At 32.9% G+C, this 66,371-nt stretch overlaps 3 protein-coding genes across 4 annotated transcripts; 2 read left to right on the top strand and 1 right to left on the bottom strand.

Annotated features, from left to right (window-relative positions):
• The first annotated feature begins 5,634 nt into the window (after positions 1-5,634).
• LOC134695240 (uncharacterized) lies at positions 5,635-13,155 on the top strand. 2 transcript variants are annotated; one of them, XM_063556458.1, is made up of 4 exons: positions 5,635-5,816; positions 9,775-9,989; positions 11,673-11,816; positions 12,880-13,155. In XM_063556458.1, exons 2-4 carry the CDS (start codon positions 9,782-9,784, stop codon positions 13,083-13,085), a joined length of 558 nt encoding a protein of 185 aa, XP_063412528.1. In that variant the 5' UTR covers positions 5,635-5,816; positions 9,775-9,781; the 3' UTR covers positions 13,086-13,155. The 2 variants fall into 2 exon arrangements, with proteins under 2 accessions (XP_063412528.1, XP_063412527.1); XM_063556457.1 differs by having other exon boundaries at positions 5,635-5,820.
• Positions 13,156-15,671: 2,516 nt separating this feature from the next.
• Positions 15,672-19,488, bottom strand: LOC134694371 (GATA zinc finger domain-containing protein 14-like). Its single transcript, XM_063555374.1, has 3 exons — positions 19,056-19,488; positions 18,048-18,123; positions 15,672-16,413 (listed from the first exon to the last, which is right to left on the bottom strand). Exons 1-3 carry the CDS (start codon positions 19,486-19,488, stop codon positions 15,672-15,674), a joined length of 1,251 nt encoding a protein of 416 aa, XP_063411444.1.
• Positions 19,489-56,142: 36,654 nt separating this feature from the next.
• LOC134695344 (fibrinolytic enzyme, isozyme C-like) lies at positions 56,143-61,839 on the top strand. Its single transcript, XM_063556567.1, has 7 exons — positions 56,143-56,253; positions 56,795-56,859; positions 57,450-57,604; positions 58,822-58,900; positions 59,388-59,562; positions 60,723-60,877; positions 61,626-61,839. The coding sequence occupies exons 1-7, from the start codon at positions 56,211-56,213 to the stop codon at positions 61,797-61,799; spliced, it is 846 nt and encodes a 281-aa protein (XP_063412637.1). The 5' UTR covers positions 56,143-56,210; the 3' UTR covers positions 61,800-61,839.
• The last annotated feature ends 4,532 nt before the right edge of the window (positions 61,840-66,371 follow it).

Raw genomic sequence — 66,371 nt, 5'->3', positions numbered from 1 at the left:
ATATGTGAAGAATTACGGAAGCCGATAAGGGCCATTCCAAAAAAAAATTATGTCGTAATAACGACATCGCTATATCATTATAACAACCTTAGCCTTGTTACTTAGAGCATTGAAACAGTATGGGAAACAACATTTTCATCTTTATTTTAAGAACCACTTATCAGAATTGAATCAAACTTGACATACGTGTGCACTATAAGGTCCTATTCAAGTGATGTTACTTATAGTTACAAATTGGTTAAAACTCATGACCGCCAAGGGACCTTAAAAATGTTCAAAATATTCTTCTCAAAAACACTAAAATGACTGAGTTTAAACTTAGTATAAATATACATTGTGTACCTAGTATCCGATGTCTTTAAAAAGAGCTGTTGCGTTTGACATGATCCGAAGTTAAATATGGCCGCTAGTGAGGACAAAGTTTTATCAAAACCCTATTGTAAACATATTCATTTTCTTTTTGAGAATGACAAACTCTGAATTCAATCAAGCTTGATTGATATTAAAGTTATTTACTCTATATGTCTGCAAATGATAAAACTTTATTTCATAATGAAGTCGAATAGGACCCATATAATTAAATTAACGATACCAATTTTCTTGCACCAGATGCGCATTTCGACAATACATGTCTCTTCAGTGATGCTCGTGGCCAAAATATTTGAAATCCAAAGCTTATATAAAAGATGAAGAGCTATAATCCAAAAGGTCCAAAAAGTATAGCCAATTCCGTGAAAGGAATCAGAGCTATGCATGAGGGAGATACATTCCTTAATTTATAATAATTTCTAATATTTTGTAACAGCAAATTTTAATAACACAATAAATCCGTATTTTCATGCCAGTACCGAAGTACTGGCTACTGGGCTGGTGATACCCTCGGGGACTAATAGTCCACCAGCAGAGGCATCGACCCAGTGGTAGTAATTAAATTAACGGTACCAATTTTCTTGCACCAGATGCGTATTTCGACAATACTTGTCTCTTCAGTGATGCTCGTGGCCAAAATATTTGAAATCCAAAGCTTATATAAAAGATGAAGAGCTATAATCCAAAAGGTCCAAAAAGTATAGCCAATTCCGTGAAAGGAATCAGAGCTATGCATGAGGGAGATACATTCCTTAATTTATAATAATTTCTAATATTTTGTAACAGCAAATTTTAATAACACAATAAATCCGTATTTTCATGCCAGTAACAAAGTACTGGCTACTGGGCTGGTGATACCCTCGGGGACTAATAGTCCACCAGCAGAGGCATCGACCCAGTGGTAGTAATAAAATTAACGGTACCAATTTTCTTGCACCAGATGCGTATTTCGACAATACATGTCTCTTCAGTGATGCTCGTGGCCAAAATATTTGAAATCCAAAGCTTATATAAAAGATGAAGAGCTATAATCCAAAAGGTCCAAAAAGTATAGCCAATTCCGTGAAAGGAATCAGAGCTATGCATGAGGGAGATACATTCCTTAATTTATAATAATTTCTAATATTTTGTAACAGCAAATTTTAATAACACAATAAATCCGTATTTTCATGCCAGTACCGAAATACTGGCTACTGGGCTGGTGATACCCTCGGGGACTAATAGTCCACCAGCAGAGGCATCGACCCAGTGGTAGTAATTAAATTAACGGTACCAATTTTCTTGCACCAGATGCGCATTTCGACAATACATGTCTCTTCAGTGATGCTCGTGGCCAAAATATTTGAAATCCAAAGCTTATATAAAAGATGAAGAGCTATAATCCAAAAGGTCCAAAAAGTATAGCCAATTCCGTGAAAGGAATCAGAGCTATGCATGAGGGAGATACATTCCTTAATTTATAATAATTTCTAATATTTTGTAACAGCAAATTTTAATAACACAATAAATCCGTATTTTCATGCCAGTACCGAAGTACTGGCTACTGGGCTGGTGATACCCTCGGGGACTAATAGTCCACCAGCAGAGGCATCGACCCAGTGGTAGTAATTAAATTAACGGTACCAATTTTCTTGCACCAGATGCGTATTTCGACAATACATGTCTCTTCAGTGATGCTCGTGGCCAATATATTTGAAATCCAAAGCTTATATAAAAGATGAAGAGCTATAATCCAAAAGGTCCAAAAAGTATAGCCAATTCCGTGAAAGGAATCAGAGCTATGCATGAGGGAGATACATTCCTTAATTTCTAATAATTTCTAATATTTTGTAACAGCAAATTTTAATAACACAAGAAATCCGTATTTTCATGCCAGTACCGAAGTACTGGCTACTGGGCTGGTGATACCCTCGGGGACTAATAGTCCACCAGCAGAGGCATCGACCCAGTGGTAGTAATTAAATTAACGGTACCAATTTTCTTGCACCAGATGCGTATTTCGACAATACATGTCTCTTCAGTGATGCTCGTGGCCAAAATATTTGAAATCCAAAGCTTATATAAAAGATGAAGAGCTATAATCCAAAAGGTCCAAAAAGTATAGCCAATTCCGTGAAAGGAATCAGAGCTATGCATGAGGGAGATACATTCCTTAATTTATAATAATTTCTAATATTTTGTAACAGCACATTTTAATAACACAATAAATCCGTATTTTCATGCCAGTACCGAAATACTGGCTACTGGGCTGGTGATACCCTCGGGGACTAATAGTCCACCAGCAGAGGCATCGACCCAGTGGTAGTAATTAAATTAACGGTACCAATTTTCTTGCACCAGATGCGTATTTCGACAATACATGTCTCTTCAGTGATGCTCGTGGCCAAAATATTTGAAATCCAAAGCTTATATAAAAGATGAAGAGCTATAATCCAAAAGGTCCAAAAAGTATAGCCAATTCCGTGAAAGGAATCAGAGCTATGCATGAGGGAGATACATTCCTTAATTTATAATAATTTCTAATATTTTGTAACAGCAAATTTTAATAACACAATAAATCCGTATTTTCATGCCAGTACCGAAGTACTGGCTACTGGGCTGGTGATACCCTCGGGGACTAATAGTCCACCAGCAGAGGCATCGACCCAGTGGTAGTAATTAAATTAACGGTACCAATTTTCTTGCACCAGATATAAATGGTGATCAATTTAGGCTCCTTGGAGCCTCTATTATATTTGGCATTTACGTGGCAAGAAGATGTGTTTAGTACTCGAAGGGTAATGTGTGCTTTTGCAATTGCTTGTCGTCCGTCATAGTTAGTAGTTACCGTTTAGTTTTATTTCTATTTATACTACTATTGCCATTACTAAATACCATTCTCCATATTGTTTGTTGCCGGTCATAATCGACGGACGCCAAGTGATGACAATACATGCAAAAATGTTTTAGAGGACACAACTCAGATATTGGACCAACTGATCATTCTGAAATTTTCGGCATAGGTCCAATTTGTCATGATGAACCCTCGACAGATCTGGGATAAATGTAACGGTTTTCGGGATATTATCACAAAAAAAAAATGTGTGCCCATTATTTCCTATTTTTCAAGTTAATAACAGCGGCTGTACTTTTAAGGAGTCAAAAATCGACGCACGAGTTTTGTAAAGGAAACATTCAATACGAAATAATCAAAATAATTTTAAACGAATGCACAGTAGTTTCGAAGGAGATTTAAAAATACACTTACGGCAGACGACGACGGACAACAAGCGATAGCAATCGCTCGCATACCACTTCATATACTATACAAATATAGCCTTTGTATGAGGTCAATACAAGGATATATTGACCTGAAAGAAGTATATTGACTGAGGACGAAGTCCGAGGTCGATATACTTCTTTGGGTCGATATATCCTGTATTGACCTCATACAAAGGCTATATTTGCTATATTATTTTAAATTTCCGACCATGTTTGTATCAAAATCGTCATTTAGGTTTGTTGGAACTTTATGGTCAATTTTTACATTGTCTCCTTGACAATAACAACATATTAGTTGTTATTTCCGTTTTACTTTTTTTTGGACATCTTATGTATTTGAAGGTTTTTTTTCGTCAAATAATCGATCACAGATATCATTTGTTTCAAAACGTAAAACAATATCCTGAAATTCATTACATGACGTCAAAAAGTATATCGGTTTTTAGATATTCTAAAAATAACCGTGCAATATGCTTTTTGACGGTCAATATGCTTTTTGCTATCCGCCGTTTTCTCTCTACCTTCGAAAATATAGTTTAACATGGGACTATCCCTAAACGAATCAAATTTGTCAAAATATATACGAATTAATAATATTATTAATTCGTATATTTTAACAAATTTGATTCGTTTAGGGATAGTCCCATGTTAAACTATATTTTCGAAGGTAGAGAGAAAACGGCGGATAGCAAAAAGCATATTGACCGTCAAAAAGCATATTGCACGGTTATTTTTAGAATATCTAAAAACCCGATATACTTTGTGACGTCATGTAATGAATTACAGGATATTGTGAAAAAAATCTTCAAATACATAAGGATGTCCCAAAAAAAAGTAAATGAAATAACAACTAATATGTTGTTATTGTCAAGGAGACAATGTAATATCTATAAAATTCCAACAAACCTAAATGACGATTTTGATACAAATATGGTCGGAAATTAATAATATAACAAATATAGCCTTTGTATGAGGTCAAAACAGGATATATCGACCCAAAGAAGTATATCGACCTCGGACTTCGTCCTCAGTCAATATACTTCTTTCAGGTCAATATATCCTTGTATCGACCTCATATAAAGGCTATATTAGTATAATATTAGACACAGTCAACTTCCTTAGGTGATAGGCGAACGTCAGGGGATTCATTAGGCTCGAGTATTAGGAGTCCAACGTTTAACATAGGCTCCAATGGACAAATCTTTGAAAATCTTCTCCATAAGAACTAGCAGGCCATATTGGACCAATCTTAGTGAATGGATGATCATAATGAGGAGTAAATACAAAAAAAAAAGATGTGGTATGATTGCCAACGAGACAAATCTTCACAAGAAACCAAATGACACAGAAATTAACAATCAAAGGTCACCGTACGGCCTTCAACAAGTATCACAGTCCATACCGCATAATCAACTATAAAAGGCCCCGACAAATGTAATACAATTCAAACGAGAAAAACTAACGGCCTATTTAATGTACATATATAAACGAAAAACAAATATGCAACAGATCAAGAAACGACAACCACTCAATTAAAGACTTTGGACAGACACATACATAAAGAATGTGGCGAGGTTAAATATGTTACAGAATAGTTTGAATACCCATTTTCTTTTCTAGCCTAAAGGGTGAACATGTAGACCGTTGCAATCGATGGTAGAGAACTTAAAACTTTATAACAGAAAATAAACACGAAAAGAAATATATTTTCTATAAATGTATTTAAACAATGTTTGAAAACTTTAAATACATTTTGTTTACATTGTTTAAAAATTTAAAAGGCAATTTTATGAATTTAAATACAATATTTGATGAAAAATTTTGAATACCGATTTTTTTTTTGCTGACCTATATATATGAAGAATGTAGACCGTTGCAATTGATAGTTGAGAATGTAGAACGTTGCTTTTTATTTCAATAACAATGGATGTTTAGAAAAGAAGTGAAGCATGATATTTAACATTTGGCTCGCTATTCGTTTATTTGTTATTTCTCTCACTCAGGTTGTCTCGGACTTTGACGTTTTTAATTTTCTCCAATAACAATATTTTTTTATGCTATGACAACTGAATGCTTTTTTTTTGTATAAAAACGGAAAGCTTTTCAGTATTGCTCTCATCGTACTCATTCAAAGTAATAAAATAAGAACCAAACATTTTCCTGCATTATTCGGATTAACTTCTTGTGTACGTAAGTACTTCAGCATGTAGTAGATTAAGTAAACTTATGAATAAAACGTATTTTTGTAATTCACTGTACATGCATCCTTATAATTCAAATTAATTCCGTTCGACTTTATGTTTTTTTAGCGATGATTGGAGTTTTGCAGAAACGTCCTATTCGTAAAATCATTTTGGGATTATTCGTTGGGATTATCAATTGATTTTTGGGAGATGGGATTGTAAAGATTTTTTTTTTACGGATGTCATATTCATTTTCAACTGTTGCAAGGCTGCTTTACAGTCATATTCGCCAGCCAAGGGTTACGATCCGGCCAGTCCCCTCAGACCCTTAGAATAACTGGATCGTAAGCCTTGGCTAGCGAAGATGGTTGACAGTATGATATGGTTACATATAATTGTTAACTTCTAATGTCATTTGGTTACTGGTGGTGACTTGTATACTTTGCAATCTTATTTTTATATTATCTATATTCATTTTTGTGCACAATTATTCCCTGTGTTTTGTAAGGCAAATATTCATTTTTAAGCTGTGTTGCAAACAACAATTTTGGAAGTACTTTTAATGCCAAGAAAATTATATACCTCTTCCTCTAATGGTCGGCCCCTTAACTCCTCTAAGTTTTAAGCATGATTTAATGTCGCCTGTACCTTTTCAGATTTTTTATATATCGACTTTGCGTCATGGTTTCGTGCTAGTATACATCTGCGAGCTATATATATATATGCATTTGTCAGTTACTTTTTTGTATGCATGAAGCGGCTTTTAACAATGAACAAATCCCATAACCGTATAGTAAGCTATAAAAGTTCCTATTAGACAAAATAGATTCAAACGTCAAAAACAATGTCCTGGTTTATTTGTATAAAACCATTAGTTAAAATAAATAAAATCAATTAGTTAATACAGAATCAACAACAGCCATTGAATTACCATTGTATTGTTTGGACAGGCACATACAATGTAAAGCATGGGCATGTTAGGCAACCCACTCACAAACAATTTCCCAAACAACAGGCACATAAAATGTAAAGCATGGGCATGTTAGGCAACCCACTCACAAACAATTCCCCAAACAACAGGCACATAAAATGTAAAGCATGGGCATGTTAGGCAACCCACTCACAAACAATTCCCCAAACAACAAAAACAATCTGAGTTATCACCCTTAGTCCATTGAGTTCTTTAATTTCCAATATTGTGTGGTAAACGATTTTGTTAAATAATCAATACTATGTAGAACGTCGTAGGTGAATTTGTATGTCATGGAATTTGTAGAACGTCGTAGGTGAATTTGTAGAACGTCACTGAACCACATATTGAACAACGAAGCTATATATATACATTTATCGAGGAACTATTATAAATACTAGAACACACCCGTGATATCGCGGGTCCGTGACTGAATTAGAGTATATAACTATGCGCAAGCCTTATTTTAGTATTAGTATTGTCATCTGATAAAGTCATGCCGATTATTCTCTGCTTTCAAATCTTTCTGTTTGAACCCGTCGAACTGGAACTTATCAATCAATTGGTAATATTAATTATTTGGAAAACAAAAGGTCCTGGAATGGAGTATTTTTTAATCAACAGCATTGTCCTATATTAGTTATAAATAAAGTTGAATTCTTTGATTCGCTGTTTTACGTCATGCCCGCGAACAAATTGAAAACTGTACCTATACGCCTTATTTTTGGTCCAGATTTTTAGTATTCGTATTGTTATCTTAGAAAGTCTTACTGATTAAAATACTACAATAGGTAACAATTTGACAATTTAGTAGTGTCAACCCTGTGATTATGACCCGTGTATATAGCATATTAATCCTGAATACACCGTTTGTTGGTGCGCCTGTCAGATGCGGAACGTACAGATAAGGTAATAGGTAACAGGTGAATATACTATTGGTATCGGTATCGGACTCGACCCGGAACTTCTTAATTATTGGCAATATTAATTACTTGGAAAACAAAGGGCCTGGAGTGGTGTAATTTTTAATCTACACCTTTGTACTATATTAGTTATATATAAAGTTGAATTCTTTGATTCGTCGTTTTTACGTGATGACGGCTGACAAATTGGACCTCGTAATTTTAGTATTATAGATAGATAGTTGGTTCATACCAGGTTCAACTACGTACTTCTAAATATTCAAAAAAAAGATATATAACAGTTTTTTCTTTTTTCTTATTTTAAAAACGAAATATTTCACGTACAACTTTTCGTTTGGAAGATATTGTCCTCAAATAGCACTCGCTTTTAGAATTTCTCTCCATAGACATCGAAGTCAATGACTATTACACAGAAACAAAAGTTTTTTCGACGACAAATGTCAAAAAACTGAAATAGTATTTTAAATGATAATTAAAAGCGGTTGCTTTCTTCTGGTTTATGACAAACGAAAATCAACGCACGAGGAGAAAAAATAATCCAGGTTTACTTTTATGTAATTAATTTTAGTTTATCGTACATTTTGTAACTATCTAAGGAGGCTCGCCGGGGTACAAAAATTTCAGCAAAAAATTAAACATTTGTTTTTTCATAACAAATTTTATTTCTTACACTATAAGTTATTACTTTATGATATGATACAAAAATTAACCAAAAAAAAAAATCGATTCGGTTTGGCCCCAGATGACTTTTAAAATGTTTATATCATTGAAAAAGCTCCAAATTATCTCCCTTTGATGCAAAAATGCTATTTTTTGGCATTAACATTGAAATATTTTTTTTTACTCATCGGTGACCTACTAGTATATGTTTTATTATTGTTTTCAAATAAGCTATACATTAACTAAATTTAAGCGATTTCTGTAATTAAATTCTTTTTTTTATTTCGATATTACCTCTTTTCTCCTATTAGTTCAACAGGAAAAAAGTACCTTTACAAAAATGTATGCTTCTTTTGAAGGCAGATTGTGAGCGTAAATGATCGGTGATCCCTCTTTTTCATTTTATTTTTCTTTTAGGTATAAGATATATAAAGTTCATTTATAGAAAAAATAGCGAAATCTTATGTTAAATAAAAAAAAAAATTTAGACCCGCGAGCCCCCTTAATAAGTAATAACATTAAGAATGTTAATAATGAATGTGTCAGAGCAAAGAGAAAACCCCCGACCAATGAGCTTAACACAGTCCAAGTAAAACATTAGGTCTTCAACACAGCGAGAAAACTCTTCAACCGGAGTTGGGCTTCAGCTGGACCCTAAACAATGATATATACTAGTTCAACGAAAATTGACGTCACACTAAACTCCGAAACATATAGGTGAACAATAATTTAAAAAAAAAAAACACCACACACACACACACACTACTTGCAACGGCTTCATTAGAAGAAAGACGAAAAACAGATGCATTCCATACTTATGGCCTATAGCTAGAAAAAAATCAGACTCATTATTTTGGTTCAAACTCTAATTAGTAAAACAAATAATTTAGAATACATTCACCGGCATATTCACCTACATTTGTATTACTATTTAACAATTATCGAATGCGACAGTGCAACGAAGTTAGTCTATTCGAAAATAAGAAATGAATAAAGAATAACAATAGTTCGATAATTGCTAAATCATTTAAGCGTGTATTATTCCAACTTGAGCGTTCTAAACAGATAAAATCTACCAAAAAGACATATTAGACCGTAGGTTTTCCGGATTGAAAGTTTTACACTAGTCATTTTTATCCCTAGTGTATAGGTTGCTGTTCGGTGGGCGCCTAGTCACTGTGCTGAAGGCCATACTTTTACGTACACTTGTTTACTTTTTACACATTGTGATTTGGATGGGTTTGTCTCATATGCACTCATACCACATCTTCACATTTCTATATAGCGGTATAATTTCCTATGACGTCCTTTAACATAGTTTTTTTTTCTAACAATTTTACACTCTACTGGTATTGTTTTAAATTGTAATAAACTTTTCACTATCTAATGTTTATGTCCATTTTTCCAGATAGACAATGGCTACACAGACATCGAAACCATTGCTGATCAGCTTTATACTGGTTCTGGTAGCTTACCTGTTTGATATTATCGGGTTCTCCACAACATACCATACCGTTATTGATGGTACCAGTTTTGATGTCCATGGCGGACTATGGAAACAATGTGTAACAGTCAATGATGTTACAACGTGTTCAGACATTTCTGACTCCGTTGCAGATGAAGGTACTGTGTTAAAGTATTGTTTGTGTGTTTATAAATCTGTTTAAAAAGAGGAACAAAAGATACCATGCAGAGGGACATTCAAACTCATAAATCGAAAATAAACTGATAACACCATGGCTAAAATAGATATAAGAGACATTTAGTCAAACAATAGAACATAAAACACAACATAGAAAACTACAGACTTAGCAAATATGAAGCCCACCAAGAACTGGGAAGATCTCAGGTGCTCCGGAAAGGTATGCAGATTCTGCTCCACATTTGGCACCCGTCGCGCGTGTTGCTCGTGTTAGTACAAACCCGAGCAAAAGTCTAAATCGCGGTATACCGGTATGTCACATTTTTGAAAAGGGGACGGGATGTAGTCTCGACATTTTTTAAATTCCTATAAATGTCTAGTAAACACAATCCTATCGTAAAACCATAAGTTTGTTTTTATTTCATTTGTAAAATGGTCTGAAATTAAGGGGACAAAGTTCTTTTGATTTGGATCGTTATTTTCTACTCTGTTACCCTCATCAGCACCCTCTTATGAGAGTTGTTTTTGTCAGATTTTTGCTTGTATTCTCTGGAATTGAATGTAGTACCGGTGTTTGATATGATTAATTAATTGATGGACGTTTGCTTAACGTCCAGTGGGAAATATTCCACGCATGTTCAAGACGAGAACAAATTCACAATAACGCTAATAGTTATAGGTCCTGTAATACGTCGGGGATCAAGGTCGGGGAAATGAGAACTGCCACTGGAAACTGGGGTATTAGATAAGATAACAATTAAGCCTTCCAACCGCACACATGAGGACCCCCCGAAAGATTTGTCTCAAGGCCCGTTTTCGAAAACGTGCAGAAATCGTCTCAGTCTCTCTATTTAACGTCCCCATTCTGATCGTTACGTGGATGCGTATTTATACATCTAGCACAGCCAAAAGAACGAGTCTATCTGTCAAGGATGATTACTGTCGCGAAGTAGTACTACTATCGAAGCAGACATCATCGGGATGACACGACAATATTGGACATGTCACTTCAATGGATCGGAATGATATAAATGAAAGGCAAATGTTTTGTCACGAAAGATCCTTGATACAATTGTTTTCTGATATTGTTTTACAGTCTAATTCATATCCAAATGTATATAAATAAAATGCGATATGAGGGGTTCGTCAAAGAGAACAGCACCCAATGGCCTAAAAAAAAAAAGAACAGCACCCCAATGGCCTAAAAAAAAACAGCACCCCAATGGCCTAAAAAAAGATCAGCACCCCAATGGCCTATAAAAAGAACAGCACCCAAATAGCCTTAAAAAAGAACAGCACCCCAATGGACTTAAAATAAATAAAACAACCCAAAGCGCGAAATGATCTCCCAAACGCAGATACCAAAACATGGCAAAAATATAGGAGCATACATCTCTTATTTCTAGCAGTAGTTGACTTTGGAACGCTACAGGACTCTACATATATATTGACAATCAGCACAATTATATAAAGATGATACAAGCATATTTACGATATAATTAGTTTCTTTAAAGTTAAACTTAAAGGTAAAATATTTAGAGAGTTGTGAAAATTGAAAAAAAAGGGTTGACTATAATAAGGGTTTGTAATTTTAGGTCTGACACCTATACACCATTGCTAGTCCAAAAACAGACTTTAATGATTTTAATTTGTGTTGTTATCAGATTGGTTCAGATCTTGCCGAGCTCTAAGCATCATTGCATTGATATGTTTCCTAGCTGGTGCCATTTGTACTGGGTTAAAACTGTTTGCTCTGAAGGAGAATAAAGCATTACTCATCGCTGCAATTTGTACAATACTAACGGCAGGTAGGTAAAAATTATATCAAAAGCCATGTTATATGTGTTAGTGTCAGTTAAACACAAGATTAAACAAAAATACAACAAAGGTAAATCTTAAAAAATGAAAACAACTGTCATATTCCTTACGTGGTACAGGTATTTCCCATCAGAGCGATGTGCTTAACCTGATTTTATGGCTATCTAAACCTCCCACTTATATGGAAGTTGATGTAAATATCATTTAAATAAACATCATCATGTTCACGCGTAAAGAAGGAAACTCCATTTTTTCAGTCACGTTGTTGAAATAGATTTTAATGAAAGTGTACATGATATTTGCAGAAAGTATATTTTTCCTCCGTTAAATGCCGACTCTTATTTGAAACAATTTTCTTTTAAATGCTGACCATTGCGCACACGGTTTAAGGTGGCATGCAGAAGAAAGCATAGTGTACTGTCTTTATTAGTGGTGACCTTCTTGGGCATTGTTCTTGGGACTTAATTATCAAATTAATTAAACTAGTAACTATTACCGCTTAAAAAATAAACAGCTAAAGATACAAAACTTACTTATCTAAATGGCTACTCGGACACCTCACTGTCAATAACAATAAAATAGTACTATATGGTCGACACCGCTGGATGGGACGTGCTAGTCCTTGGGGCATTTTAAGTGCAATAATATTGCATAGGAACTGACAAGATTGATACTATGATACATCTGTTACATTCGCATTTATAAGAAAGTTAGTTTCTAACTCCTTCACGCAAAATTGACCATAAGATGCAACAGAATAGAAACCATGTATACATGTAACATTTTGGTCAATATAACCTCTAGCTCCGACCCTGAGACAACTGTGTTATAGTAGTCCTAGACTGAGCTTAGATGATATTTGTTGCTTAGGAAGATAATCAAAATAAATTGCAGTGAACTTTTAAATTTATAATTTCTATCAACTTGCATTTTGTATATTGTAAATATTTTCTGAGGATTATGTTAAAGTTGTAATAACTTGTATCAAATCCAAAATAGTTGAAATTAAACTAGTAAATCCCAATGCCCAAAAATCACGTTTTTATTTTGTAGCAATTTGTATTCTTACGTCAGATATACTTTTAACACAGAACATCGATGATTTTTCGGTCAATGGAGTTGATGCTGTCTACGGATGGGGTTTCGCTTTAACACTTGTAGGAATGGGTATCGCTGTGATCGTCGTAGTCATAATGATTGTTGATCTAGTTAAAGGAGGCGGTAATGCGAAAGTGAACAGTAATGATGAAGAAAAGTAAACTACATGGTTTTTTTTCGAAAACAGAGAACCAACAGAAGACTATTATTTATCATATTCATTTTTTCCATTCATTGTCAAACGTTTTGTACCCATGTTTTTTAATAAAAATATGAATACAAGGCCAACATTAAAAATATCTTTGTCTCCCGACTGAGGTTGTTAGGGTATTGATAGGTAGGTAGGCAAATCATTTTATTTTATTCCTTGATATGGTTTTCTATATTGAATTTGTAGAAAATTCAACAGGTAAGGCTCAAGTCAAGAAAAGTGGGGTATTCCCTGTATTCTAATTCAGTGTACACCCCAGAATTCTGGTGTTAAAAAACAGTATACATGCAGGGACCTCCTTTTTTTCCTATTCATTTAATGTAATGAAATCTACAAAAGCGCACATTCTACTTGTGATAACAATGCTTAATGATAGCAAGTGTTTTTTAGTTAAAAACTCAAGCTTATTTCAAGTCTAATTTGATGCATAACTCACAACAAAACAATTTATTTGTTCACCAATTCATACCTTGATCATCAATTATGAGATAGATGACAAAAAAGATACATGTATGTTAATAATCACTTGGGAATTAAAATTCAATGAATAAATATTTTCATAAAAAAAAGCACAAGTCGAAAAATAACTCAATCATGTTCAGTTACACCTGGATCATGCAGCTTGGTCAATTGATTCCTAAACAAAGATTTGTATGTTTTTCGAGTTCTAGAAGAAACAAGGCTTCACTTTATATTCATGTTTTGTATTTCCTAAAATACTTTTAATAAGTATTAACGAATTCTACTGTTGCAGTTATAACATGCCCTTTTGTAATGTTCATGCCATAAATTAAAAAAGCTAACCCCATTTAAACTGGGTTTGTTTACACCAGAAAACAGGGACGTTCCCTGAAAGCAGGGAATTCGTACATGTATCCCACATTTCCTGACTTGTCCCCAACCTGTTCAAAGACAAAGTAGATAGATTTTAAAGCACGAGTCGAACCATTTTTACTGAAAGTCTTTAAGATTTTATCCTTAAAACAGGAACAGAGGTTGGACACAAAGAAAATCAAGATGCAATCAGCGGGTTGAAAGACGCTTCAGTTTTTTTTTTATTTTCAAAAAAGAACACCCTTGCACACAAACAAATCGTGTGACAAAGCATTTTGTTTGTTTTCCTTGATTCCAAATCATGAAGACGCTTCAATGCAAAAATAACTTGATTTAAAACGCTCGTTGACTACAGGTTACAATGTACCAAATAAAATTACATGGGCGCAGCCATTTTACATAGAGATAAAAATAGATGGCTCTCTGCGATTGGTTGTTAATATATCATTTATATATTTTTCTTCTGGAAAGCATTATGAATGAAGTTTCATGCAAGCACAAATTTGTCCTTAAATGTATATGATGAAGGGCCGGAAATATTTTTTTTATGTTGATCAAAATTAGGGAAAATTTTCTCCGAAATCGTAAGGTATCGTGAAAACCCCAAAATTCACCAAGAATAGCCATGGGACCATATATATTTGAGTGCGGTAAAATCACAAAAAGATATCGAGCTTCAATAAGACAACAGCAGTTTTTCCATAATTAGTTTATTAAAAACGCCTTTTAAGAAGATAATTGCTAAACATAGCATTGCCGGCAATGGGGCCACCATTTAGTACTTTATATTCTATACAGCAGCGAAAAGGTATCATCAAAACCCAACGCTCGTTGACTACAGTGCGCGTAACGCAGCACTACAGCATATGAAAGATATCACCAATAACCAACATAGCAAAAAAAAATAAAAAAATAGTGTACAAGAATGGCCAATAAAATTATTCGGGTCGCGGTGATTTTACCGGGTCGGCCGGGTGAGGGGAAACATTGTTTTTTTTATTTTTGGCCCAAGGGAAACTTGTATATGTGTCGACGATACGGCAACACAAAACACAACTCGATCACGATTCAACATACCCTGGATACAATAGCCAATTGTTACATATTATTAGTATGTCGAACATCAACGTGGGTCTGGATACGGTTTCCTCATTCCGGTACTCATTTTAAATAATGATTTTTCTTTATTGTTTTACGTTATAATCTCTATTCTCTACATGTTAGAGTTTTAAAAGCCCTTTTGATATATCCCAACTTATTATATTACACGAAAGCCGCATATTAAGTAAAAACATTTCATTTAAAAAAAAAAAATCAGCTTCTATTTTTAAACGGTCAAAAGCTTGAACTATTAAAGGATATGATTATATCTTGTCATTGGTAATCAAATACATATGATATGACACACGGTTTTCATTTTTATAATCTGACAATATATTTATCCTGTTTTTGTTTTACATTCTAATGTTTAATCATATAAACATAAAAGCAAATCACAATTTTCTACGAAAGTTATAAACCACAACGCATATTGTATCTTTTTTTTTGTGTCTAGAAGATATCAAGAGAAAGCAGCAACCAGCGGCAAACAAACAAACAACATAATTAACAAACAAACAAACAAACAAACAAACACACACACACACACAGAAATAGCGTACGATGTTGTTGAGGAGCATTAGTTTAGATTGAAATGAGTGTTTTAAGTATGATCATACACAGAGTCATCTCCCTTGTCAGTTCTTCTATAATCTGTTGTATTGTATGTTGCATCAGTCTCGTCACGAAAACCAAGAGCACTGTCATATACGTTGCTTGAATCTTTTCCATTTCGAGGCCTGACATGATTAAGTCTATCATATTCACTCTCTAACATGTCGTCGGAATATCTGCCATTCGTGTCATAATTCTGCCCAACCTCCTGATCACTCGATTGGTTATTATTTACCCCGACTGCATACTCATTATATCGGTTGTTGGTAAAATTATTTGCACTATGAGACCCCGCATGATTAACCCTATCGTATTCACTCTCTAACATGTCGTCGGAATATCTGCCATTCGTGTCATAATTCTGCCCAACCTCCTGATCACTCGATTGGTTATTATTTACCCCGACTGCATACTCATTATATCGGTTGTTGGTAAAATTATTTGCACTACGAGACCTCGCATGATTAACCCTATCGTATTTGCTTTCTACCGGATTGTTGAAATTTCTTCTATTCGTACAATTTTTCTCAACCACCTGATTATCAGACAGGGTATTCTTTGCCACGACCGTATACTCATTATTTCTGATGTTGTTTGAATTGTTGTGGGCAACGTCTACAAGTCCAAACATTGTATCACCATCGTTCGGCGTATGCACATCGTACATGGCATTTTGAAAGTCACACTGACTATCATTAACCAATTTCTTCTTCCTAAATGGTCCTCTGTGCCTAAAATGACTAGTACAGTTATTTTCATCTTTGTGTACATATATCTTTTATAAGCAAGTCTAAACTTAAAACAACGTTCAAACCTATGACTGCTTTGGATAAAATTCGCAATTTTTATAGGTGTGCATGTCAAACATATTATTTGGTAGAGGGGTCTAAATACAGCACAAACAATATTTTCCAAAAGACCCAAACAAGTGAAAAGTAATACAAATTTCTTGGTAGAGGAGTCTAAATACAGAACAAACACCATTTCCCAAAACACCAAAAAAGTGAAAAGTATATTTTAACAAAACGCATTTCAATAACACGTCGAACGACTGATGTTCTAAAGCCCTGTTGACTGCAATTAACTATTTGTCAAATAAATTGATCACGAGATGTAACATTGATATTAGTTATTAATTTATTACCAAACAGAAAACAATAAACGTGGGGAGAAGATGGTATACCACAAACATGAGGTGCAAACATTTGTACACCATATTTGGATTTCGAAAATTAATGCCTCTTCAGTGATGGTAGGGATCGACACGGTATCGAATGTCAACGAGTCGAAATAGGATGAACAGATCATATAAACCCGAAGGAAGAGATAATACAAACACAAGCGAAAAGATAATACAAGCCCAAACGAAACAAATAGCAACCAGTCTAAATTAAAGACAACGTTCAAATCTATGATTGTGTTTGCTTTTTACTAGAATGTAAATGTATTCGTTGTATGTTTTTTTGTATTTGTTAATATGTCTTTTGATTGAGTAAAGCTATTTCAATTTATATTTTATAGAGTGTCTTTCTATGTTGTAATATTTTGCTATATCGCTAGGTTTGCGTAAAAGTTGGCGCCTGTTTAAACGTTAAAAAAAATAGTCAGGAACCTGTTGTTCGGTTGTTGTCGTTTGTTGATGTGGTTCATTTGTGTTTCCGTTTCTTGTTTCTTTTATGTGGATAAGACCAATGGTTTACCTGTTTTAACAGTTTTACACTAGTATTTTTTTGGGCTCTTTACAGCTTGACAAGGCTAAGTGTTCAAGGCCATTCTTTGACCTTTTACAAATTGTGACGTGGATAGAGAGTTGTCTCATTGGCACTCACACCACATCTTATATCCATAAATGATTTTCATAAACGAAATGTGTATGCACTTTTAATGCATACTTAATTTTTGTATATGTTGCTTTCCTACTCCTATTATATAAGTAGAAGAGTATTAATATATGACGACCTATAACCATTGCTAAAGGAGGGCGTCCGTTTGGCGGTACATCTCAGTTAAGTCCGGTTAGAATTGAGACATTGTCTCGTGTAGAGAACATATTTCTTTTTGTATCCATCTGATGAGTTAAGCCTTTTACAACCGATTTTTATAGTTAATTCTTATGTTGAACTGTTACACCACTTTCCATTTATAGTGAAGGGGTTGGCGTCTTTAAAATAGTTAAAACCCGCTACATTTATGCATTTGTACAGTTGCATAGTTATACTGAACGGTCTGTGCATAATTCAGCATCCTATTGACCGAATTCGAGTCTACAGTATCCTCGATCATGTTTTGAAAACCACTAGTAATGTATTTTGATTTAATGTGTTCTGGTTATTTTTCGAAATTTGATGACAAGTAAAACACCAACCTGAACCGAAAACAGATAAGCAAGACACCAACAACAATGATAACAACAGTTCCGACTGCTGACCCAACAATCAAACCTGAAAGGATAAATATATATATATATTTATAGATCTTAATAAATACTATAATGAAGATCTATAAATATATCTATTTATATATAATTTAATTTTGGATGTAACGCGTCTTCTGATTGGTTGACGTTATTTTGTTATGAGCCCATAGACATAATTGAGTCATGTGACCGTGACGTCATCAACGTTTTTTCATGGTTTTCTACGGTTTAAGAATTCAATTATAAGAAATGACTGTACTATTTTTTCTCTCTATTCAAAATAACATAAAAAATCTGGTGCACACTGTTAAATAACCCGCTACGCGCGTTATTCAGTGTGCACCAAATTTTTTATGTTATTTCTTCATAGACAGAATTTTTTTTACAGTCATTCCTTAAATATATCAATTTGCGAAAGAGGTAAACATTTTTAATTTGTATGAATTCCAAAAACTAGAAAACAGTCAGGCATAACGTCAATGATTTTCTGAAGTTTTTTGTTGTCTCTTTGACATATTCTCCATTTCAATTTGTCAATTTTAGACTATTACCTACACATTGATATGTTACCATTGTACCTTCCAAAACGGTTAATCTATATCGTTATGTAGATTATACTTTGGACATTCGTATGTCATTTGTCCATTAATGACGACTTCATGTTGTCCTCTGATCTCTAACTGTGTTTTTGTGATTTTTGTCGTTGTATATGTTTCATTGACTCCTTTTACATGTATTTACACCAATGACTTCAGTCCGTTATTTATTATTGTTTATTTTCTATCTTTAATACATTTCATATGAAAATAAGCAGTGAAAAATCTATGAAATGATAACAGTAAATACTACAATATCAATAATAGCTAATATAATTTTCATCATCATTATCCTCTTATTTTCTATTTATTAATCTAATTTTACAATGCTATTGATAAAATATATTAGTAGCAACCATACCTATTCTAGAATATCCATCTGATAGCGTCTCCAAAAATCCAGGTGTGCTTTTTGCAATATTCCTTTCATTTCGGTCTGTCACGTAGCTATTGTTAACTGGAGAACTATATTTCTTGGAAGATGTTATTTGGAGTGTTTTTGTGATGACGTTCTCCTCTGTAGATTGTGCATGGGTTGTAAAAACTTTCTGTAAGTTTTCAACATTTACTACATTTGGACGAGTGGGTACATCACTTGTCTGTTGTATAAACGTCGAGTTTGTTATCTTAGTGGATGTAGAGCGATAAATGGTGCTTTTACTGTGCTGAGATTCTTTTAATGAGGCGTTGATAAAGTAAGAAACGGTTGAAGTCGTCGGTGATGCAATGCTTGTAGAAGTTTGGAATATGGATTCGTCTGAAATATTGCCTTCTATTTCATAAAAGAAGAGCATTGACAATGAGAAAAAGAATGTATATGAATATGCACCGTATTATGCAAAATGCTAAGTTTCAGATGATTAGTCAAATGTATTCATTAATGTAATGTGCCCCTCTAAAAATACATCCCACATTTATGTATTTATTTTTTTACGTTTCTGTAATGGTTTCGGTTATATAAAATGGTATGTCTTATCGTTTGTAGTCCAAATCTTTATAAAATATCCTTTCAATACCATCATTGTGCCGAAAATTTGTATGGACTGGTGTTCACTGATGAGTCTTTTGTAGACAAAATACTAGAAGATGCATTTTCCTTGTTTTTCGGTTTGAATGTTGTGTCGACTATTATATTATTTGTTTATAAATACATTTTTGTGATGAATGTTCTTGCGTGCGTTTGTGCTGTATTTCTGTCACGTAGTTTTGTCATTTTTGCAATATTTTGTTAGCATTGCCGGACTCGACTAAATTTTGTTAAAAAAACGTTATGTGAAAAAGGGTATTTATACATCAACGTAAAATAAACCTCTGTTAATCAAAGTTGAATTAAGAGTTAGTTGGTTCTAGGCTCACTGCTGGTGACTATTGTATTTATTATGTCTGTTTTGGTCACGCATCGTTGTAAATATATAACGGAATTTGATAAGACTGTCGTACAAGTGAGAGGTTTAGCGATATAAAACCAGGTTTAATTCTCCATTTCATACATTTGAAAATGTCTGTACCAAATCAGGAATATGAAAGTTGTTGTCCATTTGTTTGATGTGTTTTGTCATTTGATTTTGCTATGTGGTTAGTTTAAACATATTTATTTATAGTGGATTGGGAAACAAGTTTTGCAACTTATATTAATCCCTTTCCACTTTGCGGGTGCGAGTGCTGCCTTGTAGCGGCATTAGCCTACTCTTTTTTCGAAATCTACAAGGGTGTCTTTAACGTGCAAGAGATATGGCTCTCTCTTAACACGGGTCAGCCATTTATCGTCCACTTCCGACGGACTATCATCGTTTCCTTAAGACCATACTCGCAAATGGTGTCAAAGGAGAGCCGAAAATTGAGTTCCTGAAATTTTCATCCCGAACGGGAATCGAACCAGGAACCTTTGTGTTAGTAGTCCGATACACTAACCACTACACCACGGCTCTGCCATGTGGTTTGGGACTTTCCGATTGAAGTTTCCTCGGAGTTCATTATTTTTGTGATTTTACTTTTTGATACCTGTTTTATATCGTATTTTGTCTTTGTCTTGAAACATTTGTGGTCTATAGCGAACGTGATAAAATTAATTTAACAAACACGTGTCCTGTGGACTGAAATATTTATCAATATTTATTATTAGGAAAATAAACCAAATGGTTAACTTACTTTTAACACAGAGGATTCCGAGAGTCGTTGATTTACAGTTCTGTATACTTATATTAAAGCTGTTAAATGGGGCACAAGAAAGCGCTTTGCAAATAAAGGGAATAAGTGGTTTCTCAGATGGATCTAAAAAAAAAAACAGCCCCAAAAATTTATTAAAATTAGACACTTTGAGTCAGGTTGCTCAATGTAAACGCGTAAAAACCGACATGTCTATTTGTTTTTACTATAGCATGCATTAGTTCAATTAATTCTAAAAATAAGATGAGTCTTATGTAGACGAAACGCGCGTCTGGCGTACTGAATAATAATCCTGGTACCTTTGATAAATATTATAGTAGATAACTGTTTGAACTTTTATTCTTTGAAAATATGGGAACGTTTCAGTCTGAACTATGACTAAATCATCCTCAAGTGTTTTAAAAATTGTCGTCTTAAATCTATCGATCTCTTATCAAGCATACCTTCCACTGTTTATATAGTTCGAAACCGAAAATTTATAATCAAGAAATTCTGTCCAAGTCTATCGTGCTTCGAATTATTGATAAATTTGTTAACTTGTTTCTGTTTGTATTTTTCGTTGCAATTTAGTTGTCTCGCTCCGTTATCTAATCTGGTTTTGATCTAAATGTCCATTGATCGTTTTTGGTATCTTTGATATGCTATTTGTGTCCTCGTATTTCGTTGCTAAAAAAACTAAATTAAAAAAGAAATGCATGAATAAATTCATGTCATTTTTACAACATTTGAACTGAATAGATATACCATTCATTTTATATACTAGTAGTTGATCCAGAGTGTATAAGAATATCTATAGTAAAGTAAATATTTTACCAGTGTTTACAGATGAGTTCAGAGCAAATCGGAAGTAATCCGAAAATACAATTGAATTGTTATTTTCTGCATTTCTTTCACAACCATATGGTAGATTTTCTCGTGGAATTTTGCTTCTAAGGTCATGATAGTCTTTCTGTGAATTTTTTTCTAAAACAAGAAGCGACAAGATATAACAAATATTTACGGAAATTTAGAGAGTAATACATTAAAAACAAACTAAATTCGATCTCAGAAAAGCAGTAGGTCCGGTAAGGACCGATTTTGGCCTCAAATTTCAGGTTAATCTGACAAAAGATTTTGACCACTTTTTAAACACTTAAGTGTCTATTTTATTTCACTCAGTTATTTTTTGTGAAAGATTTTAACTGAATTAGTAATTACAAACGACCCGATTCAAGCTCAAATTTGAAAAATCTACCAAATATGCCGTAAATGTCACTTTTCAGATGGTTTTTGTCAAAAATGAAAGTGGCCGCATCCGTGTTCATCCTCAACCTTTACATAGGTAAAGTATTATCATCAAATACAACTTACATTTCAATAAAAAGGATGAACACGAATTCGGCCACTTTCGTTTTACACGGAAACCATCTAAAATTTAACTAAAAAGCTAGAACTGTGAAGATTTCAGTAATTTAGCATGACTTAATGGTGCTAGTTCCCGATATATGTGCATTGTATTATCAAAATCAGCCCATATTCATGTAGCAGAAGCATTCTACTGTCCAATAAATAACTAATAGTTTACATTTTAACAACTTTGTAAAACTGCTATATTTTGGGGCCAAAAAGAGGTCTTACTGAACCTACTCCTTTTAAGGATAAGATAAAATCGTAATGACAGTATACCAACTTCTGGATTAAAAAATTGAGCATTAACCCTTCATTGCAAAGTTTTTTTTCCTGCGTTTTTTTTTAGTTGTAATCTCTGTCCTGCCTTTTTATTTTTCACTCAATCTAGTCCTGCTTTTGTTTTTTAGTTTATCCTGACTTTTTTTACATAACTTGTCATCCTGACTTTTTTTTTTGCAAGTGTCTCATCCTGCCTTTTTTTTACTCAAAACTCCTGTCCTGCCTATTTTTTTCAAATTTCATCCTAGCCCCCCCCCCCCCCCCCCATAAAAATCAAATGGTAGCTCCCTTATCTTCGCTTTCGTATACAATCTTTAAACAAAAAGTCTATATTTGCTTGTGAAATCAGAATTATAGAAGAAAAACATTTTATTCTCCGCTTTTCTGATAACACTTTTCTTTAAAAGATTTGGTTTAAAAAATTTAAAAAATAATGTTTCTTTCGATTCAAAAAAAGCTTTATGAAATACATATGTTTTGTTTCTCCAATATTACGATATAGTCCAAAAAGGGAAAACATGTTAAGGAGCAACGAGTTCTAAATGTTCATTAACATTCTAAAATATCACATTACGAATGCCTAACATTACTGGTTGAAACAATATACTCACCGCATAAACTATTCCTTAAGATGTTATATTTAACTTGTGAATCAGTACATGTAAACTGGTGACATGTTTCATGAACGGAGTTAAAATCGTTCTGGATTACTGAAATATAGAGCCAAAAAGATATAAATAAAAACATGGATTATTTGTAAATGAGCACAGCAACAGCCAAAAAAAGGGGACAAAAACCAACAAAATTTAACAGACAGACTAAAAGCCAACTAACAGTATTAGTTCATGATAGAAAAGGTTTATACTATAATGAAAACTATAAATACGACCGTGTCCTCACAATTGGTGTTCCGATTTGAAAAACTAAATTTCAACTCGAACAGCCATTGGAGTGGTTCCTCACTAGGTAAGTAATATTAAAACATCAAATAGTAATCAAAGGTACCAGGCTTATAATTTGACTCCAGACGCGCCTTTATTCTACATAAGACTCATCAGTGACACTCAGATCAAAATAGTGAGAAAGCCAAACAAGTAAAAAGTTGAAGAGCATTGCGGACCAAAATTTCCAAAAAAAGTTGGCATTACACATTGCACCTTTAAAGCAGTAATTACGATATGCCTGATGAAAATAATTTAACATGTATTTGGACGAGTTAGTGGATAGGATAACTGTTTATCTCCTAAATAGCAACGGTTAATACAAAATTAAGATGAACTATTTACTTTTCTACATTGGCTAGAGGTATAGGGGGAGGATTGAGATCTCACAAACATGTTAAACCCCGCCGCATTTTTGCGCCTGTCCCAAGTCAGGAGCCTCTGGCCTTTGTTAGTCTTGAATTATTTTAATTTTAGTTTCTTGTGTACAATTTCGAAATAAGTATGGCGTTCATTTTCACTGAACTAGTATATATTTGTTTAGGGGCCAGCTGAAGGACGCCTCCGGGTGCGATAATTTCTCGCTACATTGAAGACCTTCTGCTGTTTTCTTTGGCCAGGTTGTTGTCTCTTTGACATATTCCCCATTTCCATTCTCAATTTTATTACATAAAATTAAGTTTAAGGACTTGCAGATAACTTGTATCCCTGTAAACTGAAATTGACAAAAAAGTAAAAGAATAAAAAGAAAGATAACAGAAAGGAGGCATTAGTGAAATTTGCCATATTATCAATGCAATTGAGGCAAACGAGTTAATACACACAAGAATAAAACAATCTATCGTTAAACTTCGCCGATATATATTAACAAATAGTGCTAAATATTTAGTTTTCTCATTTGAATTGTTTTACAATGTCATTTCGGTCTCTTGTAGACAGTTGTCTCATTGGCAATCATACTGCGTCTTCTTTTTTTTATGTATAATTCGTAAAGTATTATTCAAACACGGTTGAAAAGAAAAGCAAAAATGATATTATAGGCTTACCTGTATAAACCCACCAGAACAGTGATATGTTAGAACATTGGTATGCTTTAACCATCTGAAAATCTCTTGAATGATTCAAATGTAGATGATGGTCGCAAATGCAGTTTGATTTAAAGACAGCCTGTTAGGAACAACATTTCTATGATACATTATAATCATATATTTAACCATACAAATCTTCTTCAGCAAGACAACATAAACAGAAAAAAGCTTCCTTTTCCAATATCCATATATTTTAATATCTTCATTTCTGTTTGTTTGAGTACATTTAATAAAAAAGTAAAATAACAAAATTACCGAACTTTAAGCATCATTCAAAACAAAAAGTCCTTAATAAAATTCAAAAACTCAAACACATCCAACGAAAGGAAAATAACTGTCATATTTCTGACCTAGTACATGTATTTGCTAATATAGAGACTATTGGTTCAACATGGTTTTACCACAGGGTCAATGCCACAGCAGGTGGAGTTTTAATTCCCGGAGGGTATCACCAGCCCAGTTGTCTGCATTTCTGTGCTGACATAAATTATCAATTATTCACAAAACATTTTGAATGTTTGAATTATAAGGCTTTTCTACCTAGAGATAGTTTACCGTAGCTGTATTTGAAAAAAAAACTTTTAGGAATTTTGGTTATCAATGCTCTTCATCGTCGTACTTTATTTGTGCCTTTTAATTTTTTGGGATTCGAGCGTTACTGGTGAGTCTTATGCCAAAATATGTAAACATTTAAAAATAAAATGGGTACAGCATTCAACATTATAATAGAGTCTAAGTCACTTTTCAAAACATTATTATTTCCTCAAAGAAAAACACTCACTTTGTATGCAAATAATCCGACTTCTTTCATACCCCTTGAACATAGTACGAAGCATTCATATAGAGTTTTGTATTCTTTTTCCATTGTTGAGTTTGATATCTTGTAACAACCTTTTCGAAACAAGATACATGTTATATTTATAAACTAGTGTCACACTTTAAAGGTTGTCGATGGAAATAAGTAAACAATTATAAATTAATTGTTCACGCTGCTCAGTTCAAAAATGGATAGTGTTCTGTGAAGTGAGTTATGCACATGTTAGTTTTTGTGTTGTCTTTCGGTTTTGGTCATGGCGTTTTCTGCTTTTATCTTCTAATGATTTATTTTGATGTATGTCGTCGTGGTCAAAATCATTCAAATTTGAGTCAATATTTTTACATATTTTCAACAATGATTATGACACAAATATTTTTGTTTTAAAAATAAAGCTGAAGAAGATATTATAAGCAATACTACCAAACCCTTGATGTCTTCTTATTCTTTTTTTTTGTTCTGGGTACATTCAATATGATACATAAAAGGTATCTGAAGACAAAGAAAAAAAGTATCTTTTATGGTATGATGAATTACCTTTAACCGAAATTCTACCAGACAGTTTTAAAAAATTTCCAATCCAAAATTGTTTCTCTCCATGCACTAAAGGTATCAAATTACATGCCCTATTTCTTTCCACATCTGCAATGACTGCTAGTTTTGAGTTCTGTTCGGAGCATTTTGTTAAAGCTTCATTCCAGGTTGTCGAATTCTGTATAATCTTAATTGCAGCATAACCTAAAATTACAAAAACTTAAACGTTTTATTCGTTAACTTGTGCTAATGACCTGTCAAATATCTCTGGTAAAAATAAATTGTTCTCGTGTCAGACTGAACAAAGTCTGGTATGAATGAATATGCCTATACTGACATGTCTTATAAAAGTGCGATATTTTCATCGGCTATACGATAATATATTATAACTGGATATCATTATTTACATGCAAAGGTATAAACGAACTATTTTCCCGCCGTAGCTTCTGATATTCGTGATTCCGGCAAGACTGTTAGTACACAGAACATTCACATTTTTATGCATTTATGTGAGAGCTCGACTTTTTTTATGAAAATATTTCAACTCAACAAATGAAGTAGTCTAGGACTATCTTTTGACCCCTTAAAACAAAATGCTGCATTCTAAAAATCGCGAATATACCGTCGTTAGATGTTTAAGTATTTATAAATTTATAGGAAGATGTGGTATGAGTGCCAAAGAGATAACTCTCCATCCAAGTTTATAAAAGTAAACCAATATAGGTCAAATTACGTACTTCAACACTGAGCCTTGACTTAAACCGAACAACAAGCTATAAACGGCCCAAAATGTAACTAGTGTAAACAATCAAAGGTACCAAGATTATAATTTAGTACGCCAGACGCGCGTTTCGTCTACATATGACTCATCAGTGACGCTCATATCAAAATATTTATAAAGTTAAACTAGTACAAAGTTGAAGAGCATTGAGGATCCAAAATTTCAAACAGTTGTGCCAAATACGGCTAAGGTAATCTATGTCTGGGATAAGAAAATCCTTAGTAAACCTATCCAGACAGGAAAACCAACTGTCCAATCAAAACGAAAACTAGAAACACGTATGAACCACATTAACAAACGGCAACCACTGAACAGCAGGTTCCTAACTTGCGACAGCTGCAAACAAATGTAGCAAGATTTAACGTTTTAACGGCTGGCAAGCTTCACTCTAACCTGATGTAACATAACAATGTAGAAATATACACTATAAAATACCAATTAAAATGACTTAACTCAATAAAAAACATGCATATAAGAAGATTGACAATTTCAATGTTGAGATCCTTAAACTTCACCAGAAAATAATTCAAAGCATAGATTTATGAGACAAAATTAAAAAAAACCAATCATAATTGTTTTCACTATCACAATCTTTTCACTAATAGTGAAAACGCTGAATGTGACTCATCGCCAAATGAATGTACATTATATATCATTAGCTTAATTCTAAGCTAAGCTAACCCTTTTGAGGGTCATGTGAGCTGATGCCATGCCTCGTCATTAACTATTTCTGGAAATTTTTTCTCTGAAAATACTGGGCCAAATACCTTTAAACTTTAACTTAATGTGTCTACGGGTATCCAGTTTATAAATTGTATCCGAAGTTTTTATCAATCATCAAACATGACCGCCATAGCTAACAATAGAACATCGCGGTTAAAAGTAATTTTGGCCTATATCTCAAAATCTAAAGGGGTAGAAATGTTCAATTGGTCAAGATCTATTAGCCTTAAAATTTAAAAAAAACCCCAAAACAACCCATTTTTGCCACTTAATTGATAATTTAAAGGAAAATTTGCGTTTTTTTGTTATCATCTTGAATATAATTGAAGATAAAAATACACTATTAACAGAAAAAAAGGTCAGCAAAGTAAGACCTACAAACAAAAGTTAATTTAACGAAAACTGTCAATTTACGCCGTAAAGAGTTATTATCCTTATAAAGACAATTTTACCAAAAACAACTTTACACAATTTGTTCATCATTCTTGCAAAAATCTTCTGAAACTACTGGGTCATTTACTTCACTAAATGTTTCTTAGAGCAACTGGTTAATAAATTTAATCCGTAGTGTTAATCGGTTTACAGAGAGAACATAGGGGTCAAATGCAGTTTTTGGACTAACACAAAAACCATAGCAGTTAGAGCAAAAAATGGCCAGAGTTAAAGTGAAAAGAAAGTCGAAAAAGTATCTGCTCTAAAATTATCAGACAACATTAGACCGTCTAGTGTAGAATTGTCGTCCAACATATCTTTTTTATATATAAAATTTTACTGTGTTTGGATTATATATTTAAGATTATAATAGATAGAAAGAAAATGTAAACGACAAAAATGTACAGGCGAGTAAGACCTTCAGATAAGTCAATTTATCAAGAAAGTCAGTTGACTCCTAAGGGAATTATTGTCATTAAAACATTTATTTCGTTTAAGCCTATTACTTTTTTTTTCAATAAATCTTCTCTGAAACTACTAGGCCAAATACTTCCAAAAATTAAACTGAACTAGGGTATTTAATTTGAAAATTGTACAATTTTGTATCTGAAATCTAGACCATTTAACAAACATTGTCGCCATGGCTAAAAATAGAAGATGGGGAAAAAGCAATGTGTTGGCTTATATCTCAAAAACTACAGCAGTTATCGCAAAAGTGAACGATAGTTAAATTGATAAATGGGCCACTATCTATACACATGGAAAAAAGTATCGAACACCAAATTAAAATTGAAATTAAAAAAACACTTTTTTATTTTTTTGTGATATAATTTGGTAAAATAGAACTATTTAAACATTATTTGAGTATCACCTGAGTTAAATCAATAAATATCGACGCAATAAGTTTTTATCTGCACATGCAGCTACTGTACCCGTAAACAGCAAAACAGATGTTTTTATCCTCATTGTTTTCAACACTTTAAATAAAGTTTTTAAAATTATGTGATTGACACCTTGTAATGGGTCCTCGACAACTCTAAACTGCAGCAGGATGGCAGATTATCAGCATGAGAGAAGCAGGGATGTCGCTGTAACAACTGCGCGTATTTTTTGTCATCACCATTCCACTATAAGTCGTTTTGAGAATAAAAATCAGGCACTAAACGATGTTAAAGACCTTCCGAAATAAAGAAGACCCCCTATACCATTTTCTAGGGAAAATCAATCATAATGAATATTTGTCAGAAGGAAACCCATTACATACAATACAATCCTAAAAAAAAGAGTGGTGGGCATACAGGAGCCTTTTATAAAGAACTGTTCGAGATCGACTCATCGCTACTAGTTATCGTGCGATAAGACCATTTCGGAGACCTTTGCTTACGAACAGACACACAGTTTTCCGTTTGAATGTAATAAATATTAACAGTAAGATCTACAAATAGCAAAACATGATAAAAAAGTCGCATGACTTTTAAAGGAGTTATTGCCCTTAAAACTCTTTTTTTACATTTTTGTGAAAGTCTAATAACTCTTAAAAGAATATTCCTGTCCTAAACCAATTGGTCAAATACTTAAGAACTGAAATTAAATGTTCCTTAGAGTATCTTGTTTTAGAAAAAAAACTAAAGCAGTAAGAGCAAAACTGACATAGGTGAAAGTGCTGAACAGGTTTAGTTCTACCTTACTGGATAGTTTGTTGTTGACTTTCTGTTCAGAAATAGAATATTTTTAGGAAATTCTAGTTTTGAATTATGTATGATCTTTAATATCATTATAAAAAAAGGCAAAGTGAAAATGACAAATTAGTTCAGTAAATTAAGATCTTCAAATAAGACAAGTGCCTGAAACTTAAATACAGTGAACGATATCAGGATCGCATGATCATCTTGTTAAACTGCGCTGATATAATGCGGAATTTTATTTTTGATCCGTTGTTTCTTCTGGTAATTGGTGTGTTTACTTCAGTTTTAGTGTGTAACCTAGGTGTTTCTCTCTTGCGAATCCAATTATGATTATTGAACATCGGTATACTACTGCTTTTCCTTAGTGATATTAAAGTTCAATGATAAGAACTTTTAGTAGATTAAAATAAATGTGGTCAGATGACTGTTTTTGAACAAACATATTCATAATACTAGTACACAATTTTTATAAAGACCAAGTTTACGTCGTTATTACATGTGAGTATAAAAAAATCACATAATCACAAACATTTTGCCAAATGTAATGAAATAATTATTTTTTAAACAAGATAATCAAATAAGCAAAAATACAACTCTATATGATCAAATAATTATAACAAAAACGGAAAAGTTTGTCTGGTAATCAAATAATTACTATACATCGGCCTCATAATAAAAAAAACCCATGAGGAAGCTCACATTTAACATTGAACATATCAAATATGCTTAATTAATTTTGATATTATTTTTATTTATACTTACTCCTCAGGTATAACGTAAAAGTCCACATACATAGCAACTTAGATATGTTCGACATGTTTTGTTAGACTTATCTTTTCGATATTTAACATTGAAATGTTTTACTTCCGCCTCTTATCAATATGTATTTAAGACAAGCTTGTTTACATTCAGTTTGACACCCGTTAATAGTTTCGTCTCCGTAATAACATAGTTGTTTGGATTAGTCATACTCACCTTATGGTTGGTTTTGCTCACAGAATTTGTTTTTGAATATTTGACTAAATGTAAAATGAATTAACAAGAATCTGTATATGTTCCAGACCGTATGCGTATTTGGACCGTACGCGTACGGTCTGGACCGTATGCGTACTTTTTCAAAATACTCAAACGGTCGTACGCGTACGGTCTGAATGATATTAAAAAAGATGGTCAGGTTTATTAGATAAAAATGCATATAGAAGATCAACATAACTTAACTATCAAATTAAAATAAAAAAGTTCAATTGTAATTGAAACAAAAACGTTATATTTTTTTTTTAAATTCACGCTATTTAAATCTGTTAATCTCTTGTATCTAGCATGTCGATCAGTAATACATTAATTGAATTGTGATCACTGAAATGGAAGATATCGGAAGTGAATATCATGTGGGAGGTCAATGGTTTTGGAATATTTAGCAACTTTACCACAAAATGCAAATGCAAAGGAACATGCATGATCTGCATACATGAAAATGTAAAGTAAATAGTACGTTACTTGAATTGTGTCACCTTTGGCGATAGTACAACAATAGGATTCAGATTTACAGTTAAAGAAAACTTAATTTCAATTGTTCGTTTGTTCATTTTATCTAATTGTAATAAAGTATCAATAACAATTTGTAAAACTCAAAATTACTAGTAAAATGAAGATTGTGATAAATGCTTGTTTTAATTTAATTAATTACCCATATTATAAAACAACATGTACGGTCAGCTCGTACCGGACCGTACGCGTATGGTCGGACCGTACGAGTATAGGTAGCAATAAACAGTTAGGAAAAAATACTAAAATTTGCCCTTATGAATTTTATCATTCCCTTTTCATTGCTTTCTTGCAATATAAAGCTTACTGTTTGTGTCATATATGGGCATATGTATGTAATCAGAATCTTCCATAGATTTTATTTCCAGTTTATAAAATGGTAAAATATAATTTCTTTTTTGTGTATCCATGGCAACAATTTGCATTTATTTGTTATAAAATATTGCAAAAAGGGGGGGGGGGAAGATGTCACATATTTCCCCAAAATTTGACTAAAAGTAGAATTTCAATTGCTTGAAGTAATACCTTTTCTGAAACTGTTTACATATATCATTCAGCAAATCCAATGAAAATCATATGTCTTTCATCTTTTTTTTTTGTAAAATTGCGTCAAATACTTCGTGTAAAAAAAGAGTGTTTGTAAACAGTACATTAATTTCTGGACCGATGGCCGGTCTAGCTATGAAAATACGGACTGTCAAACAGAAAACAGCCCATAAAACATGTAAAAAATAATCTTGATGCTCTTATAAACCACTTTTGAAGGCTAAATTAGCACTCATCTGTCTAAAAATGAATTTTATTTCACAATAACTTTCCTATTTGAAAAATCCACAGGGGCCATAATGCGAAACTAAACTCCTAAGTGTGTATTGCTACCATACGTATACGGTCCGGACCGTACGCGTACGTTCCAAATACTCATATGGTCTGGAACATATACACTCATCTACTGGTTAACTTCATTCAGAATGGCGTTTAATCAATCCGACATTGCTATTGGTTTTTGACATCTTTTGGCTTCGATAAAATCTGAATTCGGAATAGTACGACCTGAAATATTTCATCTGTCGATTCAGCATTGCTGTGAATCTATTGTCAAACCATTTTATTTTGGTTTGTCAACATCTTAGTCTGCGCAATCACATCATAATTCAATGAAGGATATATTTTTGGTACAAAAGCACTTACAACAGAAAATTTACAAATAAAATTGAGAATGGAAATGGGGAATGTGTCAAAGAGACAACAACCCGACCAATTAAAAAAACAACAGCAGAAGGTCATCAACAGGTCTTCAATGTAGCGAGAAATTCCCGCACCTGGAGGCGTCCTTCAGCTGGCCCCTAAACAAATGTATACTAGTTCAGTGATAATGAACGCCATACTAATTTCCAAATTGTACACAAGAAACTAAAATTAAAATAGTACAAGACTAACAAAGGCCAGAGGCTCCTGACTTGGGACAGGCGCAAAAATGCGGCGGGGTTAAACATGTTTGTGAGATCTCAACCCTCCCCCTATACCTCTAACCAATGTATTGTGGTTATTGTTAATAGTAAAATGTTCTTTAAAATGTTGAATACGTATATCAACTATCTTCATTACTGAATTAAAAAAAGAGTCCAAAGATTTTTTGTCAGCTTTTTCCCGTTTTATCCATTTCATACAGTAAGTATGGAGTGAGTCGTGGATGATATTACGACACTCATTCCAATTAATAATTAACGGGGGACGATATTTAGGTCCTTTACTGAGGAATGATTTTAACTCTCGGTCTTGAACGATGTTAAGATCTTCTGTTATAACACGGGAAATGGGTCCATAAATATATTCGGAATTACTGCAATTACATGAAGTAGGTGTATTTTCACTGATATTAACATCTTTACACAATTGACTATAATTAAACACAAATTTCCGGGTAGATTTCTTGTAAATATAACAAATAAGAGGTAGCTCAGTATTGTCAAAATATCCAGGAATTTGTTCTTTAAATGAATGGTCGTTAAATATACCGGCAATATTTACAAAATCAAAGCCTTTATTGACATACTTAATTTTAATAAAATGTTTTTTATGATCTTCAGGGCGATCAATTTTGGGAAATAATTTAGAATAACAATATGCCATAATAATTTGAACAATATCATACTTAGGACTGCTATATGAAATTGTGTTGCAATCCTCCAAAATTTTATTTAACTTATTAACCGGTAACGAACAGAGTATTGTTAACAGATAATGTCTGCCGTTGTTTTTTGAAATAGAAATTAGGTCCGAAATATTGGTATGATTGGCCCGAAATTTTCTTTGATTGCGATTTGTTCTACGACCGTGAGAACGATTTTTACGAACAGTTTTAGAAACTATATCCCAAATGTTAACGGAATTGGTTCTAGATATATTACCAATTCCCATGATATTATCATTTAGACCGAGAGGGTAAACTGTCTGTAATTTTTTAATCCAATTTAATTCAATTATTTTCCGTGATCGTACAAACTTTGAATGCGATTCACCAGGCTGCTTATTTACTACTTCTAAAGGTTGAACTGCTAAATATTTAAAAGGATGGTTGTGCTTCTTAAGGTGTTGGTAAATGATACTTTTGAATTTATTTGGTCTTTTAAAACGATGTTCTTGAGTGCGTTTAGATAAATATCGTCCAGTTTCTCCTACGTACTGAATACCACACCCCGGTTTGAAAAAGATAGTGTATATCCGGGTAGGACTGATGGCTGACTAAATAGTAGAATGGGGCTAAATATTGAAATACTACTTTTTGATAAATATTCCTAAAGTAATAAACTAGAGCAGTTCTCGCTCGGACACACACTCCATAATAATTATAACATCGCACGAAAAAGCGCCTTTCTATAAACAATCATATACTTGACCAGTTCTTTGTTGTTTATAAGCTCTCCATTGTTTTGAAAAAAAATGTATTCAAATTAAGGACGGGAACAAATAAAAAGTTATACTAATTGATGGGGTAAAAGCGACCTGGATATAGGATGGAAAACGTGAGCTGCTAAAATAAAAAATCAAGAAATTGTGATTAAAGGTGGAAAGTTTGCATCGCAACAGTCTGACACAGACCATCTGAAATTCTGAAACTGAATGATTAAGGCAGTCGTCAATTGTTTAATTTTAAGATGACAAGATAAAACAAACCTGATTTATTTATTCAAAGACATATACAAATAAATTTCACAAAGACGGCGTAAAAATGTTTTTGTAGATAATACTTTAAATAATTTGTTTTGCATATAATATACAGCGCCTGCAGATACAACACAATACATGCACTATTTTACAACATAAAATTGAGAATGGAAATGGGGAATGTGTCAAAGAGACAACAACCCGACCAAAATAAAAAAACACAACAGCAGAAGGTCACCAACAGGTCTTCAATGTAGCGAGAAATTCCCGCACCCGGAGGCGTCCTTCAGCATGCACATTTATCAAATTATGAAGTCAAGCATAACAGCAAACTTTAAACGAATAAAAATACTAGTATGTATAAAATGAAGAAAGAAAAATAATAACACCGATTTCGTGATTGTCTCCATGGTGATCTTATGGTAGCATTGCAATCGGGTATAACGTTTTAGAATTACTATTACATTGTGTGAGACTTATATGTCTTTGTTTAAAAAAAAATTAAGAGAGCATGATACTTTGTCTACACAAGATTTTAGATCTGACGTCTCTAATCTGATCGGACATGGTAGCACATTTTAACGTCCCAAACGACTCCAAAGACTCACTTTTTGACCATAGCATTATTGCTGGTTGATACAATATCAATGAAGCACCATTGATTTATTCCTAATTAGACTAAGGTGTGAAACATATATAAGATAATAACCGTATCAAGATTGAGAGTGAATTTGAATGATCAGATTGGGCCATTATGTATAGTCTTACATTCGTACTAGTAGAAGCCGTCGAGTTGAACATTACAAGTAGGAAATGATATTTTTATTTGGTTATATCAGAATCGAGTAAAAGTGGACATGATTACGGATACAGGCTGAATATATCATACTGAACAGTCAAATTCATATCATTTGTATAGTACTATTTAGAAACATATCTTTTTTATTGCCAAGCGCAAAAAACAGAAGTGGGTTAACCGACTAAACGTACACAATTTTCTCAATTCATAGTTTATAGCAATAATTTACAGCCAAGAAATTACAATTTTAAGAAAACAAACTTTCATCAATAAGCAAAAGAATGAAAATGCATTACATTTTCTCTAACATTTATTATGCGGTACATAACTTTCCTGGGTACCAGTTACCTCTTTTTGGGGATGGACGGAGGAGAGCAAAATAGTTCATGGACGGAACACCGATTTTTGTTTATTACAAGATTCATTTTTTGAGCACGATACTCAATTTTGAGTTTTAACAAGGCCAACAAATCTATTTAGTACGTAATCAGATCTTCACAATCCTTAACAAATTCGCCCCCTCCTCCATCATTTGATCTTTACATATGGTCATAAACATTGTTTTCGTCTTTGTCAACAACATGCACGTGATTTGCCGTAACGTACGTTGAATCGGATGTGTCACGAACGCCTAAAGCAGTATCGTAAATATTGGTGGTATTGTTTTTGTCAGTAAAACTATCTGGCCTGTTATGGTTGAGTCCATCATATTCATTCTCAATCACATCCAAGTTTTCCTCATCATGGCTTTGTTGTTGGTTATTGACGTTGTCAATCATTTTGCTCTTCTTTATTACGACAGCATATTCACTATTTGATATGTTGTTTGAATCCTGTTTTAAAATACTTAATTCGTTCAAATTTTCAGTGACTGCTTGCATTTCATATGTTGAATTATTAACAATATGCGGTTCTTTCTTGGAGTTGTGATCATTTTGACATGCATGAAACTCTGTTATTTGACTTTCTTCACCAAATCTTTTATTTCTAAATGGGCCTTTGCGCCTGGAGATTATATTATACATACATTATAGATAAATATATAATATCAAATAAAAAATTAAAATCAATTGCAATCTTAGGCAGAAAAAAACAAAAGTAAAAAATACTCGACAACTCATTTCATTTTACAAATACCGAATGGTCGACGAATGCATTTTTTTCAATCTATCATATACTCAATTATTGAAACAAAACAATTTCAATTAGGAAAAGAGAAAAGAGTGTTTGAAGCGGTCATATCCTTAAATTTACTATATATATGTAAAAGAAATGTTAAAATAATGGGGTTAGTTTTCTAAAGTCTCGAATGTAACACATCTTCAATACTTTGACAGGGACCAATAAAATAGGCAATGTTTTAAAAAGGAAACAACTTAATCGGACGTAACATTTGTTAAAGTTATCATATCGTTTGAGCACGAACATGAAGTTGGCAGTAGTTTGTTGTTTTGTAAGAAAAATACCAAGATATACATATCATTTCCTTTTGTTCGTTTAAGTGAAACTCTTTTTCGTCGACACTTTCTTACAATATATAAACACTATTTCATTTGTTTGTATTAATAGTAGCAAATAATATACTAACTTGAATCGACATATACCAAGCAGGACAACAACGGCAATAACAATAACAAAAGCCGTCGCTAACAGACCAACAAGTAATCCTACAAATGAAACATACTGAATTTTAAATGATTTAGAACATTTCATGAAGAAAATCATTGTGAATTATTAGAAGGCTAATACAGGTTTGTAAAAAAGTTAATCTGAAGTTTTTTAAAAGACGACATATACGATTTACATAAATCCATCTCTTTGTTAATGAATCTAACCTTAAATCTCATACCGGGTTTTCCTTTTCCATTATCTGATTCACATTTTGCGATTGTTCCATTGCTGGTCAACTAAGATTATTGATGTTAAATAATATCAAAAAGTTACTATGAGATAGTTGCTGTGGCAACTAGCCTTTACTTTTTTAATGATGTTAAAAAATGTATTCCGTCAAAGTTTTAATCTGGCGTCTTTATATATCTTGGAGAGGACATTTTATGTCTATTTCATTGTTGTTCTAAGGAAAATATCATTTTGCCAAAATCGATAAAGATGATATTGGAGATACATTATCTTTCTTGAAAAATAACATAGAATTCTAAATTCAGCGTAAACAAGTGTAAGTGATTCTATTTCAGTTAACAAAATAACATACATTTAACCCTATGCTGGATCAAAGAAACCTACCTGCGGCAGGCGCATCTCGTACTGACGGGTCGGACATATAAGTTGATGTGCTTGAAAAGATAGCTCGTTTATTAGGGTCCTTTGTTTGACTAGTGGTAACAGTTGACATGTATGTTCTAGACAATGCAATAAACATTTGTGCTGGTGTCAGGTTATATGTTGATGTATTGTGTAGGAGGAATGTAAACGAATCTGTAGGTGGTGTTGATCCAAGCGATGCAACAGTACTAATTCTCTTAGAGCTTGATTCAGATGGCATTTTACTCGTAGCGGTATGTGAGCTTCTGTTTTCTGGTTGTTGCGATCTGTGTAAGGATATATTTATAGAACTTAAAAAGGTCGAAGAGGGTGTTCTCCTCGTCGAAAAAAGAGAGCTGGTTCCTGTTCAAAAGAGAGAAAATTTTTTTTATTGTAAGATTATGTTGATGTTACATTAATGCACACACATGATCAAGTTTCCAGTCTTTTCTACATTTCAAACAACCGTTGTAATCTAAATCTATTTTTGTGTATGTTCAAATAGAAACCGAATGTTTTCCTCTTTGAATTTATAGAAAGACTCGACGCCAAAATTCAGTTGGAAAACATAAACAACCACTAAACTTCATGAAAAGATAAATAATTTAATATAGTTAAAAGAAGATTTTGATAAAAATAAAATAATTTAATTTTGGATGTAACGTGTCTTCTGATTGGCTGACTTCGTTTTGTTAATCATGTCATAGACACAATTTTGCCATGTGACCATGACGTCATCAACGTTTTTTCATGATTTACCCCGGTTTAAAGTGGAACTTAGAATTAAATTATTAGAAATAACAGTAATATTTTGTCAGTCTATTCGAAATGACATAACAAAATGGGATTCACACTGTTAAATAATGTGCACCACATGTTTTATGTTATTTCTTTATAGACAGAAAAATATATTACAGTCATTACTTAAATAAATAAAAAAAAAAAAAAAAAAAATACTTATAAATTATCGTTGATCATCTCAACGAAATTGATTTTCTCGTTTGAGCTGGTACGGCATAGGCGATCTATGTTATCGTCATTTTACCTATGACGACGTTGTTAATTTCATTGAGAACAAGCACTTACTTACTTACTTACTTACTTACTTACTGCCCTTGTACGCCATTGTGTGCCCTTAAGTTTCCTGCGATAATTTTTCATATCACTCAACTCCGCTGAGAAGGAAAGTCATCAAGAGTTCACTGATCATACTTATCTTTATTTCAGGTAATTGATGATGTATTGAAAAAAAAAAATTCAAATCTACAAATCTATATATGTATCTCTATAAGTAACCTGATGCTTGTTTTGACACGTCGGATTTATACTTCCCTTTATATTGCTATAAGTAACGTGTTGTCTGCTTGAATTTAATTCTTCGTTTTGTAAAAGTTACATTTTTTGATTTGCTATAAAGTTCTTACTGTGACGTCTCAAAATCGCTGTTCATGTCTGATGACATTTTATAGAAAGAACATATCTATTTGCATATAATTTGTTTTGGAAAGTGATTGTTGACTACATATCGAATAAGAATCATAAGAAACAGATTCTAATACTAAATTTCCTACAATACGATACTAGTATTCCTAACTCGACATTATCATGAAAACAAAATGAAATGGTCTCGATTCGAGAAACATCACATCATTCTCGATGCAGTGTTAGATATATATTTATAATCAACCTGATATGATTTCGCTTGATCTCAGTTCTTTATTGCTCACAACGTAATAATGACGTCAAAATGACTTAAAAAAGGTGACCTTGCCTAATAAGGTAAAGAAACTTACATCTTTTTACACAGAATTGCAAAAGAAAAACTCGTTTTATACGATATTTTCCCGTCATCAACAGCTAAATAATAAGATTGAAAACCTCGTGATGTAATATTTTATAAAGATACACCTGTCTCCCTCTCCCTGAATAAGTAAGATCTTTTAGAGTACATACAATCTAAGTCTCTTGCATCTTGCAATAGTATTACAATATTTGACTTTTCTACACTTTACACAAGTATTCCCCATTCCAAGCTAAACGACAATTGAAAGAGTGGGTTTTACTCTGTTTCATTAAAAATAATGGCGAACGTAGATACAAGTATATTGTCTTGGGGATGGATTACCCCCAGTTTTTGGTCGGGTTTGTGTTGCTTAGTCTTAAGTGTTCTATGTTGTCTTCTGTACTATTAGTTGTCTGTTTATTTTTAGCAATGGAGTTGTCAGTTTCTTTTCAATCTATCAGTTTGACTTTCCCTCATTGGTCTTTTATCCCTCTTTTAAATCTTATAGGAGACATCTTACCATTTAAACATACGACACCCGAAATAGTGGAAGTACAGTCTATAACGATAGTCTCATAGATGGAAGCATCCAAGCAAGCAATTGCTCTGCATTTGTTAAATACGGATTCATGTTGCTGTGAATCTACAAAAAATGAAATATATCACAGAGAAAAAAAAAGTTAATGCTGTGAACATCTGTTCAATCCAAAGCAATTGTTAACTACCAACGCGGTTTTCAAACTTACAAAAGTTACTAAGAATCAGACATTGTGGTCGTTGAGCTGAATATGCTTTGGTGCTTTTATTTTCTTGAACACCGTCTTCTGACCTTAAATAAAGGCACAAGTTTACCGCTGTTCAAAAGTCATTAAATGTGAAAACAGGTTACCAACTAAAATACATCAACTATAAGATGAATACAACGGAAGAACAGAAACACTAAAGTTTAACAAAAAAAAAAACACCAATGCAACAAACATAGGAACGAACTGTTTGAAAACACCTGCCATATTCCAGAGTTAGTACAGGACATGTTAAGAAAAAAAGGCTTGCCAAACCTCCCGCTTATATGAACATATTTGAAATAACAACATAACGTGACAGCATACAGTACAATAATATGTAAGACATTCAGGACAGAGAAATAGAGTATAAAATAATACAAAAGGAAATAGCAACGAACACCATAAATTAATTTACGACAGTCTATAAATACTGCAGAAAAAATTACGAACTGTGCGTCACACTTCAGACTACTACTATTTGTATGACTTACGCTGAGCTATTGTTGTCTTGCTTGATAGAGGTTTATATGGTAATCTGGGTGTGGAAAAACAGATAATTATTTCATCCTATTTATGTGGAATAAAACCCTTCTTTACTTATTTTAATACTATTTTTCCACATCTTTGTTAACGTAGAAAAAACGAAAATTATTTACATTCAACTTACTATCTATATGTTGCACTTTATAACTACAGTTTTTTTCACAAACCACGCCTCTTTAAGGAGATAAATAATATTAATAACACATGTATTTGTACGTACTGATTCCAACATGTGATCTCTATTTCTCATCTCATAGAGATATAACTTTGTAGGCGATATTGTTTCATGTTCCGTGCATGGAACAAAAATGATATTATCACTTACTTGCTGTAGTTGAAATATTAAGCATAAAACTGAATATTCCTGGCAAAAAGGTTCTCTTTGCCATTTTGTCATTTGTAGAATTTGTGCAGACATAACGAAGGTCCTCATCCTTAGCATGTCCGATATGCGACCCTATAGAAATGTTAAAACGAAGTTAGTATAAGAAAGGTGCAATTTGACTCGTAACATTCCGTTTACATGTATAAGGTGGTAATTATAATTTAGAGCACTAATAAAGAAGTCAAATCATCATTCACACCGGCAATATTAAGTAAACAATTTCCAATAATTAGTAAGTGAATGTATAATTAATGATCTAAATAACACAAAATTCTTGTCAATTTGACGATTCTGAAAAGGTGTCCTGAATTTATTTCCGTCAGAATCAAATTAACCCCATAAAAAGAAAAAAAGTTTTATAAATAAGTTAAACACGTTTGGAACATTATGACCAACAGGGACTAAAATTATATTTTTTTAGTTGTTCAATGTTGCCCACACAAAAGAAAGATTGCATCTAAGAGAGAGACGAAAGATACCAAAGGGACAGTCAAACTCATAAATCTAAAACAAACTGACAACGCCATGGCCAAAAATGAAAAAGACAAACAGAAAAACAATAGTACACATGACACAACATAGAAAACTAAAGAATAAACAACACGAACCCCACCAAAAACTAGGGGTGATCTCAGGTGCTCCGGAAGGGTAAGCAGATCCAACTCCACATGTGGCTTGTGTGGAATGTACCTAACAAATTTTACGTGTGGCAATTATAATAGATTGGTGTCCTTTGAACAAAGTGTTATTACTCCTACCTGATGAGACAATCAATATTATAATTTCTTTTCCACTGTGGACCTGTCTCCTTGTTACAGGCAACAGTGCAAAAATTGTACAGATGGATTCATTTGTAATATAAACCTCTGTAAAGGACCACAATTAAACGATTTGAAAAGTCTTTTGTTTTGTGTTGGAACAAAATATTTATAATGCTTTCAGTGTAAATTTTAAATGCTGAGCATTCTGATATAACACCGTTCGTTGGGAGCAATGGAAAAGATAAGTACTGATACAAGTAACCTGTAAATAAATCTTATATACATTCTACAGGTACTAACCACACAGTATATTCTTCAGAAAAGGGTCTGTCAAATCTCTGCGTGAGCATGACATCGATTTGCAGGTTCCATTGCCAACACTAAACATATCTTTATGAACTGAAACAAATACGAGAACATATAACGTGGATCAACGTAAATATGACAACTTTCTGGAATTACATGGGATACCAAGATTGCTAAAACGATTAAAAAGTACGTGCAAGTAGACACGTGTTTGTGATTCGGCTATGGTAATACAATTTTATTTATATATAACTTTGACGTAGACACAAAACACCACCCTGAACCAGCAGGTAAATTGTTCCGAAAAAATCATTTGTAGCTTCTTAATTACAAAGTGATAAACTAACCTTTATACTTCCACCATAATATTTGATGCAAACCTATACATTCAAAGGAGCTTTGTACTTCTAAGGTTCTGTTGACGACCGTTGTATTTAAGTTGCATATGCAATTAATACCCCCTGTGTCATTCTGAAAGATAACACAATGTATGTGGTGACTAGAAGGGGCCTTAATAAGGACAAATGAAAATCCCAACTTTAAAATGAGACGTTTTATGTGTTAATTAAAAGTGCAGTCAGCTTTTGTAAAATGCAAAGCTGTACATTACATTCAAAATAATATTGATCACTCAAACACTTTTCTTTATACAACTTTGACTCGCATGTGTTTGCGTTCATTTTTCATCGTTACTGATACTGAATATGCTTTGAAACTACAATCATGTCAATGAACTCACCTGGTCTCACTTCATTTTGAATTTCCGATAATGACTTTTTTCTACAGAAACCCGTATGTATGGCATTATCTTGACACGATACATGTAGCTGAGCTTAGTTTGGTTTACTGCTTTCATATTTAAAAAAATATGCAAAACGCAAGAAAACAGTTTCAACACATAAAACATAAATCCATTCTTACGTATACAAACACAATTATCCTGCTAAATTGTTAAAACAGTTCTCTTTTTTTTTACTTTTAGTATTTATAGTATGTAGATTTCATGTAAATACGCACCATACAACATGTACATTCTTGTTATAGAATTTGAAACAGTTGCATGAGTTTTCGGGGGACGCATACATTTGTATTTAGAAAAATAATTTAGATCTTCCAAAAATTAATCATGAGGAAACGGCATTCTGACAGTTCAAATATCATTTCATCATGAGTGGGGTATAGGTGTTTGGTATATTTTTGGTCTTTTCTGTTATAAGTATAATACTATGAATTAATTTTGGATGTAACGCGTCTTCTGATTGGCTGACGTTATTGTGTAATCAGCCCATAGACATAATTTAGTCATGTGACCGTGACGTCATCAACGTTTTGTCGTGGTTTTCTACGGATTAAAATGGAATTTAGAATTTAATTATAAGAAATGACTGTTATATTTTTTCTGTCTATTCGAAATAACATAAAAAATGTGGTGCACACTGTGAAATAACTCGCTACGCGCGTTATTCAGTGTGTACCAAATGTTTTAAGTTATTTCTTCATAGACAGAAATAATATTACAGTCATTCCTTAAATAATTACATATTATAATATCCACATTTGATATAACAATTGAATACGTTTTAATTGCAATTAGACAATAGAAACTCAGTGACTAGTTATTACCTTATATGCAAATATTGTTGGAGCTTTCGATGTATTAGTACACAGTTGATAACATTCGCGTAACGTGTGATGAATTATTACTTGATTGACAACTGAAAGTTGGAGATCTCGATCTTTAAAGCAACCTACAATGAGATGAAGTGTATTATTGTTATTAAAAGCCTTTCAAATATCAATTGCAGCGTTTATTGAAAAAAATAAAAACGTGCTGCAGCATGTTTGTCTGCAAAGTTTATCATTTTTTATACAGATTTACAGTTACAATTTGCTAAATCAAAATTAAGGAATTGCTCCCATATACTACCTTCAACTGCAATTATGTTAGACAATCTAATATCATTCTTAATCCAATATTTAGCCTTTTTCTCATGTCCTGTTTTACACGGTTTTTCATCTTGTTCAGCAACGTTTATGTCAGATATAGTAGCTATCCTGTACCCATTGATGTTGCATTGTTCAACACCTTCCGAATATGATATTCGATCTTCTTTTACTTCTACATTACCTTTGAAAAAAAATAGAATATTAGAACTTTCAAGATCTAACGAAGAACGGACTATACCCATTTTCTATTTGAACAAAAAGATGCAGGAAGTTTTTTGAGATGTATCATATAAATGATAAATTTAACAACGATGTAATCAGGCAAACACATGACCCAAAGAGCCTGATGCTATCCGGAATTTAAACACAATTCTACCATCTTCAAACAGTATGGTTATTAACATATATTATGGATTACAAATGTGTCGAGGTTTGTGATTGGATAAAAACACAGAGATGTCAGTGTATATTCAGGAAACTGCCGGGGTATATACGACGTTTTTATTCCAAATTGGAACCTCAAAAACGTCATCATTACACCTGTTACTATGTGACGTAGTCAAAAGCTATCATACTGTCAGAGGCTCACAGAGGGAAAAAATAACGTGCTTCAGACAATAATACATTTTTGATACTAAATCACGCCTTCGGCTCAGGCGATATAAACTCTACGCCGGAAATCTCACAGTATATACCCTGTCTGAGACCTGAATAACATATAATATCAAGTCCTCACAGCCCTCCTACAAAGTCAAGCACTTTTGACGGTGTCATTGGAACGCAGATCCCATCTGCTTACTTCTATATCTAACTAGAATACTGACAGCAGACTTAAAGAAACAAAGGAAGCAGACAGTTCATGACAAAATTGTGTTTAGGTAATTGTGATGTGTTTGTACATCTTACTTTACTCAACCTTCTTGCTGCTTACAATTATCTCTATCTATAATGAACTTGGCTGTGTAGTTTCAATGAAAAATTTTAGTAAAAATTTACAAATTTTATGAAAATTGTTAAAAATTGATTATGATGATTATAAAAGACAATAACTTCTTAGGGGGTCAATTGACCATTTTGGTCATTTTGACTTATTTTTGAGTCTTAAATTGCTGTACATTATTGCTGTTTACAGTTTATCTCTATCTATAATAATATTCAAGATAATAACCCAAAACAGACAAATTTCCTTAAAATTACCAATTTAGGGGCAGCAACCTAACAACGAGTAGTCCGATTCATCTAAAAATTTCAGGGCAGATAGATCTTGACCAGATAAACAATTTTACCCATGTCAAATTTGCTTTAAATTCTTTGGTTTTTGAGTTATAAGCCAAAAACTGCATTTTACCCCTATGTCTTATTTTTATCCATGGCGGCCATCTTGGTTGGTTGGCCGGGCAAAAAAACATAAATTTCAAATAGATACATCAATGATGATTGTGGCCAAGTTTAGTTTAATTTGGCCCAGTAGTTTCAGAGAAGAAGATTTTTGTAAAAGTTAACGATGGACGACAGACGACGGACGCCGGACGCCGGACGCCGGACGACGGACGCCAAGTGATGAGAAAAGCTCACTTGGCCCTTCGGGCCCGGTGAGCTAAAAAGTAGATCAAGTTAATATTTAGTTTGTTAACGAAATGTTATAGGAATACCTTGTGTATGATTTAGAACTTCGCGTACGGAACACCTGGGTAGATTTTTGTTTTGTTTTTGGTCACTGTTTTATCTGTCCATGGACTTTTGCTATTTTATTACAGGTTGAGCGATTCAAATCTGCCACATCGTTCAATAATTTATCTATACGTTACGACCACGACTGCATGCATACATATGCATGTCCTTTCTTGTTTTACAAGTAGAAGCAACTGTTTTATTAATGATATTTCAAATTCTGTGACAAGAGTGTTTTATGTCTATAAATAATTAAAAACAAATATTTTCATCGTACCAAAAGCCTTGATACAACAATTCTATCAATTATTTCTGTATCCAGTGATAATAACGTAACACTTACTTGCGAATATAAACGAGAAAAGTGTCGTTGAAAGAATTAGTTTGAAAATCCTCAGCATATTTTATTTGGTTTCTTCCTCATTCTTTCTCTTCCGCTTGTTATCAATAACGTTTGAAACATTTGCATATTTAAAGAGATACTGATTTGGCATTTTTAAATTTTGTAGATAAAGCGATATCAATAATGTTTTCTTTACGTAGAGATAAAAGTATGTGGATATGTTTAAAATTTTGCACGTACTGTTTAAGTCTAATAGAATGCAATTTAAATGATATCGATCAAGTAAGAAACCTATTACTGCCTATAGGTTTAATTCCCTAAATAACTGTTCTTGAGTGCATCGTGCTTTATTTATTTATTAGGATTTCGCTTGTTGAAAAGATAAAATCTTTTTTTCAGAGTTTTTTTTAAGACTTTCAAGCGGACATGAATGCGCTGATGTTCCTGTGATTAAGCTGTCGACACAAGTTACAATACTTTTCCGAAGATTTATCAGTTTTCATCGAATTTGACAAAACATTAATATTGCTTTCTTGCGAGTCATAAAATTCGTGAACTCGATTTCAAATGAATATATAAAACCTCCATTTGTATTGAACCGTTTTATTTTTTTCCCCTACATTTTGAATTGAGTGTTTATGAGGTTGCATATTATTTTTTCATATATAAAGTTTCATTGTAAACGATTGATTCTATTTAACTAAACAGGTAGATAGAAAAAATTGTGGCAGCTGATAAAAATGTTATTTTAATATTGTACAGACAGAGATAAGTGTTAATATTAATTAGTAATACACAGTGTACAATTGTCCTAATACAAGTATTTATCGGGCGAAGCCAAACCCGATATGAATTTTATTGACCCAATAAATTCCGGATTAGGACAATTGAACACTGTGTAACGAATTTATCTTGATTGTGTTATATCATATATTATTATTTAAACTTCAATTTTAGGACAATATCAACCAATATATTTTAGATATTTAATCTAAAACTGAAAAATTAAAAATATAAGGACTATAATTAAAGCAACTAATTTTTTATTTTTTTATTAGGTCAATGGTATAAGGGAAATCATTCAAATTGACGTAATAAATAAGGGAGACAATTCCAATTGACGTAATAAAAAAAATGTACTGCAATTTATTAGGACAATATCAGCCAATCAAATTGCGAGAAATTACTCTAAATTAGGATAATTATTTTGTCACTCTATGCACGTTAACAATTTTCTACAAAAAATCAAACTCTAAAAAAGGACTACTAGAAGCCAATTACAAGGTACAACTCTGCACCAATCCAAATATAATCTTGATAGTCGAATTAGAAGTAACGACCACTATTGAATTGCAGGCTAATGACAAAGGACAGGCACCTACTAGCGTGGCAGGTTTAAACATGTTGTTAGTTACTACTCGACTAACTAATTGTGTTTTCAATATCCCCTTGGTACATTCTATCTCTTTTCAAGGGCGGTTAATACTCATTTTATCCAAAAAAGTAGTTAATAGCACACCATACATTGAACAAAAGCAAAAACTTATGAAATCAAAATCCAGTTTGAAAAAGTCTAAAAATTTTGCAAACGTTTACATTGAAAATGATCTTACACCTGAAATGCGTAATAATGACAATAATTTACGGCAAATTCTTAAAATGGTTCGAAAAGAACGGAATTTCAAAGATTTTTGTGGTAGAATCCTCCCGAATAAAACAAGTTAGGAAAACGTCAGACTTGGTGTGTGGAACGTAAATGGTTGGTCTAAATATAAAAATTCTGATAATTCTTGGATTAGAGAAAGTGTTTTGAATTTCCTTAATTTGGATATAATTGGTGTTTGTGAAACCTTCTTAAAAAACGATGATAATATTGAAATTAGTGGTTATCAATGGTATGGCCATAATAGAAAGTTTAAAAATGCAAAAATGAAGAGAGGATCTGGTGGTGTGGGTGTATTGATAAAAGATGAAGTCTTCAAGTTGGATAATTTCAGTGTTTCAATTCTTGATAGTTCAGTGGAAGATATTTTGTGGACTAAATATCACATACATATGATGATTCAAATAATATATGTTTCTGTGTTTGCTATTTACCACCGGAAGGGTCAAGTCGTATGAATGATGGTGAAAAATTCTATAATGATCTGCTACAACAAGTTTATTGCTACCAAAATGAAGGCTTTGTGTATATTGGTGGAGATGTTAATTCTAGATGCGGGAGCGAGCAGGATTACATACAAGGTGTGGATGATATTAATGACAGAGAAATAGTTGACTTTTCTAGTAACAAGTACGGTGATCTTCTAATTGACTTTTTGACCAGTTGTAACTTGTGTATGCTAAATGGTCGTGCTGATGGAAATAACGACTTCACTTGTGTATCAAAGCGTGGACGGTCAGTTGTTGACTATGTCTTTGCACCTCTTGAACAGTTAGACATGTGTACAAGCTTTGACGTGTATTTAATGTCTGATCTTATAGTCGATACTGGTTTGAATTTTGAAAAGTCTATACCGGACCATGGACCAATAGATTGGACTATAAACGTAAACAAAGACATTGCATGCAATACGAGTTCTATTGGCCAAGCACCAAATACAGATAGACCCAGGTACAATTTGAAACGCTTCCCATCGAACTTTCTTAACAACAATACACACATTCAAGATACTATTGACAAAATTGAACACGAACTAGTCACAAATAAAGACATAGTGCATATACAGAGTTTGTTACTTTAATAGAAAAAGAGATGAAAGACACAGTTCCCGTATTGAAGACCCTAACAAGACCAAGTTCGAATAAAAGGAAGAAATCGCTTCGAAAACCATATTGGACTGAAGAACTTACCTCATTATGGAATAAAGTGTGTTTTAAAGAAAAGCAGTGGTTGAAATGCAAAAACTGCACTAATCCGAAACGTCAACTAAAACAGGAATTTTGCAATATTCGTAATCAGTTCGATAAGCTAAATAGAAATACTAAACGTAACTTTCAATTAAAGGAGCAGGATAATTTGTCTAAACTGTTTCAAAGTAATAACACTCGGGACTTTTGGAAATACATTGGTAATATTGGTATTGCGAATGAACGTCGCCAAAACATTCCATTCAAAGTAAAAACAGATGAAGGCTTTAGTAGTGATGTTTATGTTGTCCTGGACAAATGGAAAACAGATTATGAAAAACTATTTAATTCTGGTGATAATGGCAACTTTGATAACAATCATTTAGACTGGGTAAAGGGAAACAATAATGTTTTCCCGACTAGGAACTGTGACACTTTGAACTGCCCTGTTACTAAACAAGATGTCATTGACGCTGTAAATAGGACTAAATTGAATAAAGCAGTCGGTTTTGATTATATTCCTGCGGAAAGTTTACGCAATAGCATATGTATAGACCTGTTTTTGAAACTTATTTCATTCTGCTTTCAAAATGGTAAAGTGCTTGATTTATGGTTAAATGGAATTATTAATCCTATTCCAAAAAATGATAGTGGTTGTAAATTCGATCCTATGTCATATAGAGGTATAACTATTTTATCTATCCTATGTAAAATTTTTGCTGACATTTTGAATAAGCGTTTGAATAAATGGCTTAATGAAAATGAAATTTTATGTGACGAACAGAACGGTTTTCGAAAAGGTAGAAACTGTACAGATCATGTTTATGTATTAAATAATATTGTTAAATAGAAAAAATGCAAAAAAGGATACATTTGTATGTTTTGTTGACGCAAAGAAAGCATTTGATACCGTTGATAGAGACTGTCTAATTTTTAAATTGAAAAAAGTTGGTATTAGCGGTATATTTTAAATTGTATTACTTCTTTATACAGTAATGTCAATTGTGCAGTCAGAGTAAATAACTTTATGACATCCTTTTTTCCTGTTGCTCTTGGTGTAAAACAAGGCTGTGTTTTATCGCCGACTTTATTTTCTATCTATGTAAATGATTTAGTCTCAGATATTAAAGAAGCAAATTGTGGTATTCAAATAGATGACATAATGGTCTCTATGTTATTATATGCTGATGATATTGCATTGATTGCACCTGATGCAGAGAAACTGCAAAAGCAGTTGGACATTTTAAATAAGTGGTGTGAACAGTGGAGATTAACTCTAAATAAAAACAAAACCAAAATTGTTCATTTTAGAAATAAATCTGTACTAAGAAGTAAGTCTCAGTTCAAATGAGGCGAACTTTGTCTTGAATATGCAGCTTGTTATAAATATCTTGGTGTACTTTTGAATGAATTTTCAGATTATTCTATAATTGCCAAAGAATTGTATAAATCAGCTAATAGAGCTCTTGGTGTTATTAAAGCAAAATTTTGTAAAACTGGTGGTATGAATTTTGATGTATTTACTAAATTATATGACACTTTAGTCAAACCCATTTTTACATATGCTTCCGGTGTATGGGCCATTAATATACATAATTGTATAAATAATTTGCAAAACAATGCTTGTAAATTTTTCTTAGGCTTAAGCAAAAGAAGCAGCAACTTAGCTGCTAGAGGTGATATGGTTTTTTTTTATCAGGCGACGCACTACTAAAAGTTGAAGCTTTTAAACTTTGGAATCGTCTAAAATGTGACAATACTAGTAATATATGTAAAAAGGTTCATACCTGGGCGATTAGAAGAAAATCGTCATGGGATTATAGAGTTTTACAGTTAGCTCGTAAATATAGTTTGATTATAAATGTAGAAGATGAAATTAATATGAGTAATGTATGGGACTCTATACAAACTTTTGAAAAAGAATATTGGCACCATGAAGTATGGAATGATAAAAATAATGTCAATGGTAATAAATTAAGATTTTATAGATTGTTTAAAACTTGTATTGGTACGGAGCCTTATGTTAGTTAATAATAGATGCCACCGACGTATTTTGTCACTATTCAGAGCTGGTTCGTTACAACTTAAAGTTTAAACAGGTCGATATGCTAGACCACCAGAACCTCTACAAGACCGTTTATGTATTTTTTGTGATAGTAGCCAACAGAAAATTAACGCCTGAAAACAACATGAGAAACGAGTTGTCTATTACTTGTATGAAACTTAAATTTTCCAATATAGAAATCCGAAAAAGGACAGTTGTTGCTGTGTGTATTTATCCATATGATAGACACATGCAAATATATAAAGTAACCTGCTTTTAACCTGTTTTGAATTTTTATTATAAGATACAAGTATTTAATGATCTTTAATGGTAGTCAACTGATTGAATTTTAAAGTGTGGGATGAGGTTTTAATATATCAAAAGTAATTTTACATCGTCAGGTGTGGTTACCATGAAACCTCTTTATTAATTACCAAATATGTAGTCCAAATAATTATGACGTCTGACAAGGCTATTTTATTTTTTCCCTAGGACGCCTTTCTACGACAACCTACGACTGTTGTAGGAAGGCGTCACAGGAAAAAAATGAAATAGCCTTGCCAGACGTCAGTATTATTTGGACAACTACACGTGGTGCAGGATTTCTTTTACCCTGCATGAGCATCTGTGAGCACACCGTTTGTTTTTGGTGGTTATCGTGTTGCTCAGTTTTTAGTTTTCTATGTAGTGCTGTGCATGCTGTTGTTTTTTTATTTGACCCATGTTGTTTTTTTGCCATGACGTTGTCAGTTTGTTTTTAAAGTATGAGCTTGAATGTCCCTTTGGTATCTTTCGCTTCTTTTTTAATCATTTTTTTGTCACTTTTTAAAGTTGCTTTGAACGCTGATCTTCGACAGTCTCTGTTGAATTATTCAAATCTTTTCGAATGTGAAACCAAAAGCACTTAGATCAATGAAAGTTTTCGTAGATAGTAGATGTTTTGTGTTCTGTTAAATTGTTCCTTTTAAAATTGTTATACGATGATGACTGATGTACCCTTATTTGGACTATTTTATTGATTGTGTGTGTTTATTTAACGCATCAATGTAAATATAACGGAATTTGATGAGACTGTCATCAAAGTGAGAGGGTTAGCGCTATAGAACCAGGTTTAATCCATCATTTTCTACATTTGAAAATGCCTGTACCAAGTCAGGAATATGACAGTTCTTGTCCATTCGTTTTTGATGCGTTTTGTTATTTGATTTTGCCATGTGATTTTGGACTTTCTGAATGGATTTTCCTCTAAGTTCAGTTTTTTTGTGATTTTACTTTTTATACATACTTGTATATATTGTTAGCCCTATCTATAATTAAATAATATACTGTTATCCTCAAAATACAGTGTCCAACAATAGTTAGGTTTCTGACATACATGCACGTACAATAGTGTTATACTGGGTAGTTGTGTAGTTGGTTTGCTGCCTTATTGTCATATTAGAAATCAAAATGTAATTTTCAGTCATATTTTGTGCGATTCATAGTGCTGCAGATTGCACTGTTGATTTAAAATGACAGTGTTCATGTTAATCAAAGACAGCGTGCTTCTGTTTTATACAGTTATGTTAAGAGATTTGCAAAACGCGGTTTTACATGTACAACATCAACCTTTTTCACAGCATAAACTTCAAATAATTGAATGCTTTTTTGAATCATCGAGTATTTCGGCTGTGTGATTAATAAATTTAAAATTTCACTTGGAGGATTACCAAATTCAACTTGACGTGGTACATGTATAAAATAACATATTCCACTACTTCCTATGAAAAATACAAGACATAAACAATGTGTTCAATGCATGAAGGAGAACACCTAAAAATAATGCACTTCTATGTATACAAGTGATTTAGTGTTCGAGAGTTCATATATAGAACATAACATACAATAAATATTGTTGTTTTTTCAATGCCTATAGTTTGATGTAATTTTAAAAGTAATTAACAAAACCCCTTTTTAACCCAATTATAACTTGTAATTGTTACATTCTACTCTTAAAAAGAGAACTGCTTGAAAAGTTCTCAGTTGGCATTTCAATAATCCAATGGAGTACATTGTACTTTATTCTTACCAAATGCGAGACTATACATTCTATTTTATCAAGACTGTAACTAATTTAAGTGGTCAATTTTCACAGGCGGGTCCAACAATTTTGAAAGATGTCCGTATTTCCATAAAAGTGAGGTTATACGGCTGAGAGTAACGAGGCAACATGATGAGGGTAAAGATGTTAACACATTTTACATTTTCAAATCAGAAGGGGGGAGGGTACGTCATGTACTTCTTGAATTCGCCACTGCTACTAAATTAATATTGATTACTGTTATTGAAAAAAAAGATACGCGTATAAATCAACGAGACAGCAACCGAATATATATAGATAAAAATGATTATAAGAACTGTATTGATTTATTATTGAGCTGTTTATATATTATACACGTAACTCCTAAAGATTAGTATAGGCTTGATGCATTTATTTATTTCTTTTTGCATACTTTAGGTAATCCGTAATTATGACATTCTGTACAATACCAACAAGAACATGTTATAAAATGGTGTGTACTATCATCAGCATTTTTTCTCTACGCATAATTATATTATGTTATGTATACGTTCCGGACCATATGAGTATTTGGACCATAAGCATATACATTGATCAGAGTTGATGCATACTCATTAGTGTAGGAACTGTTCATTCTAACACCGGTGCTTTTTAATATTTTGAATTTCAATTTCAGCTTTTTAAAGTATTCCTCCGTTAATTTTTATTTATTCGTTTGCATTATTTTTAACTGATGAAATTGGTACATCTTTTTTCTACTCTCATGTTTCACCTTCTCGTGTGAAAATAACAATTTCACTCTCTTCTTAGTTTACATCCCTAAATATTTTTAAGTAATAATAATTTTATTTAGCTTCAAACATAATCATAATGGAACAATTCAACAATCATAACCTATTTATATGTACAGTGTCGGAAAAAATAACATTTGTTTGTACGAGCTTTAGAAAGTGGCCGAAAAGCGAGACTAGCCGACCTTCTTTCCTGTTTCGCAGCAAGGAAAAATACATTTCATATTTTCCAATAATGTACATATTATTAGTTACACAGTGTGTAATTGTCCTAATACGAGAATGTATCGGGTCAATAAATTCCGTATTAGGACAATTGAACACTGTGTAACGAATTTATCCTGATTTTGTTATATTACATATTATTATATTTAAATTCAGTATAATGACAACATCAACCAAATTTATTTTAGATATTTAATCTAAAACTGTGATAAATTAAAATATAAGGACTATGAAGCAACTCATTTAAAAAACCCAACATTTATTAGGTCAATGGTAGAAGGGAGATAATCCCAATTGACGTAATAAATAAGGGAGATAATTCCTATTGACGTAATAAAAAAATGTACTGAAATTTATTAGGACAATATCAGCCAATCAAATTGCGAGAAATTACTCTAAATCAGGATAAATTGTTTTTATCGTGCAATTTCCTCGGAGACTTGAAAATACAGTTGCAAAAATCAAAATCATTATCTTTCTTCTTTATCTATAATCGACATAGTTTAAACGCGGACTGCGAAGAGGATCCCACAATGAACTGTTAAGCCCTGGTCACAACGAACCCATGACTCCTATATAGCGCCACATAAATTTTTAAGTACCTTTTTTGCTCTACGACTTTTTGTCGGGTCACTGTCTGTTAGATGTCGTGAGAGTGTTTTACCAGTCGTGCGACTGTCGTGCGATAAACACTTTGTCGTGGGTACCAACATTGAACCGTTAAAATAAAAACAATCGTACGACTTCAGTGCGATATTCTCACGACTGTCGCAAGACACTTTTGATACAGTCGCATGATTGTCTCAATATTACCAAATTTTGTACGATGCTCGCGCATCATTGATTGTCTGTCGTGCGACAGTGGTACGTTCGTCGTGCAATATTTTTTTGTTTTATTCAGAAAAATACAATTCGGCGGAAGTGTTGGTAGCCTCCTCCCCGTCCTCCATCACAGTGAAGACATTATCGTCTCCAGCAGTTTTCGAATCGTTATTAGTTTCAGCTTGGGGTAGTGGTCCTCCGTCTGGTCATTATCACCCAAGTTTACTGCTACCACCTATCTTTTGTTAATTTTTTTTTCGGGGGTTCTTGGTTTAAATTCGCTGAACAACTATAACATAAACTTATACGAAAAACGTCGTTTATTTGAACCGAACTTATAATGACACTGAACAATATTGAAAGCAAATGGCAAATGGCACGCAATTAATCGAGCCTTCTTTATAAACTAGTAATTCGGAGTCAAACGCGCGAGTAACCCACGACTGTTTCGCGACAGTCGTTCGACAGTGGCACGACAGACTTGGGACAAACCAACGACAGTACAATAATTATTACAATTATTTTTTTCTGTACTGTACCCATCGTGGACATGTCGTAGCTGATGTGACCATTCGAAATATTTTTTAAAAATTTTGCACGACATTGCTACGACAACTATTTTATACATGTATATTACAACAAAAAATCATACGATCTGTTGTGACTGAGGCTTAATACGCATTTAGAAATATACACATTACGGTTTCTCAATATGTAAGCGGAGTAACAGGAAACTTTAATAGTACAAGTACAAATAAAGCAAAACAAAATATGTGTGTACCTGTTAAGTGTATTTGTACAATAGTTGACGGATTGCATGCTAACACAAATTCTTTATACCAATGAATTTAAAAGTGACACATAGTTGATAACCTTTTGTGTCATCCTGTTCTCTGTTGGAAAGATTCTCATTTGAAATCATATCACATCTTCTTATTTTTATAATATGATACTGACATAGTGTAATGATTCCAAAAGTAATTAAATGCAAAAACTGAATGTCCTTTTTATCCCGAAGTACATCTTCTTAATTGATCACATTTGCTGTAAAAGACACCAGTACTAATTTTGAAATTAAAGCTTCGTTACTGGTTAAAAAGTATAAATATCTACTGACAATTAATATGTCTGCTTGATTCTGCTGTTGGTTAGCCGAATTATGGTATTATCTTGCCTAAAGACTATTTTTCTTTAAGACGAGGATTTGTATTATCAGTAATGAAATGTCCTCTAATCCCTATACGTTATCATGTTTGCCATTAAATATTTCAAAACAATAAAAACGAAGTCCTGTCTGAAGACAATAGTTTGTATAACTGTGAAATTTAACATGTGGTGTTATCAAAATGCATGAAAGTGACTAAAAATAAATTTCAAGTGCATTTTAAATAGACTATACCTGTATCATAGTTTAAATAAATGCTATCGCATGATATTTCACGGTTATAACAAAATAAATTAAATTTTGTCATTTGAAGTAGCTGGGAAAACATGCATACGACAGATAGCATCACGTTCTCCTTATATCGCTATGATATAAAAGTCCGAGGTTTGTCGAATGATGTACATTGGTGGTAGTCAATCCGAACAGAATCATGATGCAAACCGTTGTCCTCCTTCTCTGTGTAGTAGTTATTGGTATGTATATTTCTTACTGTTTACAGCATATAACATGTATAATTAGCTATCAAGTGTGATATCTTGCATAGTGTGCATATGCTTGAAATGGTCCTCATTTAATATGCATGATATGAGAGGAATGAAAAATCTTTAAATGAATTCTGATTTTGCTTTGTGATGAAAAGTTATTAAAAGTGCTATTGTTTTGGGATTTTTGGTCTTTTCCGTATTTCGCTTGTTTGTATGTTTTAATGTTAAACTTTGTGTGTGTCTCATGACCTTTTTTTAAGATTTGTTTTTCATTTTGTATAATTTCTATATATATTGATCTGATTAACATACAAACTAGTTGATAATTTCGTAAAACAATATAGAGAGAGATGCATGTTAATTAAAATAAACAAAAAACAAAAAACCAATAAAAAATTTAAGTTTAATTTCTAAGAGAAAAAACTGGCTTAATAGCAAAGCAAACATGTAAAACAGGACCTCCATGGTCATTTGTGCAATACGCATTTTTTCTCAGTCTTGTTACTAAATATGAAAGTTTGAATTTCAGGTAATGCCGAGGTCTTACAGATATGGCAACCTGGAAAAGATCTTATGAATGAAGACAGTCTAAAGGTAAACTAAAGCTATCAATACTTATAAACAGTGGAATAATATAACTTAATAGTCCGTGGGACTACCTCAAAACTCTCTTGCGCCTTCAAATCAACATGTTTGTACGAAATTATTCAAAACAGTTGTTTGGTCGAGCGAAAGTTGTTATAAATAGACTATTAAAAAACTGCTATTTTCAATTCAAATTACATTAGTTCGAATAGGATAATTTGGATTATACTGAAACATCAAAAATAAACAATAACAATTACTGATATTGATATACATGTTTAAAACTATACATGTAACAACATGTCTTATGTCATGTACATGTCTTTCAACGAGCGAGCCAATCAAATAATAATTATAAAAAAATGACACTAAAATATTTTTAATGATCTTTAATGGCTTCCAAAACTTGATATAGTCAAAACCTAGCATATCGTTTTGAGGTAAAGTGGCCTCTGCTGAAATTGACAAAAAACAGGGGAACTCTCTTTCACGTTTAGCTTATTGACCTGTACATACATACATACATACATACATAACTAAACCATTGTGTTTTCAAAGTGGAACACATATTTAATTTTTACTATTTATTATTCTTATAGCATTTGACAAATACCAGCAGAATCATCCAGGGACAGAATGCAGATATTGCAGATTTCCCATGGCAGGTGTCCCTCAGAACGTCCAGTGACAGTCACACATGTGGAGGAATCATTCTTACTGATACATGGATTCTGACAGCTGCCCATTGCACACAGTAAATATGTTATACATTTTACAACATTGTATTTCAAAACCTAAAGCACTTTGATTATTCTTTTTCTTTGATTACCAGTACTGTAAAATCTATAAGCAAATAAGTTCACGGCATCAAAGACATCGTTTGACGTGGTTTAGCTTTTGTTTTTTTTTCCCTTTTCGTTCCGTTTTAAATTTTCCTTGGAGGTTTTTTTTTGTGATTTCCATTTTTATAAATACTAATTACTTAGGAGTAGTATTACAACAAGAATGTGTCCCCAGTACACCAATGCCCCACTCGCACTATTATTTTCTATGTTCAATTTGAAAGATCATATCATAGGGAACATGTGTACAAAGTTTGAAGTCGATTGCACTTCAACTTCATCAAAAACTACCTTGACCAAAAGCGTTAACCTGAAGCGGGACAGACGGACGAACGAACAGACGGACGAATGAACGGACTGACGAACGGACGCACAGACCAGAAAACATAATGCCCCTCTACTATCGTAGGTGGGGCATAAAAAAATTATCACACTATCATCAATGACACAAAGCGTTTCATTTTGTACGTCAGACGTGCGTTTCTTCTTTGAAAATTGAAAACATGAAGAATGCTTTGGAATATAAAACGCAGTGACATTTCAGGTTCACAATATGTAGATCGTTATTAACTTCTTTGCCATTTGGTTTCTGGTGCAGACGGTTGTCTATCATTTCACATCTTTTCTTATTTCTTAGAGGTCTTTGTTACATTTTGAAATATATAAAACAACCCGACCATATTACAGACAACAGCAGAATGTCATATTAAGTTGTGATTACTTAAGATATATAAGAGAGCCGTGGTGTAGTGGTTAGTGCATCGGAATACTAACACAAAGGTTCCTGGTTCGATTCCCGTTCGGATGAAAATTTCAGGAACTTAATTTTCGGCTCTCCCTTGACACCATTGGTGAGTATGGTCTTGAGGAAACGATGATGGTCCGTCGGAAGGGGACGATAAATGGCTGACCCGTATTAAGAGAGAGCCACATCTATTGCACGTTAAAGACACCCTTGTAGATTTCGAAAAAGAGTAGGCTAATGCCGCTACAAGGCAGCACTCGCACCCGCAAAGTGGAAAGGGATTAATATAAGTTGCAAAACTTGTTTCCCAATCCACTATAAACTAAAGTAAAAAAAATATACTGCAAGATAATTATTTATTACCCATACTCATTACTATTTCAGAGGTTCAGGTTACACAATCAGAGTAGGAAACACTAACAGAAACAACGGGGAGAGATATCAAGTTAGAAGAGTAATCAATGTGAGTATATCACACTTGGTGTTATTGTTGTTTAAAGTAATGGTTCTTTAAATGGAATACAGTATGCTATTGACATAATATATGTTTATAAGATAATCGAATTCTTACGAATTATATAAAAAAGAAGATGTGGTATGATTACCAATGAGACAACTATCCACAAAAGACCAAAAATGACGCAAACATTAACAATTATGGGTCACCAACCATAGCGTAAATTTTAATCGAATTATTTGCTAGATTCCTTTACCTTTCCATTGGTACGGCAGCAAGACAATAATTATAGGTGATAACATGCCCTTATCAATATTGGCTTCGCTATCATCCCGAGGCTGGAGCCTAAGGACGATATGGGTCTAGGGATGAAACCAGGGCCAATATAATTAAAGACCTGTTTTAATCTATTTATCCAAATTACGATAATGGCAGCGGGACAATATACCCTTGATATAATAACTTAGTTCATTACTAGAAATTATCGTTTTAGCATGCAAACTACAATGACGGAAGCGGAACAATTTCCAACGACATATCCCTGATAGAGTTGAGTTCATCTCTGTCATTTGGTCCAACAGTTGCTCCGATATCACTCCCACCTGCAGGACAACTGTTCGAGAGTGCATCTTGTGTAATCACTGGTTGGGGAAGAACATGTGGAACATGTAAGTTTTTTGGTTTTGTTAATTGATTGCTTGTTGGTGTTTAATGTCTCTTTCAGCTCAATTAGACTTTAAATGTTGGAGGTAACTGGAGAGACCAATGAACTGCTTCCGGAAAACTGACAAGTATTATAAGCACCTGCCACGTGCAGGGTTTTAACTCATTACTTCAGAGTTGACAGGCTATCGATTTCTTTAACTTCGTACAATACTCAGCCTCTGTTGATCTTTTTTTCTTTATTTATCGAAGAACAAGCATACAACAAAGATGTCGTATGGCTGCCAATGAGATAACTTTCCTCCAGAAATTAGTCAACTATTAAACGTTGGTTGATTTATTGAATTATTTTGAAATTCAATGTAAACTTATAATGATAAAAATGACGCATGCAATACAGTATGAACAATTATTTGAATCCATTTAAATACATAGCTTTAACTAACTCTTTAATGTCCTTGTCACACAGAATATAGTACTATAATGTCGAAACATTACAGGGTCAAAGACAAAATCAAAATCATTTGAAACGAGAGAACATTTTCTTCTTCTTTTAGTGCAAAGACTAAAATAATTGGCCACTAAACATTACAATTATTTTATTCAGGATGATCATTATCAAGAGTACAAACGGAATTACAAACTCATATGATTCAATAACTAACTAAAAGACAATAATTTGATAAAGCTACTATATTACCGTAGATACATTTTGTTTTTATTCTGAGATCCTCTATGATCATATTGTTAGTCTTGTATTATTATAATTTTAGTTTCTTGTGTACAATTTGGAAATTAGTATGGCGTTCATTATCACTGAACTAGTATATATGTGTTTAGGGGCCAGCTGAAGGACTCCTCCGAGTGCGGGAATTTCTCGCTACATTGAAGACCTGTTGGTGAACTTCTGCTGCTGTTTTTTCTATGGTCGAGTTGTTGTCTCTATGACACATTACCGATTTCCATTCTCAATTTTATTTAGCATTTCGACATATTTACACATCACTGGCTTTTAAATGTTAATGTGTATACTTGCCGACAAAACGCTACGGAAATTTAGAAATTTGTAAAGTGCTATTTTCAACAACGTCAGAGTGATTTGAATCTATTTGTGTTGATGGATTGATAATTTTTGTATTTATTTCTTTTACTTAACTTTATTTAGGTGGTTTACCAACAATCCTACAGAAACTAAACACACTTGCCCTTCGTAATACAGAGTGTGCCAATTACATGTCACCAATAAGTGGAGTGAACCTGCTGTCAAGCCATATCTGTGTCCACAACCAAAACAGCAACCCACAGGACGGTGCCTGTAACGTAAGTCTTTAGTAACACTTGCATATAATATAGAATTCATTTACTGATCAGTCTTTTGTAGACGAAACACGTATCTAGCGCATTAACAAAATTTCTATTCTGATAACTATTATGAGTTATTTATCACAAAGACAAATAGATAAATGAGAAAAGAGTAAATGAAGATGATGATATTGTCAAAATGCAGAACAGTACAGCAGTCAATTAATATAGTGGTCGGATAGTTTTACATATCTATTATCAAAAAATTATCGCCATATTACTATCGTTATAATATATATTTCATAATGGTCTGAAATATTCTCATTCGAATTTGATGTGTTGACAAAGTTTGGTTTATAAATACCTTTAAATGTATCAATAAGTAGATAAAGCATAAGTGCCATTGAGACAAGTATCCACCATTTCAAATACAGTGAAATAAGCAATTATAGACAACCATACGGCTTCAACAATGAGAATTTCTAATACCGTATAGTCGTCTGTAATAGGCTTTTCCTTAAAAAATACTAACAATTCATAGAAGAATACTAACGGCATAATTCTTAAAAAAATTAGGTCAAATTTCTGATCAGTTGATATTTCATATGATTTGTCAGTTTCCACTTTAAACAACAAAACAGTCACATACATTATCTAAATCAGTGTCATGCCTTCTATTCAAATAAGTGTTATGCATTCCATTTAGATAATTTAAAAAAAAAGACAAGTAAAGGTAACAAAATAAAGATTTTTTTTTATATTTTAGGGTGACAGTGGCGGTCCTATGACATGTACAATAAGTGGTCAGACGTACGTGGCGGGTGTGACATCATGGGTTATATCATCTCAGTCAACGGGATGTCTACCTGATTACCCAAGCGTGTATACACGGGTAACATCATTCCTCTCATGGATCAGACTCTACGTGTCGGGTGTTTAATTCATTACAATTAATACGCAATAAAGTATTCTTGAACATTTATTGTTTTCTCTCATTTCTACTTCTAACTTAAAATGTTGTCTTTGAACTCATACACTTTTTTTTATTGTCTTTTACCCAAGAAAAAGGTTTTTGTAAAAATGTTTAAACAGAATGGCAGGGAGTTGTTTTAATTCTTTTGCCCGTTGCAAATAAAAAAAAAAACCGCCGACTCTTCCGATTTTTTCGACCTAGATATATCTTATTTCAATTGGTAAAAAATCGACGAAGCGTTGTGTGTCATCAAAGCAATTATGAACTAAGACTTTAAGGGAATATTTGTAGGAATTCATGTGCCAAATGTAAGTTCGAATAATCAGATATCCAGCGTAAACGAGAAAAGTCAAAATAGTATAAGAAGTTAGAAATAGCTCAATATACAGTATGCTACAACAATATCGATTCGCGTTTATTGCATTGCATAGCCATTCCGTGAATGAAACAGAAATTAAGAAATAAAAACATGACAAAACATTTATCCATACCAAATCTTTCCTCAATTGGCTCGAAAATACGACTTCAAATTTACCAAAAATGTTGTCAACAGTGGCGGATCCAGAAATTTTCATAAGTGAGGGCCCACTGACTGACCTAAGAGGGGGCCCGCTCCAGTCACGCTTCAGTGATTCCCTATATAAGCAACCAATTTTTTTCCCAAAGGGTGGGGGCGGGCCCCCTGGCCCCCCATAAATCCGCCTCTGGTCAATTAAAATCTAAAACTTGATCTTTAGTTCTTCGGTGCAGTATCTTTTGTTTGCAGTTCATTATAAACCGAATACGCCGAATTATGTTTCCAAAACAATATATATGCAAAGTATAGTGCCATATGGAGAAACGCATTATGGAATTTGAACAAAAAAAATAATTAAGAAATTTTTGATGCAAGCTATACTTTATTGTAGTTTTAATATGGGTAGGCATTATATTCGTGATTATTTTTGCCCGAGCAATAGTGTTAATTTCGATTCTGATTAGGACAATCAATGTCATTTCTATGTTCGATATGTATAAATGTAGAACGTTTGTGCAGGCTCTTCAATTAAACTCCCGTTTTGTTTTTTACGAAGCAAAAAGTAAAATCTCAAAAATACTGAACTTAGAGGAAAATCAATTGGGACTTCCATTATCACATGGCAAAATCAAATGACAAAAACACATCAAAAACGAATGGACAAGAATTGTCATATTTCTGACTTGGTACAGGCATTTTTTAAGGTAGAAAATGGTGGATTAAACCTGGTTTTATAGCGCTTACCCTCTCACTTTGATGAAATTCTCATCAAATTCCTTTATGTTTACAATGTTATCATCGACTGGCACTGTGATTTTTCAGAGGAACGAGCTTTGAACAGCCAGCTTAAACGGTTGTAGTATCTAGGTCAAATATGTAAATTTCGAAATGCAACACATTATAGTCATGATAAATGAATAAGTAACACCATGCGCATCATTTTAGAGTTTGGAAGTGTTTTTGGTTAATAAAATATATTAAATGCATGCCAATATGATAAAATTCATTATTATGCACTAGTCTATATACTGTATTACGTTTAGAAACTTCTGTTAGAGATTAGCTTCGTAAAAGGAACACTAGAATATGAAGTCGAAAATAGTTTGTTTTCATAGGAATACCGATTTTGTTTAAAACACGTCATCTGAACGTAACAAATGTTTTGATTTAAAATGTAAATATCATCACTTTGAAAGTCATCAAATAGAATATCTCTTGCACCTAAATTCACAATAAGGCTTGTTGATTTCGAAAAAGAGCAGGATAATGCCGCGTCAATCAGCACTCTCACCCGCAAAGTGAAAAGGGATAAATATATTAAGTTACAATAACTTGTTTCCCAATCCCTATGAATAAATATGTTTAAACTAATCACATAAAATTCAATGTTATCACGTTTATGAATGCTAATTTTTAACATAAAACCAAAATGCAAATTTTTGGCACTAAAAAATTTCCTTGTCAAAAATGATTACACTCACAGTTATAATGCATTGTAAAAGAGGGAATAAATATACTAAATAGACGGTCAAACTCATGAATCTCATAAAACGCCATGGCTAAAAATGAAAAAGACAAATAGACAAACAATAGTACACTATAGTAATTGTGATTAGAATGAAAACACTTTAAGCATTTAGATGTTCTTGCTTTAGTAACCAACACTTGTTTAAATTTGTACATTTTAAACGTCATAGTCTGATGGATAAAATTGTGCTAAGGCATATCTTCAGATTAATTATTTTTTATTTTTAAAACACGTAAAACTGAAACAAACACAGTTTCTCCTTTCATCCGTTTATTACTTAGACAATAATAATATTTGCGTTTGACAGTGAAACTAGTACTGTCTACAGTTGCATGTTCTATATAGTGTTACCTTTCCTATTAAGGAAATACTTATTTAAATACTTGTTCATTTTCGAATGTCGGACTGAATATGTAATTTAATATCATAATAGATAACGGACTACACCATCGTGGACTGGTAGTTCGCTAGATTAGTTGGCACCTTAAACTCAAATGATACCAGCTTTCGTCGGCATCATGCGTGTTTCCAGAGTAACTATCATCAGGTACATGAACGTTATACTTGCTAAATAATTCTAAAGTCGTCAAGTTGGTTACTTATTTCTTATTCGTTACTTATTCCTTGTCCGTTAAATATTCGTTACTTATTCCGTATTCGTTACCGATTCCTAAGTTTTTCTTTATTCCTTATTAGTTTCATATTTTTTACTTAAACCTCACTCCTTATTTGTTACTTATTCAATTTCAGTATGTTTACCCCTTTTCGTACCTACTTGTCTGATTTTTGGTAAAAGTTCTTTGTTCATACTTTATTGAGTATACATTACAGTTTAAGCATGAATGTAACCGTTGCAGTGCTCGACTGGTACACGGTTACTTATTGTGTTCTTGTTTCTAGAGTTTGCTTTGGGTTTTTAGTGGAGGAAATAACCATATAAGCGCTTATGAACCCGTTTCATCGGTCGACTGATACCCTGTTTCTAATTGGTCTTTATTCGTTAATACGTTTGTTATACGTTGCACCTTTTAAGAACAAAAATCTATACAAATTTTGTCTTGTCTCGTGTGCAAGCTATTAGTTGGAAGGGGTAAAATAAACACATTAACGCGTTTTCACACAATTAGCGCTCTTCTGATACCCTGTTTCCTATTGGTTATACGTTACACCTATATTTTCAATTTTTTCCATGTCTCTGGTTTTAGCTATGGGATCTTATAGAGAGGAAATAACTCTATTATCGCGTATGTGCCTGTTTCACCGCTCAACTGATACCCTATTACTTATTTCTTTTTTTATTTGTTTCCTTTTCAATTTCAATACATTGCACATTTTAAATGCTTTATCTTTGTATTTCTGGTGTTTGTTCTTGGTTCGTAGAGGTGAAATTACTCAATAATGGCATCTTTTGTTTTGCGCTGTATTGATACCCTGTTACTTTATCGCTACTGAACTGTTATTTATTCGAGTTTTATATGTTGCACCATTTTAAAACTTTCATTGTGTGTCTTTAGTGTTGGTTCTTTGTTTATAAAAGTGAAATCAACATATTAGTGCATGTGTACCCGTATCGGCGTTGAACCGATTCAATGTTACTAATTCTTTCCTAATTTGCTTGTTATACGTTGTATGTTTTTACTGCTTTATTTTCTTTTACTCTTTTTTTGTCTCTGATACCGGTGGTAGTACTTAGATTGTAGAGGTGAACGTACTTTTTAAGCGTGCATCTTACAGGTTTTGCGCTGTTTCCTATTTCCTATTCTTTTCTTATTTGCTTTTGATATGATGCATGTATTATGCTTTCTTTTCTATTCTTTTATTGTGTATTTTGATAGTTCTTAGTTGGAAGAGGTGAGATTACCATTCAAGTGCTCTTTTTATGCATTGTTTCTTATTCAATACATTTTTGTTTCTTCCTTGCTCTTCACCAGTTGCCATTTTTAAAGCCATATAGGAAAAAATGTCAAAATGAGCTAAAATAAATTCAGTTGACCTGGTTCTGTACAAAGTACTTATATTACATCGAAGTTCCAGTTCTTTCACGCTTTTAAAACCACAACAAAGTGATCTAGACTCAAAACCGTGCTTCTTCCATCTATGCAAGATAGATGGCGGCCGTGGTGCATATTCTTTTCTTTTTGTTGGTGCTCATAAATATGCTTCATTATAGGCACGATAATAGGACTTAACATGCTAGCCCTGTCGACCTAACCACTACGTCTTGTGGACAAATAAGCTATAGAGACTAGATAAGAGCACAACATAGTAATTTATACTCTGGGCCTCGCCTGTTGGACCTTCTGGGTGATAGTTACAGTATTATCAGAGAATAAGGAATAATTGGTAACCGGGAGGATATCAGTCGAGCGCTTAAACGGGTATATACGCACTAATAGAGTTATTTCACCCCTAAGTACCCATAGCTTACAACAGAGACAGGCAAACAAATTGAAGATTTTTTTTAAAAGTTGCAATGCATAACTCACGTCATATA

The sequence above is a fragment of the Mytilus trossulus genome, chromosome 13, assembly GCF_036588685.1.
Source record: "Mytilus trossulus isolate FHL-02 chromosome 13, PNRI_Mtr1.1.1.hap1, whole genome shotgun sequence".
Taxonomy (NCBI): Eukaryota; Metazoa; Mollusca; class Bivalvia; order Mytilida; family Mytilidae; genus Mytilus; species Mytilus trossulus.
The sequence above is the reverse complement of the archived record's forward strand: the minus strand, read 5'-3'. Positions and strand labels throughout refer to the sequence as shown.

What these genes read in the sequence shown, in the direction of transcription:
- LOC134695240 (XM_063556458.1), top strand. Translation starts at nt 9,782, where the DNA reads ATGGCTACACAGACATCGAAACCATTGCTGATCAGCTTTATACTGGTT. An exon ending in TGACTCCGTTGCAGATGAAG is followed by an intron (nt 9,990 to 11,672) that starts GTACTGTGTTAA and finishes TGTTGTTATCAG; the next exon opens with ATTGGTTCAGATCTTGCCGA. An exon ending in TTGTACAATACTAACGGCAG is followed by an intron (nt 11,817 to 12,879) that starts GTAGGTAAAAAT and finishes TTTATTTTGTAG; the next exon opens with CAATTTGTATTCTTACGTCA.
- LOC134694371 (XM_063555374.1), bottom strand. Translation starts at nt 19,488, where the DNA reads ATGCTCTTCTTTTATGAAATAGAAGGCAATATTTCAGACGAATCCATA. An exon ending in AGATGGATATTCTAGAATAG is followed by an intron (nt 18,124 to 19,055) that starts GTATGGTTGCTA and finishes TTATCCTTTCAG; the next exon opens with GTTTGATTGTTGGGTCAGCA. An exon ending in CTTATCTGTTTTCGGTTCAG is followed by an intron (nt 16,414 to 18,047) that starts GTTGGTGTTTTA and finishes TAGTCATTTTAG; the next exon opens with GCACAGAGGACCATTTAGGA.
- LOC134695344 (XM_063556567.1), top strand. Translation starts at nt 56,211, where the DNA reads ATGATGCAAACCGTTGTCCTCCTTCTCTGTGTAGTAGTTATTG. An exon ending in TCTCTGTGTAGTAGTTATTG is followed by an intron (nt 56,254 to 56,794) that starts GTATGTATATTT and finishes TTTGAATTTCAG; the next exon opens with GTAATGCCGAGGTCTTACAG. An exon ending in TGAATGAAGACAGTCTAAAG is followed by an intron (nt 56,860 to 57,449) that starts GTAAACTAAAGC and finishes TTATTCTTATAG; the next exon opens with CATTTGACAAATACCAGCAG.